Source organism: Amblyomma maculatum, chromosome 9 (genome assembly GCF_055883805.1).
Source record: "Amblyomma maculatum isolate TAMU_Amacu chromosome 9, ASM5588380v1, whole genome shotgun sequence".
NCBI classification, from domain to species: Eukaryota; Metazoa; Arthropoda; class Arachnida; order Ixodida; family Ixodidae; genus Amblyomma; species Amblyomma maculatum.
The window spans coordinates 29,500,917-29,573,005 of record NC_139352.1 but is presented as its reverse complement, the minus strand read 5'-3'; the positions used below and the strand labels follow the sequence as shown (position 1 = coordinate 29,573,005).

The window sequence follows — 72,089 nt, the reverse complement described above, 5'->3', positions numbered from 1 at the left end:
CTGCACAAGGTGCTCATAACTGGTAAGCAGAATGTTCATTTAGGAATGCATAATTGTTCTTCTCCCCCGTTGGCCGCGCTGTTTTATATTTATGAATCATAACTGGTACATTCATAAATAGCGAATTCGACTAACGTTTGTTTTTAACTCCATATATCATAGTAACCGACTGCATTCCGCTACCTTGGTATTGAAGTCCCCACCCCCAGTACAGGAGGCTGTAATTTACCTTACTGCAAGACTTAAAAAAAGGTTTACGCAAACTGTAAATGACGGCTGGATGTTAGCCAGGGCCAGTATCAGCTTAAAACTGTACTTTATATTGAGCGTGATTATAACTGTCGCGACATAAATATTTCTATCCAATTCTTATATGTTGATAGCTAGGCCTTATTTTTTCTGGAATGCCACAGCTAGTTATTATTGTCCGCCCTCTAAACTAGGTATCATGGTAGGTGTGCGTCCTAAAACACAATGTATAAGCTATTTTCCTTCCTAGGTCCCAAAGAGTCAGTGAAAAATCGATTAATATTTGTTACCTCGTATCGTAGTGCTAGAGTTGCCTCACTATAAACATTTCGAGCATTAGACATTGACAGGTTCAGTTTGTAACGCTTCTGAGGAGCGAAATAGTCCTAGCGCCCTCCGCTGCTCCAGAGATCTGACAGTCGCCTTGGCCATTTGAGTCTGCGGCAGCAGGTGATTAAGTGCTGGTTGCTGATTTGTGTATTCTTAATATAGAAGGTGATGAACGTGTGCCGCCCCGGGGTGGTGAGATCTTGTTCTGGCGAAGGAGTGCATTGTCGGCCGTGGCCACCTAGATGAGGCGCAGCATTACAGGTCTGTTTATGCATTTACATCGACACTTTTTTTTTTTCGTTCAAAATTGCGCGGTACCCGGATTCGAAAAAAAATCCACTTGCACTAGAGGCAGATGCTAGCTCTAGGGCGGGGAGTTGAGCTAGTTGGAGCAACATTCTAAAAATATAAACGAGTTGCACCAATAAATCAAGCAGTTGATAATAAGCGGTTTCCCGTGTACTCGCTTGTCCTTTGTCCGTTGTGCTGCATTTTTGAACTTCTAAGCCACCTCTGCCATTCGCTGGTATAATATACAGTATTTAGCAGCCCAAGGTTGCAATTAGGCACTGAGAGACACGCACCTCAGTGGATAATACCTTAAAAATATTTGCACACTGGGGTTGATTACCGTACATTGAATGTCCAGAATACAGTGACATTTGCCTTTCATAAAAATGAGGTTGCCATATTCGGAATGCAATCTCGAATCGCTCTGCCGGCCCAAACACCATAACCACCACAACTACGATGTTTCAGGTGCACAAGGAAGTTCAAAAGTTTTCGCGATAATAGTTCAGTACTCTCAGTGCAATTAGATCATAAATATTTCTCCTCCATTTTCAATTTCAGTAAGAATGTTAGCCCCTCAGTCATAATATAATCTTGATAGCAGCCAGATAAAAATATAAACAATTCGGCCTGTCGCGGCATTTGCAGGTTCACCATGAGCCTCAGCCATTTCACAGTAAGCGAATCGCTGGAATACCAGCAGTCATATGAAGGTGATGAGCGGAAAGCCACGGCAAGGCAAACCACTAACGTGGGTAAGAAAACCATTCTTGACACGACCAAATACGAGGTCAAGGAAGGCGTGCATATCATACAGGCGACGTTGGACAATCGGGGAATGTTAAATGTAAGTCTGAGGCGTGACGTATTGATTAAATATGTACCTAATCATTGTTCTTTCATGAATGTGAGGGTAATGACGAGTTTAACAGAATGCGAAATAATGTTATAGGACGGCGGAATCTGGAGCGTTGTTGCTGCACACGGTGTATCACGTTTGCTGTCATTATCAGTACCAACAAAATGCACAGTTATTATCATAACTACTGTCATCATTGTCCTTTTCACTATTTTCAGCGTCATTGTCATCGCTAGTATCATCCTTGCGGTAGACAAGGATAATTACGATGTTCGTTTCAGAATCCCGGGCGTAGCGCAGTTGGTTAAAGCGCTCGGCTGGGGATACGAGAAATGGAGGTTTTATTCCCGGTGCAGGCAGGATTTTTATTTTTCTGATGACGTCATCAGGATAATTCTGACACATCGCTTAATAAGCAACTATTAACCATTGGTAGTATTTTACTCATGACTGCATGACTGACATGTGCCGCGGACGCTGACCTTCGACGCATTTACGGACGGTCACGCAGTCGAATTTTGAGCCATTAAGGGCTTTTGCCTAAAAAACTGTTTTCTATAAGTGCGTTAACGCAGGACTGACTGCCGACTTTCTGATCTTGCTTTTCCCTAGCTTATTGGGCCAAAACTGAGAACACGCAGGTACAATGACTAAACAGGCGGAACATGACCACGTTCTCCGGAAACCGCCGTAGTGTAATGTTTATTGCGCTCGGTTGAAGATTACCGCTCTCGATTGGGAGGCGTGCGATATTATTTGTTCATGTTCCTACTTTTTCGTTTTTGAAAGTAGCCATTTCACCTTAAAACATTCCTACACGTGAAAAATGGGGGCGCTGCTTTCTCTAAAACCAGTGCTACCGACTAATACGGGGAAATCCGAAACGACAGCTCTCCCCGGTTTCATGCCGGTTCAGCTTGTGCAATAAACCGGCTAACCAAATCCGCAATGAAATTCATACCAGATTTAAGATAGGAGTCTGCGACCAGGGCCATGTCGAGTTGGCAGGTGGTCAGGCAGGTGGTCGCTTGGTGTTGACATGGCCGGGCGCTCTTTGGTCACGGGGTCTGTGAAGGCCTATGGCTATGTGACGACATGACTTGTTTGCAGCTATGTGCTGTGGTAGATTGCAGATGCGCTGGTAACGTGGCATATGTGAAAGTATTGGTGCCAGTTTTGATCCGCATTTTTTGTGTCTGAAATTGAGAAAACCATAAATTCTTTGGTAATCTAGGCGATTGCCTAGTTAAACAATTGGCGCGAGCCTGCGGCTGCTTCACTTTTGCTCTGCCTATGATGGTTCTCCAGCCGTAGCCGAATAAAGGGGGTATGGTAGGCAGGGGGCAGAAACGCAAATGGTTCTGGTAGAGATAAATGTAAACGAGATGGCATATACGGAAGAAAAACAATATACTTTAATACTTTAGAGTAGATAGTTTTTTTCACGCTGTGTCATATCGAAAACAAGATGTTCTTCGTGATGATGCGCACTTTTATAATGAGGACCTCGAGCCATTAGGTTCTGGCTTCGCGCACCGCGCATAATTATTCAAATGGATCCAAGCCGCAATCACCAAAACGTGTTACGTCTCCGCGTTTGCGCTTTGATGGGGTGGAACGCTACTGCACGAGCGCGAGCAAATGCAGTTTTGACTATGGGAACGAGCAAAAGTTTGTGAAATTATGGTACCAAGGGGAAAAACGCCGGTCGGGGATTTGAAAAGCAGGGAGCCATTGAAGAGCGGTATGTACAGTCTGTTTAAATGTTGTCCGGAGCGCAAAACCGTAGAAAAATGTAATTAACTGAACTGATATGTCTTCGCCAAGAGACTCAAATTGGTGCGTGGACTTAAGGCTTTTGCGGCACTACACGCACGCGTTACTTCTATAACAAAGTAGGGCAGGGATCGAAATGGGACTTTGTTTGAAATCCGATTAGCTCCTTGAGGGTTTTACATAGTTAAATGTGATGCATACATACTCTGTGTTGCTGAGCGTGGAATAAGGAACTCAAGAGTGCAATGAAATAAAGCAACCACCACACAAATTTAGCGTGCAAAGTATAGACGTCAAGTATGATGTGTGAGGCGAACCGCTGGTCTTGATTTAATTCCTTACACATGCGTCCAAAGGTATTAGTATAGTCGCTGAAAAGGCATAGAAGGCTGACACACTGGAGGCTGCAGTACAAGTCTAAGATCGCTACGCAGATGCATGCACGATTAAATTCACAAGAGAGCGCTTTTCTGCTCCTCTGGTGATCTGCCTTGGCGTAAGGAGAGAAGTTAGCATATCAGTACTTCCCTCTCCCCGAGCTCAACACCCAGCAGTGCAAAGTGAGGGTTCTGTTTCGTGAAACCTTGCCAAGTCAGCAAAGCACCTAGCTAGGGCACACGCCGTGAAATGGCGCTTGCAGCATCGGCCTCCTAGGGAATAATGAGACTCTTACCCACCCGCTCGGTCTCTGCCTGGCAGGAGCTCCAGAAGAGCCGGTGGGAAGGATACCACTGCAAAAAATGTGCTCCTATCAGCTGCGCACAAACGTGGCTGCAGCAAGGGCGATCTTGACGCTCTTGACCGGAAAAGGATAACATAGAAGGTTATGCTGCAGCGGAGCTTTTCTAGTACACGCTTCATCGTAGGCTGGAGTTCCCGCAGTGAAAGTACGCACTTTACGCGTTGTGACTGATGCCTCTCGTTCCTGCGAAGCATTCGTTGTTCTTCCCACCTCAATCTTGCTGCGCTGATAATCGGCACTTCGAATTATGAGGATCACACCATGGTCTCTTCTACACCTGCTTCGAACCTCACGAGTCCAACGAGCATCCTTCGCACCACTCGTAGCTCAGAGCCACAACAGCTACAAGCAAAATAACGAATCAAAGATACATTTCGTAAGATGTCACCGCAGCTGCTATGACATCTTACGAAGTGCATTTTTGATTCGTTATTTTGCTTGTATGGACCCTTTCAGAAGGAGCCAGTCGATGAGTTCGCTCTTGACAAGAATTTTGCCTTCTAATTCCAACATCTCGCCTTTGCAATCAAGAGGCTAAGACATGAAGCCATGATGAAAACATGACCAAGGTAGCGATGATAATAAAAGTTTGGTGACTCTCTACTCAGAGACATCGTTCGAGAGCCCGACGCAGGGCTGATACCGATGGGCAAGAGCGATAGGTGGAACAAGCCACTTATTTGGTTTGTTGTTCTTCATTGCATCTCTGTGGCTTCAAAGCCTCTCTTCCAATTTTATTCCCTCCATTTCTTTGCTCATTTTCTCATCCGCACCTACCTCTGTTCCCTTGTGTTTACTTCTTGACCTCTAGTTGAAGGCAACGGAGGGGCTACATCTACACGTCATCTAAAGCGTAAAAAAATGACCTCAATAATTTTGGACAGCAATGCGAGAAACCTGCAGCAGCAACGTTATTTATAATGGCTTCACATTTCACGCCTAAAGTGACATATACATCGCCATAATTTTGCCACGTGCGCAACTTGAAATTGCTTGATTTTGAACCGGAATCTGTTAACGTTGTGCATACTTTATTCGTAGGCTGTGAAACCTAGGTTAGCAACTATTCCGTGGTATTTTACGTGACGTGTAGACACAGTCCTCTTAAATGGAGGACTAGATGAATGACTTATTGAAATTAACTGAATACCCCCGGCATGCGGTATCTAACATGGCGGGACTTACTTGTGCTTTCTCCCTGCTTCCACATCCAGTTCTTCGTGGACGATGAGCCGCTTCTCGACCACAAAGGAATCCGGCCCTTTGGCACCCTGAGATCCTTCACCATCAAAGCGACCGGCATGACGGTGTACGAGTGTCACTTTGTAGACCCAAAAAAAATTCGCCTCGCAGTTTTTACAGGCGTAAGTTGGCATCGTCAATATTTATTCAAGAAACGGAGGTAAGGAGTTGACATCAAGGCCATTTGCTAGCAGGTGATAAGGCACCTTATATTCTGGGATAACGATTCAGAGTACTTGCCGTAAAACGTGGAATTCCAGATTACTTCAATCTGCAAATAATATCGACGTCAAGGTAACCACTACGTATGTTTAACTCAGCCGAAAATATTCCATCTTCTAGCAGAAAACTACACATTTAATTCCGAAACGCAAAAGTCACAATCAATGATAAAGTGTTAACTTTACCGCGGATTCTTGTGGCGAAACAGTAAAAAGGAGTGCCGTTGTTTTCATTTACACGAAACGCAAGGACAGTGCTTACGCGTGTTTAAATGAGATATGAAGCGTCTACCCTAAAACTAATTTGTAGTGAACTTTTAATTCAAGATAATATTCCTGGCGGGTGGAAGGTTAAAAGGGCACTAAGAAGTATACCCCAGAATATTTTAAAGAGAATTGAAAGCAACTTTTTAAAAAATAGATGCTGAGTGTAAATATTTGTTTGTTTAGCGCTGAATGACCCGTATACAAATGTAACTATTGGAGACACACTGGACCTGAGTCCACCAAGCAATAAGGCCAAGAAATGGTACTCAACGTGAACTCTGGTCCCACCACCAAACAGGCGATAGACAAATGCCAAAGCCATAACAAGTCCCTCTAGGTATCCCTTGCAAATCAGGAGGATACACTTTATGCAACAGATTTCTCAGATGTCGGGCACGCATTGGGCCTCTGTTATGAAGATGAGACCCATGCAATTTATATATTGAGCTCAATTTATGTATAAGAATAATATATTTTCTCACTAGAAGAACATGCAAAGATGCAGGGTAGCATACTTGGGCCCCTACTTTCCAACATTTATGCTAATTACATTGTTAAATTTGACAGTCGCATCAAATACATTATCTTTGCGAATGACACCACCATCCTGGCTTCTTCTCATTGCGCATCACACTTATTAACATTGAGCCTCATACTTATTGCAACTGCTAGTACTGTACTAGAGAAACTCTATGTAGTCTCTATCAAAAACGGTCTCATAATAAACGCGACTAAAAAAAAAGCCATGTTTTTCCGAGCAAGGAACAAAAACGGCACACTGCCCGATTGCCATCAGACGTAATTTCGTTTCATCTATTTTTTTCCTTAAAGACCCGAGGGCATTACGTAAGGAGGGAACGAAATAAAGATTTTGGGCCGGCAAGAACACTGCAGGACAGATAAAGAATGCTTGGTGAAAAAATAAACAATAAGAAGGAATAACAATATACACATGTTAGTGGAGTTTAAAAGGTTGTACAAAGCCTAGTGAAAGGAAAGAAGTAAAAGAAATTAACACAAGAATATTATAGCTAAAATCAATCTAGTGAATTCTGTTAGAAGCTGGGGAATTACTTTTGCTGTTGATTTGTCATGGAATAGCCATACATTATCCCGAATTACTAAGCTGTCCCAGGTAGTTGGACTGGCTGTTTTCCTTCGATATCGCCCACGTAAACATTGCTTATACATAAATTCCCTCTTTTTGCGCCGCCTGAATTACTGCTGCACCATCTGGTGCACCACATCTGCTATAAATATATGGCAGCTATCCGTCCCCCAGAAAAAGTTTGTCAGCGTGATATGTGATGTGCCATAGGTTTCCCCGAGTGAACCTCTCTTCCAAGAAATTGAAAATCTGAAATTGAAGTGTTTCAGTTTTATAATTTCAGGCTACAAATCGATACGTTTTAATATCCGTTAAATCGTTAATCTTATATAAAATATAATTTTGGTTTGGTAATTCATTACCAAACCCGGAGTCCGGAATAGTGGTATGTAACGCGCCTTCGTACTGATTGCGGCATACAAATGGTTGCTTATACCCTACCTATATTACTCTGATTTCTGATGATATCGATGTTTTACTTGTCGCGCTGTTTAGTCTGCACAAATATTTTGCCGCTATCGTTGATCCACAATGTTATTTAGTTGCGATGGTAGGTCATTAAAAAGGGTCGCTGTATTCACTACACAAAACTGTACTTTTGTGATTAATTTTAAGTGAAACATTGTATCCATTACCGCCTATTTTGTAAATATTATGTAACCTAGCTAGCTAGAATGAGGTTTGAGTCTACAGTGTTACTTTATTTTGGTTTACATGCTTTCTTCTCTTCTTTTCTCATTTTCATTTACATGTGCATTATTATTGTTTTCTTTTCAATGTTAGCCAGCAGGATGGCTGTTGCCAACAAACGGGTCTTAGGACTTGTAAAGGTGCCTTTGCAGCTTTTTCCTCATACCTGCCCGTACACAAATGTACACTGTAAGCGGCTAATGAAGCACGGTAACTGTTTTTAACAACGTTGCCCGAAAAGCCTTTCTGTGGCAGCCCAGCTGCCTCGGCTCTGCAGGAAAAATATATAAAAGAATAGTTAGGAAAGGTGTCCGGGAAGGTGATAATATAAATATTTACGTGTGGTAGCTAGAGGAAATGGTTGTGCCGTCTTAGCGATGAGTCTGTAAACGTTGTAGGGATGTTTGGAGTGATTCACAGCTTCAAATATACTTCAGTACATTTGCAGGCAGGCTGGTATATGCCGTGAAGGCATGTTTAGCGCTTAATATAAACCTATGCACAGAGGAAGGATAGATTTGAATGGCACACAATACAACAAAACTCTCATGCTCCTATAAAGATTCTTTTAGGGCCAGACATTGCTGAAACAGTACCGATTTTGGTGCCACTGTTTTCGCGGTCGAGGTTGTTGATCCAGCTGCGCTATCAATGGTGCTTCTAACAGATCGAAAATATTCAAAATTGTTGACCTAAAATGGTCATTGCGAAACACTATGCACAAGCAGTATTCTCCTTAATACAAATAAACGCGGTGCTAGAAGAAAAATGTCATTAACTCGCTTTCCTTCTCTTGGAGGAAGCATTTCTGCCAACAGGAGGTCTGTGTTGGCAATAGCACTCTTGTTTTGATAAAAAAGTGGAGTCATAAAAATGCTGAGGGTCTGGTTTTGTTCAGCAACATTAAAGGAGGCTGCCCAACATAAGCCCAATAACTGAAGTTTCAATTTACAGCGGAAACATTTGGTTCCATGCAAGTTGCTCAAGCCAGTCGCACATGCATCAGCGACAACTCTATATCGCTAACAAGAAATGATTTGTACCATACAAGGCTTAAATGTTGAAATTCACTGGTCACTGGCCAAGGTCAAAAAGCGAAAGACGTTTCGGGAGCGCTATGGCTGCCTTGTTCAAAATTTTGATTGTGAACAAGGGAGCCATAGCAGTTCCCGAAACGTCTTTTGTTTTTTGATCTTGGTCAGTGACCAGTGAATTTCAACCATGATTCCTGATCAGACGGTATGCCGTCCAACCATCGACTGCATCAAGGCTTAAAGATAAAGTATAACTCACGCAGTCATGTATGCAGCAGGCAGACAGTCGTTGTTTGGCGCCCGTAAAAGCCCGCGTATTGACATCGAATTTAAAAAGGACATTTAGTTTACAATCTGGCAATCACCCTTTTGCAGGTTACCCCTGCTGCTTCTTAATTCGTATTCTGTCAGTTGCTCCATTGATGACGTTCTAGGCGAACGAAGCTAAATTTTAGACCACCGCTGGCTTCATGGTATGCAGAACCCGGTGGAAGTGAAAAAAGAATTTCGGAGGATTGCATGAGCCAGAACAGAACTGAAAACGACGGTGTCCGCTGGGTCTGAGACCTAAGTCAGGAGTCGGCCAAAGGAAGCATATGGAACAATGAGCTTCTGTCTGTGGTTGCTGGTTAAAGGGCCTCAAAAAGGGCATATGTACCGGTAGTGCACATGCACCCTACAGAAGCCAGAAATCCACATTAAGTTTCCATGTACCTTTAGTTTCCTTATTGAATGCGCGCGATAACACTGGTAAACGCCCTCCATTCATTGCAGAGATTTGTATTATATCACTGTGTAACGCTCGCAAGCTGCCGGAGAATTAGTGATTCATGGTGTTCCCGTTATTTCCAGGCCTTCTTATTAGGGCGCAAGGCTTCTGTGGCTAGCGAGACAGAAAGATGAGGCCGGAAGTCATCCGCGAAATGTGTCATTGAAAAATAGCCCCAGGCACGGGATCTCTAGTCCGAGAGGAGGAGGTGTGATTGTAGAAAAGCGCCATGTTATTGAGGTGTGTAGTATGCAATAACTAGTAATTCGTGACGTCACCAGTTAATTTGACATACTCTTGTGATGAGGCGAAATAGGAGTAATGGAGTGGAAGCTGGTGTGTTAGGAATCCTGGACAGGCTTCTGTGGCTCTTCAGGAGGAGGAAAAGGAGAGAGAGAGCCTTTGTCGCCGCCCCGTATAGAATGGCCTCCATCAGCGTAAAAGACGCGGCATGATTTCTTCTTTCGCCCTCCAACCTCAAACACCAACAAATGACAACCGGACCTCTAAGCCATGGATATAAAGGCTAGTCGCCTTCTCTCTCCTTCCTAGCTTTCACTATTGAGCTACAGAATGTTGTCCACGGGTATAGAATAATAGAGTTGGCAGCGCTAAGATAGCCCTTGAGGTTGCTTTGTTGAGCCCTTTGCGCCCATGTGGTGCATGCTTGCAGTCGCTGACGATATGCGATGCAGTCGACATGTCCGCTAGCACTATTCTCACTGAACTGCACTTTCTATTTACGTTACTAAAACTCGCAACCTTTACCTTTTTATTTTCGCGCGCCAGAACGGTATGGAAATGTCCGAGACGCCCACTCTCTACCCGTCTTCTTACGTAGAATTCAGCGGCGAGCAACCCGGTGAGAAACGGTGCGTAGACGTAATTGTCGTGCTTGCGACTAAGTTGCGAACACTTTAGGATCGGTCTGTTCACCGCGAGGGCTGGCAAGCAAAAGGCGAAGGCCGCTTGTGTTTGGTTCATTTTACTCCACTATTTGACTGAACTGGACAAACGGCGCAGTTGAGCGTACGCTCTGTGCCGTCTCTGTATTCCCGGAGCGGCTACAGGCCCGGGTAATCAGTATATAGGCTCAGCACAGTTTCTTCTGTTTATTATTGCATAGATGACTGATGAAGCTGCGCGCGATTATCACTGGGAGCGTATGCAGACCGCTCGGTCGAAAAGCTATCGTATTACACCAAAATTAAGAAAAAAGTGTCGGAAAAATTATGGAGGCCTCATGTGGGGCTTGTGAGGCAGTGGCATTGCACGTCGTGCACAGGAATGACGTGTTAAGTCGGATAAAGTGTGGATAAATCTGGATTTATGTTGATCAAGGAGGATTAGGTGCAGAAAGTTTGATACGTTTGATTATGCTATATTAATTGCGAGTTAGTAAGTCGTGATTAGGATGTATTACGTTTTATGAAGTGCTATATTGTCAGATTAGAGTAGACTGAGTTTAATTAGGTTAGTTTAAGCTGGAATACGGCAGCTTACGTGGGATTAGGGATGATTTCTTTAGATTAGCTTAAATTATAGCGGATTACGTTTTATTAAGGGTGATTACGTTGGATTAAGGGTTATCACGTGAAATAATGCGGAGTAGATTGGAATAAAGGTGAATAATGTGGGTTATGCAATATTAAGTTAAATTAATGAAGAGTTGACTTCGCATTCAAAGCACGTAAATAGTAGCCCTCCACTTTAAAGGAGACAATTAAGTATTTGGTAATTGGAAATCATAAGCACGTGGTAATCACAATTACTGCTCATCAAAAGTTGGGACCTTAATGTAGTGCAATGGCATTAGTTTAGCACAACAGTACTCGGTATAAACTACGCTACGGCATATGACTTTTAAGTATAGCATACATTTTGATTTTTATTCACAATTATCCAATTAGTGGTAATTGATTAGGATATGCAGTTTGTCCAGTGCAGTTTACTCGGCGTAAGCCATCCAACGATATACGATTTGTAGTCATAGCAAGATTCTTATATTAATAAGTAGTTAATTAGCAATAATGAATTAGGATGTGGAATCAGCCCAATGCAATTGTACTGGACATAAGCTTTCTAAAGGTATGTGACTCAATGATGTCGCATTAGGTTCAAAGTTATATAGCAAATAATTAATTCACTGTATTTAATTAAGACGCAGTTAATCCAGTGCTATTATGCTCGACATGAGCTACGCAACTATGTAACACTGGCGTTGCTAAGGCTTGACTGAAAGGTTTGACAGTGAAGTAAAGCTGCGATTTTTGCCCTGAGTAGAGCTAAAAAAGTCCCACCACTCGGGTATCATCAAGATCAATGAAAATCCAGAGGGTTCAAATCGATTCGGACTCGTCAAGTGCGGCTAATGTGATCATCTGATACCCAACAGCATTGCATCAGAAATTGAAAATCCTTTAAACACTTGAAACACACTGGCAATGCCGGCGAACAGCCCTCCCCAGCGCTTGGCAAGACTCTTCCTGCCCGCTACCCCCCCTCCCCCCCCCCCCCCAAAAAAAAAAAAAACGGCCACCGCAGGTTTCTCCCGAGCCCATTGGGCGGTATGGGTGACTCCCACTCCAGCAGTTTTTTATAGCTCCTTGGGAACAACTGAGGCAAATTCAAGACGCCAAACTGCAAATTTTGTTTACGCACGATGGCAGTTTGCACTCTCAGCAGAGATGGATGTTTGCACTCCCAGCACAGTTGATGTCGCAGTTCTTTTTCGTTCCGCTAAACAGAGGGGAGCGGGGCTGAACTTCAGCGTTCCTTGTATATCTGTGCGATGGCTGTTGCAGGGCGTGGATCCAGATCCGCTACACCCTCTTGCAGACGGACCCCAGTGAACAGCATTACCTCCGTGAACAAAGCGGGCTTGCTGAGGGAAAGATCCGCGTTGTGCTCAAGGTTTTCGAGGAGTACATCTCCATTTGGACGAACGAAGGCCTCCAGAAAATCGTCCCCACAGTGTTGCGATCTCCACGCAGCTTATCAATCTATGATTTTTCAGTCGACTCATTGCTCATGGTACGTCCGCCTTTAAAATTTCACCAGGCAGCATTAACCATGTGCCCAGTATTGGTACCAATATTGGTACAAAGCACCAATATTGGGCCAAAGGTTCGTGCTGCCTGGGAATTGCCGTCAGATGAAGGCCATGTATGAGACTACTGATCGCCGCTCATTATTTCCGTTACGTGTTATTTGTCGTGACAGTAATGGTGTATGTACCACCTTGAACGTGACACCATGAATACTTTGCGTCAAGCTTACGTCCCGCTGTTTTGCACACATTTGGTGGCCGCATTGATAGTAAATGAATACACATGCCTGCGAGTTAGTTGTAACCAGATACAAATGACATGTGCAGTGCTCGTGAGATTGCAGAAATTGTTCGTTTGGAACAAAGAAAGGACAAACACCAACGATGAAGCTATATTAACAACTGTTTAAGGGAGTATAAAATCTGCTACTCCAGGGGAACAAATTCAGAAATCAACTGGCTATTCTAGTTGACCTTTGAGCAAGGTACAGGTTAAATCCATATTGCTCCTTGCCTTTCCTATTACCAAATTTGTAGATTGTAAATTGCTGTATAGGAAAAGAAAAGCGCGGTATCTGACACTGCAGAGAAAGAAGAAAGCAGGACTGAAAAAACAGGTGCCATAATAGATGTCTGTGGATTATTTTGAAGCATCTGGAGATGCTCAGCATGCACTGGCATCGCACAGCGCAGACGCCCTTTCGTATGCTTTCATATAAACGGGGCCGCGGCTATCGAGTTTTTAACCGGGTACTTGGATTCATCAGTCGACTAAATCAAGGTTATATCGAGTAGCATATCATTGGATAGTTCTTGGTGACGGCGAAAATTACTAGTGCACTGCTGTATCCTCAGCGGAGAAATGTGAAAGGCTGAGCGTTGTTGCGACACATGGTACATCACGCGTCCCTTATCGAATACAGCCAGCATTCCGTTGAACCCATCAATGCTTACCGGTGTTCAGACCCGAAATTAAACAACAGGCAAACAGTCGCTGTGAGGTGACCGCAAACTTACACCTATCCGCACCCGTTTATGGTGGAAGCCAAGAACTACAAGTGTAATCTTTTTGGGGCGAGCGGGATCCTCGACACCATAATATTGGAATGCCCATATTCCGCCGGGAGCACACACAATATAGGCAGTAGAGATACCTGGGAGGCACTGCATGCTGCGCAACTCGGACTCTGAGTTCCACCTCCTGCTCCTCCAACTGGCTGAAAAAGCAACTGGGACCCAAGACCGCCCAACGTGCATCTGAGGCGGTAGCACACCCCCCTCCCACCTCCTGACCTCCTTGTCGGGGGTATGTAGATTCCCTTATCTGTTAGAAAGTAAAGTTCATTCTACTATCTGTAATTGGTTTACGGTAAATGAAAGGCGCAGTATTTGTCACTCGCGGAATGTCCTCATGGTAGACAGAGAATTATGATGTGCGTTTCACGATCTGGTGCGTGGCGCAGTTGATTGAACCACTCTGCTGGGGACCGAAGCTAAAGAGGTTCGATTCTCGGTGGAGACGTCATCAGGATGATTGACAAGTGGAATCCCATGAGTCATGAGCACCTCGCGAAGAACTGGCACATCCCGCGAACGCGCCCTACCAACGCACTCACGGAGATGCTGGCGAATCATGAGCCAATACAGCTTTTAGCTTTAATTTAACCTGTTAGATCAGCTAATTTCAATTATAATTAGCTCAGAAAATTAGTCCTCAAATACGATATATTGTATTGTAAACTGTTGGATATCTTCTGAAGTGCAAATTATAACTACACCTTTAAATAATCATTGTCAAACATTGCTTATAGAGTTTAGGCTGGATAACTTCTCGATCGTGGCCACGCTGAACCCTACCAATTGTTTCTCGGAAGAAGTAGGCATAAATTTTATGCCATGACGCCAAACGATGCGCAAGAGGAGGCGTCGCAGACCTTATCCGCGCCTGCATGATGAGAATAAAAGAGAAAGATAGAAACAAAAAAAGGCAGAAGAAAGAAAAGGTAGTGGGCTGTAGTTTTTTGTCCATAACATGACGAGATGGCGCCCCTTTTCTCTATGTTTTCTCGGAGCAATGCACAATTGTAGTTAGCGCTTAGTCATGCGTTGTACTTTCTATGTTGCATGCTAGCGGCGTGGCAAGCGCAAGATTATGTATCTAACAGCCCCCACAGTCGAGCTTCTTACCTTAACTTGCATGCCTTCAGTGCATCCGGGGTAAGAGCAAACAGGGCATTTTCCGCTGGCACATAATTTTAAAATCAGTTTTGATTTTTGTCAGTGGGTACAGAGTAATACTCAACGGTGAGAGTTGCTTAACATGTACATGCGACCGTTTTCATATGACAGCACAGGGTTTTCGCCAGTATTTAATTACTGCTATTCATATCAGAACAATGGCAGTGACAAAGCTTACATGGCCCCTGAAAACCACGCATCACTGTCAGCTTGCAGGATGGAGGAATGACCACACTCAGGTCGTGCTGTCTTCATTGACAGTGCATGCCTTCCTCACCACATTCAAATTTGCGCCAAAATTTTTTAAACCGTTGTAGAATTTTAGATATTGTCGTCTAAACAATGAAAAGTAGTAAATGCACTCTATATTCTGCAGGCTTCGAAATAGGTCAGGCTTACTGCTGCAGGTTTATTGCAGTAACTGCCTGTAGAGCCCGTGAAAGCAAATAAAAGCATGTCACTTCATAGTGTTAATGTGTAGCAACCGTGAAAGAAGTAAGGATTTGTTAATGTTCACGCACACTTAGTATTCACTGCAGTGAGTGCATTTGTAGTGTCAGCGTAGTTCTCGACTCGTTAAAAGAGGATAGTTTCTGCACCAGTAGAGTGGCGATGTAGTGCGAACCACTTTAATTCTTGCCCGTTTCAAGTCCAAAGAACGATCGAGAAGTTTCCATGAGAGTTGCAGTAGTTTACCGGTTACCGTGTTTCGTTCTTGATAAAAAGGTAAGATTACTGTGCTGGTATAGCGAGATAAAATATAGTAATGTTTTTTACGGGTGTAGTTTTTGGTAATACGTTATATATACTTAAGATTTAGCATAGTTGTTTGTTGCCAAATCAATGTTTTTGAATTACTGGATATATTATAAGAGGGTAGAAACGTGCAGCAACTAAGTTCGCCACCATGCTGACTGATCTTTGAGAGGGAGGCCCGTTTTTTAGCTCATGACGTAAAAGTTTTTATCAGTCTTATCACTCGTTTATTTAATTTCTAATCATTTTCTGTTGCGGTATATGAGCGTGGTTTCCAACAGAACAGCAATTGGGTCGATGCGTACATCCGATAAACGCATTTTCTCTTTGCGTAACGCATATTTGCTCAGTACCAGGCTGAACAAAACAGATAAGCATAATGATAGGCTTTGCCCTCCATTTATTAATCGTTTCATCCCATATCGTCGATTTGCATTTTTCTGCGTTCACCAGTGTCACACTTTCAAATAAAGACACCATGGCAACTAATTCTAAGGCAAAACTTGTGGTAACCGCTTAAATAACTATAGCCATGCCAGTTCTGATTCCTGAAGTAGTGAAATAGACCCAGTGCTGGAGGAAATGCGTTTTGGGGAATGAGTGTTTGTTTTGCAGCCTGTCACTAAACTCAATTACTTGCTTGTATATCAACCTATTGTTTTCTCTTTTCCAGTGCACACCAAGTAGTTAATAGCAGTCTTCGCTATTAACCATTCTCGCAATACTGTTCTACCGACAGAACATTACACAGATGCTACGAAAAAGTACATCTTGACGAAAAGAACGAAATGATTGATATAAATAAATTTATAATTAAGTATGCAGCAAAGTAGGAAGAGCTTTATGCGGGCAGCACAGGGCAAGGTGCATGAACAAATATCGCTCGCAGGTTTTCTTTAGTGGCTACACTGAAGCGCTCAAGGAAAGATTATCTTTCTCTCTGTGGCCTACTTTCCTTTGTAATATATCACGTGTTGTAGAAGGAATTTTGAGTTATTTCAATCACTCAAACTGCTCATGACGCTAACACTGGTCCAGAGTACTTATCTGTCTAGAACCGATAGTTTTGCGGAAAAGCCGTACACAAAAGAAGGCAGCACAAGCCGTTCAGCGCTTTGTACTCTTTGCTTCCTCCTTCCAAATTATGTGGGGAGAATTCACTGATTGGATGTAGGTTGCCAAAAGTAACATTTGGCAGGAGCTACCAACTCGGGCCTCTCCTTTCATATGGGAGGCTGATATCAGAATCAGTCAGCGGGGGTCATTGCATTCTGATTGAGACATATAACTCCTAGGCCACATAGGCACGTCTTGGTTAAAGCGGGGCTGTATATATGTTGGTAAGTAGCCCAGTGTATCGCGTTATTCTTTTAAAGATGGAGCTATAGCACTCCACACAAGCTACTTTTGCTTTTTTCTATTCAAGAACCTCGGAGTGAATACTATGCCATACTCGAAATCTATATGGAGAGTGCCACATTGTATTAAAGCACGTGTAAAGAAAAAGATCGGCTTTCGTTAGAGTCGAATGGCGGCCGCCTAGCGAAAACTCTACGCTGGGCTGGCTGATCTCATGCCGCTGGTTCCCCTCTTCAATTTACACCCTTTTGCAAATAAACCACCACTGTAAATACGCTTCATTGTTCCGATTTTTCACTCAGCGCAAGCGCAAAGTTCGTGGCTCTACTTTATTCTTTGTCTTCGGGTTCTGCACATGCTTATTTTGGTTTTAGTACTGGGGTGCCATCTCTTGAATCTGCATATTCCATTTAGCTTGTTGTAGATAATGCCTATCCATGATACTCGAACTACCGTGTAGAGTGAATGCTGAGGTGACGTATGAACTGGAACATTAAGACCAGTCTTGTGTAAATGTACAAAGTGCAGCCGCAATTTGATGTCTTCGGTGACATCAGATTGCCTTACCTTGCAGGTGAAGATAATTAGTGGGAATGTGCAAAACATTCCGCTGAAGGCCAAAGCTCGCACTACTTTTTTACCTTCGTGTGTTCCAGTTTTGTCTCCTGTGGTGCGTGTTTTGTTTTTAGGCTACATTATCTGCGTGCAGTGCTTCTACAAGTGATGAGCAAATCTATCAGATATTTAGGCATTGTTTTCTGTTGCTTGTTTTGCATTTTCCGGGCCTGAGACAGCGCTTAAGTTGTATTTTGCAGTAATGTGTGACACTTTAAAAGAGTTAAATTCTGGGCTAGTGGTCTTTCAGACAAGGAGTACAGGGTATTCAGGGCAGCACACACACACGAAAAGAGGAAACCTTGGGCGCTCGTGGTGTCCTCTCTTCTTGTGTGTGTCTGTGTTACGCTCAATACCCTGTAGTCATGCGTGATATTTCTATAGTTCTTAGAGCCTTATTTTATTAAATGGTAGTTGCTAAAGTTATGTAAACACTACCGGTATGGCCTTTTGAATAGCAATGTCAGCACGAAAATAACAGCTTGAGGGGAAGTTGGTGCTGCATAGTACCCAGAAATGTGGCGCAACAAACACAATCACATGCGAAGAAACGCAACACAAGCGCACACTACCAACTGTAAAGTGCTACTATCTATTTGGCAAAGAAGAGGATGATGAGAAGATGTACTTGGATGTAGAAGAGGAGGAGTGGTGAAGAGGAAGTGTGTGTTCAGATCCATATTACAGTTGGTAGTGTGCGCCTGTGTTGTGTTTCTTCGCATGTCATTGTATTTGTTGCGCCACATTTCTGGGTAATATCAGCACCCTTTTACGTGTGTTCTGTGTTTTTCGTCTTGCCCTTTCATGCAATGTTTGAAACTAAACCAATCAAACCAACCAACCAGTATGACAGAAAATGCTGTTGTAAAGGAGCATCACTTCTTACCTCAGCCCTGCATTCGTTGTTTGTCGGTGATAACAGCTCGTGCTGCAGCACCTGTCATGGTTTGAGCAGCTGTCATCCGCCGCGGCTGCTCGTACAAGTTGTCGGAAGCTTTGGCGTCAAAGACCTAGTCTTGCATCACATGGTCACCGAATCCAACAATGTTGAGTATGCACCAAGTACGACTCACCAGTACAGCATTATCTAACTTGCATTTCGTTCACTTCATGCAATAGCTAAATCTCGACTTCATTCTTCTAAAAGTGTTCTCTACCACCTTTCTAAGCTTGGACAAATAATAGTTGAATTTTTTGTTATCGTCCAGGTTGGCACTCTGATCAAAGGGCTTTATTAGAGTTCTGTCTGCGGGAATGCTTGGTCACACAGGGGCAGTGGCGAAACTGCTGTTTCACTGATGATGGCAGTTGGAACTTGAAGCGATGGCCCTTGAATGAATTACTTCAGTTGGAGCATTACTAAATGCATGGTTCACTGGCAGCGCCCAGACGAGCCAACGTTCACGTACCGGAAGCGGTAGATATGGTCACTCATGGCGAGCAGCATTGTACTATGCCTTGAAAAAGAGAAAATATTGCACGAATTACCATCAGCCATAACGTTTTGAGAACAAGATATATCAGCGCGAGCCAATTAAAATTGTTACAAACTGCCAGTGCTTCTAGTGACCACTCACAGTCTCCGGCAAATTTGGTCGCATCTTTAGCGGACCTGGGATTTTCAGAATCGACTTGCATATGCAGGAAAAACGTTTACGGACACGCATTTCTTTATAGCTACACAGAAGTTCAGTGGCATGAGAGATAACTTACCAGCCTTTGTAGTTGTAGTAGTCCGATGCGTTTTACTTTGGAGGCGACACGGGAGGAGTAGGAGGAGGAGGAAAAACTTTATTTAGCCCTATACTACTTGGCGGTTTTTGGGACCTCTTCATAGATGTCTGCTTTTGCACAATGGTCGGTTGTCCTCAGTCCAGGGCTCCGCTGGCTACTGCCGCCCGTTGAGCTCGCTGTACCAGACCTTGCTGGTCTTCGCAGCGGTCCCTGGACAGCAGAGTCTCCCATTGCGCCGCACTCGGGTTTCGAATTTTGGGGACCACATCTATATTTTGACAGGCCCATGTGATGCGATATAGTGTTGGTTTTTCATCGCACCACGGACATCTGTCAGCGTATATGGTAGGGTGCATTTTGTTTAGTATGTGTAGGTTTGGGTATGAACCCGTCTGTAATTGTCCCCATATGAAAGCTTCCTCTCTGGTGAGAGAACTGTGACGTGGGGGGTATCGCATACTTCTTCCAGTTTTCTAGTATGGCCGAGTATGCCTTGGGTGCTGGCAAAAGTTCCGCGGACTCGTCGGATGCTCGGAAAGTAGTGTATGCTCGAGCTATCCTGTCAGCCTCTTGGTTCCCTGCCACCCCCATGTGCCCCGGTACCCACATAATTTTGTGTCTGGTCTTGTTTTCTTCGTGGTTTTAATTCTGTCGCTCGCTTCGAGGAGTATGCGAAGCACGTGACAACCAATCCTACCATTCATGAAATTTGGACAGGCTGTTTGAGAGTCCGTGAGTATCGTTAGCGGCCCGCCAGCTCTATAGCCCTCCATCACAGCTAGAGCAACGGCTACTTCCTCGGCCTCTGCTACTGTGCAGTGTCGGATAGAGGCGCCGGTCACTTCGCGTAGAGACGAATCGACCACCGTGGCCACTGCAATTTTGTTGTGTCCTCCTCTCGCGGACGCGTTTGTATACACGGTTGTGTCTTGAGGAGCGTATGTTTTTTGAATAAAATCGGCCCTTCTACCTTGGTGGAGGTTAGGGTCCATGTTTCTCAGGATTGGAGCTTCCTTGAGAGACTTGCGAAGTTCGTCGGGGATCGTTACCGTCGTCGCTATTTCTCGCATCTGCTCAGAGTATTCGAGTCTCTGTAAGAGCGCTCTTCCAGTCGTTGTCTGCAGCAGCCTGAGTTTTTGCGACTCAACCTGCGCCTCGCGTAGTTCTTCGGATGTGTTTTGCAATCCAAGCGCCATGAGCTTTTTTGTAGACGGTGTTGCGCGGTAATCAGAGAGCCGTCTTATACGCTTTGCGTAGCAGGGCATCCGCTTGTTGTATTTCACTCTTGTTGGGGCACTGGTAGGGCAGGATGTACATAATTCGGCCCACTACCAGGTTTCTAACCAGTTTTAGTGTGTCCTCTTCGCGCATGCTATGCCGCCTGTTGGTGATGCGGGTGATCATGCGTGTCACTTGTAGCGTTGTTGTTTTGAGAATGGTAAAAGTATGACTACTGCGTTGGTTCGATTGAACCCACCTACCTAATATTCTTATTGTTGTCTTTTCCGGGATGGGCATTCCTTCCAGGTGGATGTTGAGTTTCACTTTCCCACTGGTTTGGACGGTCCGGTTTTGTTTGCCTCTCCACACTCGAAGCAGTTCCGATTTCTCAGTCGAGCATGCGAGTCCTCTTTCTCAAAGATATTGCTGTACACAGGAGGCCACTTCCTGCAGTTTTTCTTCCTTCTCCCCGAGGGAACCGGTGTTCGTCCAGACTGTTATGTTGTCTGCATACATTGCGTGCCTGATGCCTTCGATCTTCTCTAGTTTTCGTGCTAGACCTATTATAGCTATATCGAAGAGGATAGGTGAGATGACTGATCCTTGGTGTGCTCCTTTGTTTGGCGCGTGAATTTTGTTCGATCGAAGGTCTCCCATGCCGATGGTGGCAGTTCTATCTGACAGGAAGGCTTTGACGTACCCGTGGATTCTGCGTCCGCAGTCCAGGTCATCTAGGCCTCTAAGGATCGCTTCATGACTGACGTTATCAAATGCTCCCTTGATGTCAAGGGCCATTATGACATTTTTCACCCGTTCGGGATACGTTGCGGAGCACATCTTCTTGTATTTGAAGCAGCATGTGCTGCGTCGAGAGTTTCGCTCTGAAACCGAACATGGTATGGGGTACATGGTCATTATCTTCCATGAAAGTTTTCAGTCTGAGCCTCACCACCCACTCGTAACGTTTGCCGAGGCACGACGTGAACGAGATGGACCTGATATTTTCAATTTGGAGCTGTGTGCCAGGTTTAGGAATCATAATTACTTCGGCGTGTTTCCAGTCTTCGGGACCGTCTCCGCCTCCCAGTGTTTGTTTAGAAAGCTTACGAGCTCTTGTATGAGGTCGTCACTCAGGTTCCGGATCAGGGCGTTGTCGATTCTGTCGGCTCCTGCTGCAGTGTTTCTGGTCGTATTCCTTATGGCCGCATAAACTTCTTCCACAGTTATCGGGCGGTCGAGTCCCTCGTTTTCGGCTCCGCGATAGGTTCCTTGATATCGTGAGGGGTTGTGATCACCCATACATTTTTTTTGTGCCTTCTCTAAAAGGTCGGTGTCCGAACCCTCGTAGGAGTGGATGAATCTGTGGATGCTCTTATTGTTTTCTGATTTTGTTTTGGTCGGATCGATTAGTGCTACCGTCTAGCGCCCCAAACAATTGAGAAAAGTCACAGACAGCACCGAATTCGCGTATTTGCTCGGCCATTCTTTCGGCAGAGGGCATGTTCACCCACTTGTCCTCAAGTAGGCACACCACCCAACACGATGTCACATAACTCTCGGTATATTGTGTTCACAATGGAGCGCCCAAGAGAGAAAAGATTGGTGTCACACCTATCCTCTGCTGAGGAGCACAGCTAATAAACCGCTACAGCAACGTGCTTATCAACAGAAATCGCTGAGCACATGCTGGTGCCGATGCGCTCCGGCAGAGGCCGGCAGTATTCAACTAGGTAGCGGAACGTCGACGGCGCCACACGGAAACTTTGCTTGACAAAATGTTCACCAAAGTGGGGGAGCGTATCCTAGAACCAGTGTTCGTTGCAATCTTACCTGCTTGCGCTGCACTGTACCGCCGTGCGCAGCTGCGTCTGTGACATCTGCATCTGCATCTGTTCATAAAAATCAGCTGAATTTTTAGACTGTCTGTTTATATTCGCTGCCTCAATCTCTGCTTCGAGGCCAGCAAATCTCGTGCTTCCTTTTGTAACTCATTACGACTGACGGCAGACGACAGCAGACGACTGCAGAGCTTTGTATTTCAGACTAACTACCTGGCTACGAATTTGACATACGACTATATGGTCGCACCGTACTACCGGATAGTACCATGCGTTGGCTATCGGAAGAACATTTGGCGCCACTAGGGCACAATAAGCAAATTTCTCAATGCTCATTTAAAACACTCGAGTAGCGCCGGATGCTTCAATCCTTGAAAACCTCAATGCATATCAAGTTCAGTGTGGATCGAAAATGTCCGTGGGATAGAGGTATTATTGATACAATATTTTAAATGTTCCTGAAACATTTTCCTAATTCTGTGACACTCGTTTTCCTAAAATTTCCACAAGTTAATTCCAAGTATTCAAGTGTCAATTTATCTCTTGCTTTCTAGTAATCTTTTATGCGTTCGCATGCATAGCTATTTCTTTACGGCTTCCAACTATAGGCAAAGATACGACAACCAGCTTGTGATCAGATATGCCGTCATGAACCGGTTGCGTGTAATCAGCATAAGGTGCGTCTATGACCTCCAAATCGAGAATTGACTCAGTAGAATCTCGTATTCTAGTCGGATCTTTGACTATTTGCTGCAGGTCGCGCGACAATATATCATGGATGGTATCAGCATTTTCAGAATACGCGAACGTTTTGTTAGACCAGTCGATGCTTGTCACATAAAAGTCAATAATAAAAATCAAATTTTTGTTTTGTTATTGAGACAAAAAAAGAACCTGCAGTTCGCGCACATAAGCAGGGTCTGAATTTTGAGGCCTATACAGTGCACGCTAGATAAAAGTGCAGTTAAGATGCGTGATTTGGAGAACAAATCTTTCGGGGTTTTCTGGTTGATTTCAAGCTAGAACGGAGACGTTCTCCTGTAATAAGATCGGCACGCCACCTTGTCGTTGCTTTTTATAACGCCTGAAAAGTGTATTATGGAGGAAAGAATATATGATTATTGATATCAGAGTGAAGCTATGTCTCGGTTAAAAGAACTACGTTGGGACGGTGAGTAAACACAGTGATCTCGAGTGCACGTGCCTTATTCACTATGCTCTGGGCATTTACGCTTCGGACAAGATCGGTTGTTTACGGTGTTGTTTTACGGTGTGGCATAGTATGTTATGATATACGATACAGTGAAGTCCAGAAAAAGACGAAGTGAGCGGCGAGGAAGATGACAAGTAAGCGGCTCGTGCTGGGTTCTCGCAAGCGCACTCTGGTGGGTTGTCCGGGCAACAAATCTTGGTCGTAAGGATTTCGTGACAGGTGCGGGGTGAAGCATTAACCAGATACCCCGAAGACGGATGCCCCGTTTGAACCACGCTGGAGTGGACGCCTTGGTGGCCCATTGCATTATATGCATACGATGCCTCTTGATGGCGACGCCTCGAGGACCATACCTAGCACTCAAGGTAGCATCACCGAGATGCGCACTAGCTCATGGGCTCAGCCAGCGATGATGTCGCCAAGTGGATTACCAATTACCTGGGAGTGAGTCTTTACGATAAGTGGGACTATGCCGGCCGACTGGTCAATGTGCGCTTTGCATGTACTGACATGGCCCTGACGTGTTTCGAGCAACAAGAACACTTTCACGACATGAAACCGCTCCGTAAAAAAGATCAAGATGAAGTGAACTGAACCAGCGCTCTCTTAAACTGCTCAGCTTCCCGGTGAAACAAATACACGAGACATACCTAGGAAGTAATCTTAAATTGTGTGAGCTAGTCTTTTCTCGCTTGACAGAAAATGAGAAAGTTGGCCGTTTAAACAATTTTTCTACAAGATTTATAATTTTCGTAACAGCAAATAAAACCTCATATTTGCTGTTACGAAAGTTATAAATCTTGTCGAAAAATTTTTTAAACGGCCAATTTTCAAACCTCAAGTAAATCAACATTGCCGCATTTTGCAGATGTTGAAAAGGCGTCACATTACACCCACTTTAGGACGTCTAGTGGGCGTGACATCAGTATTCTCTATTGAAGCTGCTAAAGTGATGTCTGCCTATCTGGCATCCACGATGCGCCAGACTGTTCGGAAATGATTAACAGGGTCGCTGAAGTTGCCTTCAAACTCTTTAGTGCTGATTTCATCGTACAGGCAGTAATGCCTAGCAGCCTCTGTTAATGCTGTGGACTTTGAGAAATGTCGGGAACCCCTGCGCCTGCTGCAAATATTGCCGAGAGTGCAGCCGAGACTCATACTAACTACAGGCCATATACAAAAGTGCTGCCCCCTACCTGAGGAAAGCCGAAAGGAGTAATCGGCGCCATGTCTAACATGACCTCAGTGCAACACCGCATCAAACAACAGTGCCGTTACCTGCAAGAGATCTCACAAGTCTCGTTACGGATTAATTGGACATCACGCATAAGTAACAAAGAACAATACTGTCCGCGAGGACGCTGGCCTGCAACTGGAGGAAGACCGCTGGGATAGCCCTATTTGGGGACGATAATCTCGGACCACCATTACGGTTGTCCAACATCCCTCATCATACCGGACTCTGTCATCACACGGCCTAAACATGAGCGGGGTTGTTTGTTGCGGGACCTTGTCCCCTACATTACTCCTCCGATTCCTTCCTCCCTTTCTCGCCCGTCCAACTCACAAGGCGCGAGCTGATGCAGCGTACGTACACACCGGACATCGTGATTCGATGGCCCCGAACCAGGATCGTCTGCCCCAACTACCCAGCTGACTCCGTTGACCTACAGCACTTGATCTGGACCTGTCCTGGCACGGCAAGCCTCCGCGCCCGCTGCACATCTGCTCACCATATTAAGACTACGAAGACTGGATAGCCCCCAGTACCGAAGCAAAGCACAAGCTTAGTGCCCTGCTAGACTTCATGTCGGTGTCTGGCGCGCTCAACCTCACCTAACCCACCTCTTGTGCTCTAGGCCTCAGGTCGTCTATATAAATAAAGATATATATGAATGAATGAATGTTTGGGATTGCGCTCACGGCATACCTAGGTCAAAATATGAACAGCTTTCTTTCTTTTACGATCCTTTTATTTTAAAGGTCCACAGAAATGGTCACCAAGAAAGGTCATCATCATCATCATCAGCCTGATTATACCCACTGCAGGGCAAAGGCCTCTCCTATATTTCTCCACTTAACCCGGTTCTGAGCTAGCTGCATCCACTTGACCCCTGCGAACTTCTTAATCTCATCCGCCCACCTAACTTTCTGTCGCCCCCTGCTACGCTTTCCTTCCCTTGGAATCCAGTTTGTTACCCTTAGCGACCATCGGTTATCCTCTCTTCGCACTACATGTCCTGCCCATGTCCATTTCTTCTTAATTTCCACTAGAATGTCGGTAACTTGAGTTATTTCTCTGACCCACTCTGCACGCTTTCTATCTCTTAATGTTACCCCTATCATTTTTCGTTCCATAGCCCTCTGGGTTGTCTTCAACTTAAGTAGAACTCTCTTGGTTAGCCTCCACGTTTCAGCCCCATAGGTGAGTACAGGCAAGATGCCACTGTTGTATACTTTCCTCTTGAGCGATACCGGTAAGCTGCTAGTCATAATCGGCGAGTGCTTGCCAAATGCGCTCCATCCCAATCTTATTCTTCTTGTTATTTCCTTTTCATGGTCCGGATCAGCGGTTACTACCTGTCCTAAGTAGACATACTCGCCGACTACTTCCAGTATTTCGCTACCTAATGTAAACTTCTGTTCCTTCCCGAGATTGTTGAACATTACCTTAGTCTTCTGCATATTGATTTTCGAACCCACCTTTCTACTTTTTCTGTCTAGGTCATCAATCATTATTTGCAGTTCATCCCCCGAGTTGCTTAGCAAGGCAATGTCATCAGCAAATCACAGATTACTGAGGTATTCTCCATCTACCCTTATCCCTAACTGCTCCCATTCCAAATCTCTAAATACTTCCTCTAGAAAGATACCAAGAAAGGTAAACAACGCCATAACACTGATAGATATTAAACCACCCATCATTCCCCCGCAAAAATTTTCAATCCAGCTTCTGTAACACATCGGCGATTGAAAATGACCCTTCCAATTTTCTCTCTCAACTCGTACGCCGAAGGGAGTCATAAAAATATAAAAAATACAAGCACGTTCACAGCTCCACTGAGAAATACGTCACGTCAACGAACTTCCGGTTGCCGCGCGCTCGCTCGCTCGCCAGTTCGCGCAGCCACGGGTAGGGTTAACCACGGTTAGCGTAACCGCGGTTACGCGAAACCGTGGTTAGCCTATGTTACACGGCGGACTAAACCAAGGTTACACCACTAACCGAGGTTATCGCAAACCGAGGCTACTTGTCGGCGCCCGAGTGCGCGAAACGTACGAGCGGGTCTGCTTTAGAAAGTTGTTCATTTGCCCACTGTATCACGCTTAAAGACCGGTGTATAGAATATGCGGTGTCTACTGTGCCGCCCGACGTCTTCGATTACGGCCGACAGCGCAGCGACTGCGTACTGAAGCCTTGTCCTGCCTGTGGTATCGTTTGAACGGCTTGTTGCTGAGCAGAATGTCAAAAAATGTGCGGCCTTAGCTGTAATAAAAGTACACGAGTTTGCAACACTAACAGTATGGGATCCCGCGAGCAGGCTGAGGTACGTTACACTATTACTGCGGGGGTGGGGTGCGCAAGCGCGGCGAACGGCGGTGCCGTGCGTGACCGTCCCTAATCGTCTCTAGGTCTAAATTGTTTCGCTTCGGAGCCGCGGCGGTCGGCGTTTTGGAATTGATCAGCGCTGTCGTAAATCGTCTACTTATGAAACTGCCTTATTGTGAATCCTATCCTGCCCTAGTAAAATAATTATAGGATTAACTCTGCCGACGCATTAATCGCAGAGCTTGTACGAGCATATCGGATGAGCCGAAATGCACCAGCAGCAGCTGGCTTGAGCAGAAATTTGCTTGCATCACGGCTATCGCTCTTACCAGCGATTTGCTGCTGGTCAGCGATCCTCACGAGGGCTTCATACTTGATAGTCGGCTCAGTATTCCAGACGCAAACAAATTTTAGCACGATTTATTTCGGACATCGGTGCTAACGATCCGCCGCGTCGTTCGCGTACGGTATGCGGGAGGACGGGCCACAGCGGCGGTGTTTACGGCGATCGAGGAGGTGCTGCTATCTTGCGGTGCTTGACCGTGCTGTTGCCTCGTCAGACGACACTCCGGTACTCCTGAAACCACGTTATATAAATAAGATACTTGTAAATGCAGCTTCATTCCACCGATCAGTGTGTCGCTTTGGTTGTTGCACTTGATATGCAGGCCGCCTAACCCAGAAGGGCGCCGAGCTGTGTAACAGCAGCCCGCACACACCTGAGACGCCTGAGGAGTTCGCGCAGCGCACGAGCGGACGAATTTCGAAGCTACCGGAAGTTTGTCCGTGACGTTATGGCTGCAGTGGTCGCAGCGAATGGCAACTTCTAGCAAGCCTTGCCAGTCAACTCACTCGTGACGTCAAGGGTTAAGGAAATAGTTCCCTACGACACTGCCAAGAGACCACCTATCTGCCCACGAAAATAAAAAAAACGCTGTTTTTTAAAATTAATAGTAAATCGCTGGCTTTGTTCAAAGGAGTTATATGTACCTTTTATAGCGACATGGCCGGTGCCTATTATTATTAGGTGTGGAGGGTTCTGGGGTGGCTGATCCTGGCCCTGATGGGGCTGGGACAAGCGGCGGTGACCTACCTGTCACCATCATTGCACTCTCCTACCTGGGACGTCATTACCCTTGCCACTGCTTCGGTGGTGGACGAGGGCTGTTGTAGCGGCGCGCGTCTTTCATTTCCCTCTTCTTTTTCTTTCTTCTCTATTTTCTCTTCTGTCCGCACTAGGCAACGGAGGTGGCTCAGCTACAGAACAGAGCCAGTAGCAGGCCCGCGCATTTTCTTTTCCTTCTTCCCACTGCAACAACAACAACAACACTCGGTCAGAAAAAACAAACGCGCTCCGAAAGGCGCCGCGCGGTGGTCGGGGCAACACAAGCCGAACGCATGCGCTGTGGCTGGCCTTGCTAGCCTCTGGGCAGCGAAAACAAGAAAAGTGAGGTCCTAATGTGTCATCTCGCATACAAGTCAAAGTAGAAAAAATAGATAAGAACGCAGCTATCTTTGCTGGCTTCAGTGTCTTGATATGAACGCTTTCGGACAGGTGAAAAAAATATTGATATTCTTTTCTGTGACATGGCCAAAGTGAATGACCACGGCGCTTCGTCTCATTCGACCACGCTGCGTGCTGTTCAAGGGGGGCGCCGTTCGTTGGCCTGATGTCTCACGCCGGGCCAAAGTTCCCGGGTCCTGGCTCGGAAGGCTGCTGCTGCGGAGTGACGATGAGAAAAGATGGGCTTCGAGATGGAGCAGATGAGTGATCGGGGTTCGGGGGCCTAGATTTCACCGCAGTAGAACCACGAGGAGCCGAGACGAAGGAGAAGGAGTAGGAGCAGCCAGGAAGTAGAGGCGAAGAAATGCTTTATACAAGGCTTGACATGATGAAATATGTACAAGTTGAAGGACGAAAAAGGGGCTCTCGACAGAGACAATTTCCGCTGTTCCAATATGGTCGGTTATGCCCACTTCTCTAGCTGGGAAACAAGGCTCAAACTGTACGGTCCAATGAGCGGAGCACAAGCAAGGACTTGTGATGCCGTCCACTGCCGAGGGTGGTGCTTAGCCTCCTCGGCCATCTTTCGGTGGGGAGGGCTAGCTACTCCGATGTCTATGCCGATCTTGTGCTGGTGGTGTAGAGACTGCACCAAGGCAAAACATCCCGGGAAGTTGGCCGTTTGCGGAGGTCATTTCCAAGGCGTTACTTCTCAGAAGCTCAACGGCCTGCCTCGAGAGGTCGGCGAGCAGGGTCAGTGCTGATCGGCAATGCGCCTCCGAACCTTTCAACAAAAGGTCAGTTTCCCGTTGTCGCAGCCATGGGCGCAAAGGGAGGTTAAGGTCTGAAAGGGCAGCTCGTCTCCGTCCCACAAGGGGGAGGTGTGTGGGGGCTTGGGTGCCGCAGCAGTAGACATAGGGTCACTTCACAATTAAATAACTCCAAAATTAGGTGACAGTGATGATTAGAATACTAATCCTACGATGAGTAGCACAAGTATGAATAGGTTTGTTTTCTTCGAGGTAGTTTTTCATACCATGTATGGACCAAATAAAGGTACAATACGCTCTTAATGGCAGTGTGCTATTAAATGGCTTCACGTTATTTTAAAACGTAAAATAATGGTGACTGCAGAATGTAAGAAAACGAATATTTAGGTTCGTTTTCAAATATATGATGATCAGCACGAATTCATCCTATATGTTCTAAACAAAAACAATAAAGCGAAGTGATATGTTTCGCGCGGCCATGCAATGATTAGGAAACAAAGAATACAGTCTGCCAGTTGCCTTAAAGAAGTTGTTTGAATCTTTGCTTTCGAAAACGATGAATACATATCACGCATTTCACTATCGTCTTGAGCAGAAACCATTTTAAAATTTCACGTTGAGATGAATATCTAAACAACGAGAAAAATTATACTTGTACGTTTATAGCACACTTTTGTTATTTATCGAATATAAAACATATGACGCAACAAATAAACCGCGTTGTAAACTAACAAAGACCAGATAATTTTTTCCACCATGAGTGTCATCTGAAACTCGCATTAGTGGACTCCACGGGTTCATCAATAGCGGTTCCCTCTCTAGGGAGCGGCCACAAACCGCAGTGTTATCAGAGGCACGTCTGTTCAGAAACCATGGCACTGCCGTTGGGGCAGTTATAGGCTTTCCCAAACTCTTGAAGTTGGCGAAGTGGCAGGTTACATCGCACGTTGACCGGCAATGAATGCGTCACTTGGCGGGGGAGGACGATGCCACACAGATGGAAGCAGTAGGCGGCGAAGAATAGCCGCTCCTGGTCGTACACGTGTCCTGAAGCGCCTATGCCCAAGAGAGAGGGCTCATTGGCCAAGCCACCGCCCGGGGAAGAAGCGGTGTTGTTCTGGACACGCTTTCGAAATGCGGCGTGAGCCATTCGGAGGCCGACGGTATGCGCCAAAACCTGCATAGTAATAGGTAAATAAAATCCGCGAACATATCAAATTATGTGCTCAAACTTTGGTTTCATGTTACCTGTTGAAAGCCCCAAAGCGACTCAGGCTAAAAGACGCCGTTTTGGAGGACTCCGGAAATTTCGACCACTTGGGATTCTTTAACGCGCTCTGATATTGCACAGTACACGGGCGCCTAGCTTTCCGCCTACACAGAAAAGCGGCCGCCGAGGCCAGGGCTCGATCCGGCGTCCTTGGGCACAGTAGGCTAGCGCCGTAACCAATGCGCCACCTCGATCTGTTATCTGTTGAGACTTTCATACCATTTATGATCAAGGATTGTAAAAGGGCAGATAGGGGAATTTCACTGTCTCATTTTTCCCGTCAGCCAGAACACGTTTAAGCGGCGCAAAATTAGTTGCATCTCGGGATTGTTACTTCACCAGTCTTTACTAATATTAATTCAAAACTGGGATGAGTCCATTTAAACACCCTCGAAACCACTGCTGATTAAAGGTGGTTTAACACAATCAAATATGAAGTATCAACCAAAATAAGTAGTCAGACCTCTTTCCGGTCGCATTTCATAACGAGCGTACATTGTCGTGCCTGGGGTACCAGGGACGTGACGTGAACGACTTTCATCTTTCTTTGAAAGATGAAAGAAAGCGGCATCTGTATTGACTGGATTTACAAGTTGTCAAAGCAAATATGAAAAACGAGCTCTACTATCGGATGTATAACAATGTACTACCTTCATTCGTTTTTACTGGCATTGGATATCTCGGCTTGGGCTGTTCATGTTCTTGTGCAACGAGGTTCATTATTACCCTGCCCCAAGCATTTACGTGTACACTAATTTCATAATAATGCTTTCAGGAGCTTAGTGCATTCACGGAAAAATGATTATGTATGCGCCGTAGAGGAAGGAGCATCGTTTAAGCCACAGGCCTTCAATTTTCCTACTACATTACGAACACATCCGTCAAAACCAGAAACTAAACTGGGGTACGGCTTACGCGTTAAATATTCCAAAACTATGCGCAGAAGTTGTTTAGGTGTCTCTGTGTTATATATAGTACGTCGATGGATGTCACTATCTAGCGGAGAATAGATAAAAGATTCACCAAGCAGGTTTTATTCCTCCAGGCGATTTCTCTACGAGTCAATCCGGTGACGCAATAGCACATTACTCAGCCTTCTAAACACGTGCGAGTACCGCACTGTCCCCGTCTCTTTAATCTTTCTGCCGGTGTGGAGCTTGACATCAGTTACATTCCCTTGCCGTAACGACTGGCTTTATTACTTAAATAAGACAGGTCGTGCTTTTCAGTCACTTTATAATGTTTCTAGTTGCTACTGTTTATACTAAATACTATTGTTTAGAAACTACAATTCACGCATCTTCGGTGTGAATTTCAGCTATCATCGCCGAGCTTTTAATATTGCAGTTTCACATCAAATTATACACCTGGCCCTAGGAGAACGGAAAGAGGATCACTTACGACAACTATCTTCAAAACAAAATTGTGCGCCCTAGATTATTGACAAAATCTGGCATAGAACTGGTAAGAAATAGATTTGCACCTCATAATAAGTGACGGCGGTTGACAGCCGACCTCGTTACCAAATATTGCACTAAGCCACTGTCAATTGACGTGAAATTCAAAAACAAAATCTGTTTGTTTTCGGGACGAATAACCAGCATTTTTGCTACCATTTGTAAAATACCGGCGAACGTGTAATAACATTTATACTGTTTTACTGCAGATCTGAACACGCCGTCCGAAGCTGCATGCTCGTGTGTTGAGAAGAATCACTGTCTGCTCCACTTGATGCAGTGTTCAGCCTAATAGCATTACATGTTCATTTTAATTCGATGAAGATCTTGAAATGTCGGTCAAAGCTTTGTTTTACATTGCGACATTGTTAATTAAAAAAAAAATAATGTTTTTGGAAAAGTCTACTGCGTCTGTCGTCGAAATGCTGTCCGTAGTGAGAGCTGTTGTGGTAGGCCATACCACCCTGATTGCGCTCAGCCGAACGTGAAGCTTTTCCTGATAACCGCGCCCTTTGCAAACCCTGGTGCTGCTCCACGTTGTTGTTGCGCATTGCACGGAAGCATCGGTGGGCATAGTGCGAAAACACGCCTGAAAACCTTGTCGACCCGGTGCCCGTTCAATAGCGGCGAGTCGTCATCATGCCGCGGCTGATATAAAAAAAGCTATCAGCGCGCTCGCTGATTGCCCCTCTCCGCCGTCGTCACGTGCTGTCTCTGTATAGGTCAATGTTAGTGTCAATGGCTTTCTAGGCTAAGCGAGCTCACTGACACCGCAGACCGACGTATTTGCGAACGTTCTAAGAGGGTAGTGCCACTCAATCGCAAAAATGCAACGCGTCGTAGACACCTCGTCCTTCGCCACTATAGTTGTGTATGGCTAGTTGCCTTCGACCGCCATGCGGATCGTGCACTGTATATAATGCTGTGTAGTGTATAAAGAAGCCTTTGTTCACCTCACTGACGCTAACTCGGTTTCATAGCTACCAGTAAGTGACCAGGCCACTTTCGATCACGAAACGGGTGAAGTGAGCTATGTGCTGAACTCCGGCACAATTTTAGCGCGAACTGGAACGTGAACGACAGTTCTGGGTAGGACAGCTTGGCTTACCTCAGATGCGTCTTCATCGGTGACATTAATTCCTTCGTAAGAGGTCTGCTTGAGGGCCGTGCAATGTAGCTGGTCCTGGTATGCCGTTTCGCTCGCCTCCGCGTACCAGGTCTGCGCGTAGCGAACGCCGAGGATATCGTAGACGCCGCTCACGGGGTCCAAGTGGCGAGCAAGAAGGGAGCCGACGATGGAGCCGAGAGCAGCGTAGTTGACCGCGTCAGAATGCGGCTGGTTCTTTTCAATGAAAAATGGCGGGAACAGTAGTGCCGGGGACACACGCAGCTGATGTCGCGTAGAGTCCAGCACTGCCGTTGGCACCATGTCCAAGAACTGCAGCGCCGGTGATTATTAATGCGGAAACATTTTTCGGCTGTTTGGTAGCGTGAGAAATGTGTGTTACCATGAAATCTGTACATGAGATAATGACGATAAAAACGACAACTAACAATAATAAGGCAAATAACAAAGGATAATTAGTCATAATGAGATGTCACATTTTGTTCGGTACTAATTAGTAGTTAGTCATCACGAGAAAAGTTAGGTATGACTTACCTCTCACCTCCATTGGAGTTAAGGTCACCATTATCGGTACACATACGACGTCATCAGAAGAGAGATATTTAGTGATAGTAATATTTATTGATACAGTACTAAACAAGAAAATAGAGCGAGCTTACGGACAACTAGGCAGGGACCTCGCAATTATTTCGCATTTCAGCATGTCACGAAACCTAATTTTACCGCTCTAAATTTTTGCTTTAAAACATTTGCGTTCAAAGTATTTGCTTGGGCCCCTGCATGCGGGCTTCGCTCAGTGACTAGGTACGGGCCAGAAAGACGGAATACTTGAATGAACAAGAAGACCGCTAACTGGAAAAGGCATAATATCAGCAGCATCACCTATTTAGTGCCAGATGTACTTAATGTCTGACAGTCCTAAGTGTGTTTGCTCCTTACTGTTAGTATACTTTAAACAGTACATAAATTTTAAACCTGCCAATTGCTTGGAAGAAGTAGCACTCACAGGGACATGAATCTGTGTATACAACGGCTTGTATAAAAGAGCGTAAATACTTTTTGTGAGACGCATCATCTGTTCGTCCGCAATATAGTGCTTCGAAATTCAGGTTAGATAAGTGTTATTGTTTTCTTGAGAAATCTTTATAACATTTTTAGTGATGTTAGCCCCCTTTTTTTGTGTCCATTCTCTTTCTTGTAGTACAGTCTTTGTACCTTATATGAATAGGTGCCTGGCAGTATTTAAAAAGAATGGTTTAAGGCCACTTCGTCACGCTTGAGGAAGGTTGCCTTAGGATAAAGACGAATTAGACTCAGTGGTGCAGAGGAGATGTTTTGCTCCACAAAAGCGAAGAACGTGTCTGAGAGCGCAGCATGGACAGAGACGCCGAGTGCTGACGGGACTTTGAGGATATTATTTTTGTGCTTCCTAGCCACATTTCTTCTTTGCTGACTAGAATTCGTCATTTCAAACACAGCTCATAGCAGCCCTTTTAGATAAATGTCTCTGGAAGCTACTTTCCCCGCAAAGTCGTCATCGCCATGAGCCTGTTTACCTCCATCGCTTCAACCATACCTCATATTTCGTATGACTTAAGTCGATTATATTATATATTTAGGACTCTAATATTTTCGCTGTCTAGTTCTCTGCCCATAATTTTTTTTTCTTTTTAGTTCCCTTTGTTCTCTCAATGCGGTAATAAAGCGTTTTGTATACAGCGAGCTTGTCTTGTTTCCATGTCAAAATTTATTTTCCTTGATCTTCTCGTCTTTCCTATCTACGATTGACACTATCATATGCAGTACTTATAACAATGAGGGCAAGTAGGGGCATTTTATTTGTTTTAATGAATAAATATAGAATATGGCCCTCGTAATGCTGTTCCATTCGCCTTGCAGTATGAAGACTGGGACAATGCCATTATCTTCTTTTCACAACTTTATGATTTTCCTTCGAATGTCTTGTGTCGTTCTTTTCGATCCTTTTGTAAGGCCAACTCCGTCAGCCCTGGTTTTTATTGTTTTCCTTTATTTATTTCTCCGATTTTGTTAAACTCGTTTTTCTCAGTATTTTCCGGTTCACTCGGCTAGCAGCTACCCCACAGCGACCTATTACGGCACTTGTGCTTTTCAAGATTGTGTTAGCTATCCCTACTCCACGCCCCTTGCCCTGCCAACACCCCGTGGCTAGTGACCCTCTTCTATTCCGCTTTCCTCACCCACCACCGATTCGTTCCTGTCAATGGGGCTTCATACCTTGAGCTAAAGCCCAACCTAAACCTCCATTAGTGATGAACGCTTTGCCCCGATAAAGACAAGTCCTCTTGTCTAAAACACTAGCTACTTAAGTTCTCGGGTACAGCCTCGATATTGTTTCTTTTACTTGGGTTAAAACGCCGATATTGAGGGTCCTCTGCAATTAGTTACTCGTAAATAATGTCGCAACTGGCTTCTCGGGTGCGCTGCGCATGTGGGTAGAAACATGTGATGTTTGGGGTCTCAACAAAGCAGTTGCAACTTTTGGGAATCGACCGATATAGGCGAAATATACTCAAGAGAAGGTGAAGTGTCGCACTACTTAAAACAGGCCCAGCAGACGGCGATCTCTGCCGCATAAGGAACTATGGACGCACCTTTGCTCACGCATGCTTTATCCTCTCCTTTGTCTTCCAGCTCTACAGCGCCGGGCAGTCGATGCTCGCGCAATACATTTAACAAGTGGCCGACTGTGCACTGATATAAAAATGTTTGCGTGATTTGCCCTTAAGAATTTTTGCCTGTCTGCTATAATGCTTGTCTTAATATATCATTTTCCAGCTTCTGTATTTGAGACTTTTTCAAACTATTCCATGATTTCGTTTAACATTTTTTTGCTTATTGCAGTACTCTATTAAACACAATTGGAGAATATTAGTGTGCCGAACCCGAGTGCCCGATTTATCGACTTTGGTGTCGTTGTGAGAAGGCAAGGTTATCATTCCGAATGCTTGTCCTAAGAAGAGATACATTTTTTCCCTAATGGTGCGTCCCTGTACTGTCCCCGAATATACTGACCGGCTCGGGCTCCGGTGGTGTTTGTGACGTGGATACACCTTGCATTAGCTCAGCGTTGCGCGCACGCACTTCACGGGCTCGATGTTCCAAGAGCCAGGTGGCGAACGACACCGAGTCGCTAAACGCCTCCATGTGCCGATAGCGCCGGGTTACATCAGCACTTTTGGTTAGCGTAGGCGGAGGGCCCAGGACGATGCGCAGTCGCCGCAATCGCTCGTCGGCCCGCTGCAGTGTCTCGGGATCCATCCACGAGTACTGAGCCAGAGCAGAGTCTAGAATAGCGCGAACAGCCGCGTCTGAAGCCGTGTACCTGCGTAAGGCCCCCCATGATGGCCAGAAGAAAAACACTAAATGCATTAGAGTGAAGCAAGGGTTAACGCACATGTATGATAATATAAAATGTTAATCCAGTATCTTCTGCTACACTGCAGTTGTTTCCACAATAGAGAAGAAGCCACAAGAAGGACTGATTGAATGTAGCGTTATTCTTAAGCCTATTTGCGCGAAGAGAGTCGATAGAGGTCTTTATCTCTTTTGGTCATGTTTATTGGGTTTGCGTTGTTAGAAAACGATTCGAAATTGAGTGCGTTACCAGCTTTCCTTTATTCTCGGCAGCGCTTTCTTTCCCTGCCAAGCCTATGTCTGCTTGCTCAGCAGAGGTGCCACGGGTAGCATAGTGCCTTCATCAACCGTTTTATGACCTATCACTTTTCTTTTAACTTACACCTTACCCGGATATACACGCGTAAGCAGCGCGCAAAAAAAAACCTAGGATACACAACATCAGCAAAAAAATTCTCTCGGCTCTTTGCACAAGTCTATGGTGCCCACAAAAGTGCTCGTCAGCTCGCGCCGCAGCATACGCGTGTAATTTCCACCGTATATTCTGCACCGCCATTTGATCTCGAGTCCTCAATCTCTCTGCTCTGGTATAGATCACTAATAGCAGTTAAGTCTTCTTACCACTTCACAACTAAAGTATTTCCTCACATTCGCCTTCCCGAGATGCGCGGGTACAGGCGTTGTGACAGGAAATCTTAACATGATTGAGGATGCCAGGAAAGAAAGTGTAGCTTGTTGTTCTTGTGGCTGTAAGAAGAAGGAAAAGAAAATGCACGGGCCTGCTACTGGCTCTATAGCTGAACCACCTCCGCTGCCTCTTGCGGACAGAAGAGAGAAAGTAAAGAAGAAAGAAAAAGAAGAGGGAGAGAAAGACGCGCGCCGTAGCAGCCGTCGTCCACCACATAAGCGGTGGCGTGTGCAATGACAGCCTACAACAAATAAAAATTTGGTGGCAGGCTAGCCCCCGCTGCAAGCGCCGTTGACCTACCAGGCCCAGCCCCGTAGGCCAGGATCAGCCACCCTTCACCACCTCCCCACTCTCATATAGCTTGGCCAGTAAAGTTTGTAAATGCTATAAAAGTATGCCTGAGTTGCACATCATTTACGCACGCCATCATCGTCGCTACGGCACTTGGCCTCAATATCCCGCTTCGATTTATCTTTCAGCGGCTGCCAGGCTGCAGTTTGAGGCTTTTTTCGAGCTCTTAGAGCGTATGGCCAAACGACGAATTGTGAAAAAGTGTTTAACATAAGCGCTTTTCGTTGTTTTCGCTGCTAAATGCTTTCCTTTAGACTTGTAATTCACTTGTCTCCAACACGTCTACTCGAACAGGGCCGAACGTGGCGTGTAACGGAATGTCTGGAGTCCGCTTGTTTAGCTCGCGATATAATTCATATGGGGAGCACCACCAACAAAGAATCATGCGCGATCTTGTTTGTGTCGTCGCTTCGATTGGCTAAGCTGTTTGGTGAGGTCACAACCACGTACGTGGCTTTGCGCTGTAGCTCATACTAAGGTATTGCGGCTACAACGCGCTCATTTCCCCTATGGGTCATTCAAGTTTGCCAGCCAACAGAAAGTGGTGGAGCATACGACTGACCAATAATCGAGTTGCCATGATCTCCACGTAATGCTCTCACACTAAAGAAAACCATCGGAGCGGATTCCAACTGGTAGGGTTCCAACCCACAACATCGGCTGCTTTAGCTCGTTATCCTCATCGTCATCCACCAGACTGTACCCACTGCAGAGAGAACGCCTCTACCACACTCCTCCACTTAAAACCGGTCCTATGCTAGCTGCATCCAATTGATCCCTGCGAACTCCTTAACCTCATCCGCCCACCTAACGTTTTTCTTAACCTTGCTGCGGTTTCCTTCCCTTGAAATTCAAAATGTTACCCTAGGCGACCATCGGTTGTCCTCTCTACACACTACATGCCTTGCACATGCCACTTTCTTCTTGATTCCCACTATAATGACATTAACTGGAGTTATTTCTCTGACCCATTCTGAGCGCTTATCTCTCCACGTTACACCTACCATTTTTCGTTACATAGCTCCTGCGTTGTCCTCAACTTAATTTAGCCATTTGAGTTAGCCTCCACCTTTCAGCCCCATAGGTAAGTACAGGTAAGATGCAACTTGGTTTGGTTTGGTTTGTTGGGTTTAACGTCCCAAAGCGACTCAGGCTATGAGAGACGCCGTAGTGGAGGACTCCGGAAATTTCGACTACCTGGGGTTCTTTAACGTGCACTGACATCGCACAGCACACGGGCGCATTGCTTTTCGCCTCCATCGAAAAGCGGCCGCCGAGGCCGGGATTCGATCCCGCATCCTTGGGAACAGTAGTCGAGCGCCCTAACCACTGCGCCACCCCGGCGGGGTTAAGATGCAACTGTTGAATACGTTCATCTTGAGCGATACCGGTAAGCTGCAAGTCATAATCTGCGAATACTTGCCAAATGCGCTCAATTTTAATTTTATTCTCCTAGTTATTTCCCTTTCACGGTCGAGATCTACGGTGACTACCTGCCCTACGTAGACATATTCGCCTACTACTTCCAGTGCTTCCCTACCTATTGTGAACTGCTGTTACTTCCCGAGGCTGTTGAACATTAGCTTGGTATTCTGCATTTTTATTTTCTAGCCTACCTTTCCGCTTTTCCTATCTAGGTCATCAATCTTTCTTTGCAGTGTCTCTCCTGAGTTACTTAGCAAAGCAATTTCATCAGCAAATCAAAGAATACTGCGGCATTCTCCATCGACTCTTATCCTTAGCTATTCCCTTTATAAGTCTCCAAATACTTCCTCTAAGCATGCTGTGAATACTACTGGAGAGATCGTGTCTTCTTGCCGAACACCTTTTTTTATAAGAATTTTGTTTCTTTATGCAGAACTATGGTTGTTCTGCAGCACTTATAGATATCTTCCAGTGCTTTCTCGTACGGCTAGTCTTCGCCCTTACCTAGCAATGCCTGTCTGACAGCAGATGTTTCTACAGAGTTAAATGCTTTTCGTAATCAATGAATACTATTTATAAGGGATATTTATATTCTGAGCATTTTTCTACCACCCGGTTGATGGTGTAGATATTATCGATACTAGATTACCATGTCCAAAAGCCTGCTTGATCTTTTATTTGATTGAATTCTAGGATTGCCATTATTCTGTTAACGATTACCGTAGTTAACACCTTATGCATAAAGGTACTAAGCTGATTGGCCTGTAACTTTTCAAGTCCCTAGCATCTCCTTTCTTATGAATTAGCATATTATTAGCTTTATTCCATGACTCCGGTGCCGCTCAAGACACCAAGCATTGCTTATGCAAGGTAGCCATTTCTTCTAGCACGACACCCTTCCCCTCTGTTTTTCAATAAATTTGTAGTTACCTGATCTTCCCCAGTTGCTTTCCCCTTTTCATAATTTCTAAAGCTTCCTTCACGTTATCCTTTGTGTCCGGCAGAACGTCCGACTGCTTTTCACTACTGCCTATTTTATTATTGTCCTGACTACTTCGGCAATAAAATAGAGATCAGTATATAACTCCTCAGCTACTTTGACTATCCCGTTCGTATTCGTAATGACATTGCCCGCCTTGTTCCCTAGCGCTTACATCTGTTTTTCGCCTCTTCTCAATGTTGTCTTCAACGCTTTAAGGCTGCCCCGTTTTTTAAAGCATGCGACATTTCCCCATAATATACTTCCTTATGTCTGCAAATTTATGCTTGTTGATTAACTTTGATATCTCTGCCAGTTCCTTCCTGTGTGTAGGTCGTTATAACTAGGCTTAAATGAGATTAAACGTCCGTCATTTGTCGCAGCGGTTTTCAGATTGAGCCACAAGTATGGATAAATCTGTAGCCTCACCAATGAAGCGTCCTGTTTATTGCATGGGAGCTGATTGCGGATGCCATAGTTAAACCTGCGCCGTTATAAACGGCTGCTCCAAGATGGCGTCACAGTTACAACTGAAACTTCCTCACATCAGACCAGGAAGCCAGATTTTGCGAGGAGGCTGCTTCAGCAAAGAACAATATTAAAAATAAATTGTTAATTAGGGCGATAATGGGAGTCGGACCGATCTACTGCGAGACGAATACCGTGATTCATTGGTTCAGGAGTGCTACCAGGAGAGGTACAGTGATGCTGTCATTACGAGTGTTTTATTTAGGAGTTATCACCTGCATATATCTTTTGCCATCTAGAGAAAATATCGTCGTGAATCAATAAGAAAGGAATATGCTGATCAAAGAACGCATGATTGAGAAGAAGTTTAAGCAGGTTCAGCGAAAGAAAGCCAGGAATGGTGATGACGAGTTATATTAACACTATCCCGCTTCCACTGTTCAGAAGGAGATGAGGCTCCGCCATGTTTCCTTTTTAATCTGCATATGAGGTAAGCGCTGTGAAGTCAAATAGTTCCTTTTAATTGCTGCTATTTATTAGCCTTGGCCTTTAGGATAACAACGGACAATATTCTTACTTTTGTTACTACCCTAAAAATGTGCAACTGAACATGCACGCTAATGTGGTCTCGCACTTAGGCACAAGTATACATTTATATTCCGTCAACACACCTCACGCTTCTAAAATAAACCGCACCAGCTTGCACGGAACAATGTGTCACTGCTCTGAGGTATTCGAATAGGTTCCGGCCAAATTGAGAGCTGCCCAGAGTGCAGGTACATCAAGTGAAGTCAGCTGGAATCACCTTACTGCTTCTGATCTGCTGAGATCTTAATTTCGCATGTATCACTAACATGCATCATGCCACTATACCGCATGGAAGTATGTGAAATATTGTAATTGTTGCAAACAAAAACTCAATACAGTGCTCCCAACTGTCATCGTTCCATGTGCGCTGCCCTATTTTTGAACTGTGCCATCGAACGTGCTTCGCACACCGTTGTTAATTGCCTTAAGCGCTTTCTCTACATCAGGCAGGTATCGAACACTGTGGCTGAGTTAGCAGTGCATTTTCTAGACATGTAGCAAGTCTCCGCCCACTCTTTCTTTTTCTCTCTCACACACACACACTCAAACAAACACACACACAGACATAGTTTGACAACTGTGTTTAACGTTTCAAACCTACGAAGGCTACATGGGACACTGAAATTGAGGGCTCCAGACATTTCGACCATCTGAACTCGCACTGATTTCGCACAACATGAGGACCGTTCCGTTTCCTCTTTATGGAAATGTAGCTGCTGAGGCAACGATTGAAATCCACGCCCTCGGAGTCAGCACTGGAGCGGCCTAACCACTGTGCCACTAAGGCGGGGCGATAGTGCAGCGAAAAGAGAAATCTTGTGCTGAAGTTTAGCATGTCAACAAGTACGAGATCCTCGCCGATGTTACCAGCGCTGTAATTAGTCGCCGGTTGGGTTTATGGCTTTTCTGCCTTTGTTTCTTGGGCATACCAAATGTCAATACGCTGCGCTCACAAAACATGCAGAGAAAAAAGCGGCTTAAAAAGCCTGGCTGAGCCTCGTCGAATGCCATACGTATCCAGCCCCGTGATATCTATTGGTAATATGTCCACAATATATGAACCAACTAACGAAAAAACTACGTAATGCACGTAAAGAGTACTTGTCACGTTTTTTGGACGACAAAAATGTGCCGAGTGAGTTGCTCTGAAACAAATTAAACACGCTACTGCGTCGCGATAACCAACGTAGCTGCATTTCTAAACTAACGATTAATGGCAAAGTTTTGCACGAGGCGGAACTGGCTGATGCTTTCAATAATTTCTTTACAAGCATGAGTACGCCAGGCAGCTCCTCAAATGCGTATCGGTATATCAGCACGCGGAATGAAAAATCAATATTTCTACAGCCAGTGAGTGTACGGGAAGTAATTTCAACAATAAAAAATTTAAAGAACAGCAGCAGTAGGGATATCGACGAAATTCAAATAAAACCAGTACAGTATGTCGCAGATGTCATAGCACCAGTTCTAATGCATATCTTTAATAAATGTCTGACGACATCGACATTTCCGGTGAAAATGCAAAATGCAAAAGTAGTCGTGCTTTTTAAAAAGGGAAGCAGAAATGAATTGGGCAATTACCGTCCGGTGTCTATCTTACCTATATTTTCTAAGCCTCTCGAAAAAATAATACACTGCAGGCTTGTAAATTTTGCTGATCACTGCGAATTAATAACGAAACACCAGTTTGGGTTTAGGAAGAATATGTCTACAGAGTTAGCCCTGCTTCACCAGAAAGAGTATATTTTAACGCAGTTCGAAAGCAAGGAAATAGTAGTCGGTCTATTTGTAGATTTTTCCAAGGCATTCGACCTGGTGAATCATGACATTCTGCTGCAGAAGTTGGACTTTTACGGTATACGTGGGTGTGGACTACAGTTATTACAATCGTATTTATCCCATCGATGTCAAGTAGTCCAAATCAACAACTCGCAGTCACGAGTCCTGCCACTGCTTTGTGGTGTTCCACAAGGCAGCATATTGGGCCCCTTGCTATTTAACCTGTATATTAATGACATTGTTAACATTAATCAGAACGCCAAATTTATTATATACGCAGATGATACTAGCATAATTTTTTCTGGCAATAATATCGATAAACTCATCTCTGATTGTAATGATCCATAGTCCAACTGCAGCAATGGTCCTCATCCAATTGCATGAAGATTAACGAAAATAAAACAAAAGCTGTTGTCTTCCGGCCGAAAAATAAACCTGTTCCTCCTCATGCCGATATTGTTTTAAACTCCCATCCTGTTGACATTGTTGATCATTTCAAATGTCTAGGTGTGATATTCACTGCCAATCTGTCCAACTTGCTCGGATAACCGGTGTAGTCGGTCGTCTCCGATACATGCTCTCTACTAAAACAAAAGTATTGATCTATAATTCTCTTTTCTATTCGCACGTCAACTACTGCCAACTTGTCTGGGGCACAACTACATTCTCTAACACACAAAAAATATTCCGTGTGCAAAAACGGTATCTGCGCCACGTGTACAATGCTGGTTATAATGTAACCACTGCAGAATTTTTTCACAGTGCTCATGTTATTACAGCTCACAAGCTATACCGCTACCGTTTGAGTGCTCGGTATAAATATGAAGTAAAAAAAAATATTCATAGCCGGGACGCCTTGGCACATTTAGAAACAAATGAGTGTTATAATAGTAGACGTGGAGAAAAATTGAAGGTTGCTGCACCACGCTTGAATTCTGGTATGGAGCGTTTGTGTTATTCTCTGCCATCGCTTTTAAACTATTATCAATCACTGAATTTTGATTTATTTAGCTGTTCCACTGTTGAACTCAGAGACATGTTTGCTGATTGACTAAGCTGATCATCTTTTCTGGTGTTTGTTTTATCTAGCATTTCTTTTCTTCTGCATAGAACAAGTGTCTTGCTATGCTTATCGCTTGTTTACTTTTTGTGCTGACGGTGTTTGTTTTACCTGGCTCAGGAACTTTTCTTTCATTCCGCATTGATTAAGTGTTTATTTGTTTATCGCGTGTTGATTCTCTGGTGTTGCCTAGACGCTGCCTTATATATGGGGCTGCGGACTCGTCAAGCCGCCAAGTGGCAGCTTTTTTTCCGTAGCCCTCCATCTGTATAGCACCTGATGGAAATAAAGATTTATTATTATTGTTATTATTATTATTATTATTATTATTATTATTATTATTATTATTATTATTATTATTATTATTATTATTATTATTATTATTATTATTATTATTATTATTATTATTATTACTATTATTATTATTATTATTATTATTATTACTATTATTATTAATATTATTATTATAATAACAATTCTTCACTTCGCACTTTTTGTGGAATGGTTTTGGAATATAAATAAAGGTGACCGATTTCGTGCTACTGATGTCAGCACCAGTTAGTCTAGTTATATTAAATTTGCTATAAATGGTGTCTTAAAATGATACAAAGTCAATAATTATGAACATCATCAGCCGCACTTCAGCAGGGCAAATGCTTTTACCATACCCCTGAAATTAACCCAGTCTGGTGATAGCTACGTCCACTTCACCCCCGTAAAGATACAAATGTCTTCCACCCACTTAAATTTATTCCACCACCTCCTAAGCCTTGCCTTATTTCGAAATCGGATCGATTATCCTAGAATCAGTTACTACTATGCTGAGCCAAATGTTGTGTTGAAAACCAACCAAAAATCAACGCGCGCGCGCTATTATCTGTCCCTTGTAATTCTCACCTATAGAAACTTATGCAGCAAGAAAGTTGGGATCATGTCGTTGTTTGCGTTGTATATCTGCCTGCCCGAACCGGATTCTGAGCTATGTTTCCTGGAACATCGCAGCGGGGTTTTCGCCTGACGGTGTCAGTGCTTTTCTGCGTTTTCTGTAATGCGGCAACATAGAATGCTTTTGAGGAAGTGATAGGAGAGAGAAACCCATGCGCCGCGAAAAAGCCGGCGAGATAATAATACCTAGCGAACGCTAGGTCTTGTTTTGTCCTATCAAGGCGCCGCGACAAGGGGACGATGCCTCGAACCAGCCACACGCAATATTTCTCCTCCCATTTCCCTTGTCACCTGCACATCTTTTAGCACGGAAAGGACACGATGAGATGGCCAGGCACCATATTAGTTATAAATCTCTGTCTGAAATTCCCTTGATGTGCGAGCCCAATAAGCGAAGAACTGATTCGCTGCTCAGAGGGACATGAAATGGCGGCTGTGCTAATGGCGGCAATGCACAAAGCGTACTGCTCTTTGCCAGCGGCCGATAACAGCCACCATAATGAAGGTCTCGTGAATGTTTGTATGTGCGAGCTTCGGATCAGGACATAGTGCAATGAAAATTAAAAGTCGACGCGTACATAAAAACTTCATCAAAAAAGCTGTTTAAATGAGCAGAGTACGGCCGTGCGAATTGAAATAGAAGCAAGGGAATGTCCGCTGGGTACTTAACGTGACAAAAAGCGAGGCAGAGGTTTGTCGTAAGACTATATCGGTGGATGAAAAGAACTTGTGAGTGCTTGCAAAACCAACATGTCAGCACTGTCCTTATGTCTCAATCCGGACATCAGACTCCGTCATGAGGTTTTAGCATACAGCTGGGAATAACTGTCAAACTTGCAGCCACAGGGGGTCTGTACGGAGAGGCTCTGAGTCGTCTGGAATATAGCAGCCCAAACTGGAAAGATTTCTACTACTATTACTCGTGCCATATGCAATGCTCAGAGCCTGAATGAAGCTTGAAAGAAAAGAATATTGGGACGCTTAGGTCTAAGATATGCAGGAGACACATTTTTGTTTCCCGGTATCTGTCACTGCAGCACGATGGTATCGCCTTTTGTATATTTAGAACTTCTAGAAGGTTGCAGATTCAATCCGCCATACCACACTCGGCACCTTTAATTCCGCCAGGTCACATGGTCAGTGACCTCAAACACCTCGGCGATAAGTGAGCATTCGTATATCATCTGACACTTGAAAATCGTAGCAGGTAGTTATTTTGAATATTTATTTTCGTTGCTTCTGCAGGTCGGAGGCAGCTTCAAGGCAGCCCTTTTTGTTGGTTGATGTCACATTGTGTAGTTGTCTATGTGGAGCCACATTCTGAAATATGATCGATGCCACTTCTTGAGGTGCCGCTCTTTAACAGACGAAACTACTTTTAGCCTCTACAACTATATTTTCACTCATCGAAGTCGCCGATTCACGTATGACGAAGGTGGTAGTTTGCAGGTGACATAGCCAGACACTGATTGGTCGGCGGATTGTGTGACGTCACGAGACTGCCAAACGTAACGAGCTAGCAGGAGCTGCCAACTAGGCCCCTAAAATGAAATTTGCGATACAAATAAAACGTTATTGCTGCAATTCACGGGTAGCTTTCGATCTCACGGAGCGCAAATACATTTGCTGGCAGCCGCATTAGGCTGCTACGCCATCGCAGCACCAGCAAACCCTGCTTGTGTAACTGCCTTAGTGCTTTGAATGATGTCATCTTACTCTGCTTCCATTGGTGCGATATGCATCCAGAACACACCACTACCGCCAAGGCCTATGAAGGGGCGTTAATCGGTCACACAATTTCAGATTGTGCTAGCACAAAGGAGCCTACTCAGCTATTTCGCCAAAGTAGGTCTGAAGCTAGCTTGACCGAAAAATGAGCCTCTAAAAGAAAATAAAGTGAAAACTGAAGTGCAAATAAGTAGCATTTGAAGTAGCTACCCTTAATTGGTCGTGATTTTAGCCGCAATCACTCATTTTTTTTATGTCTGTACGAGGCCGCTCTCTGTCCATGAACATTAAAGGCGAAAGAAAAAGTGATGGCGCATGTTGTTTTTTGTTGTGTTCGGTTTTATGGCGCATAATCAACAAAGCTATCATGCCAAGAGCAAGGTTAAAATGTTTAATGTTCGGAAAAGTGTAAACAAGTGTGTTGAAATCTACAATTCATTTAGATAGTCTGCTTCATGTAGGAAACAAAAAAACGGGTTAATCTTACTAGTGCGCTTTCTCGTATTAGCAAGTTCGGGTGGAAGGAGATGGCATGGATGTAGAATAAAGTAAATTGCTTTTTCCGTAGTGTCTCCGGTTGGGGCGCGTACGCAAAGTGATGGCATATGCGCGTGCTATGAGTCTTAGCGAATAGAACAGCCGTGCAGCTGTAGCCGCTGAGGCAGTCGCGCGTATTACAGTTGCGACTATCGCGTCCCTCTCCTAGCGCTCTTGCACAAACGGGTGTTACAAAGGCCTAAGCATTCACGTGTCGTTCGCACCCTCCAACTCCGGCTTCTCACCCTCCGCGTCAGTCAACTAGCAGCCTTTACGGATAGCAGATGATTGCGCGCGCTGCTCTCTGGTCCTTGACTATAGTGCTCCTCGGTTGAGCGCCGCTCACCGAATTGCAAACCAGCTTGTGCTCTGCTTCACGCCTTACGGAGCTCGCCTTCAAGGGCGCTTACTTTCTCTTCCATTAGGTTTTTTTCACACTGAGGAGTTTCTTTTACTTCTCGAGAAGCAGTGATGTCAATAAAAGTATAGCGGGGGTAAGCTGTGCCAGCGCACCTCTTTTCAACTTAATTGACTGTGCATATGAGCAGTAATTGTTTTGGATGACACCGCGTTTTGAGGGACCTTGCTCGTCCATTCCTCCGAATTAGGTCGCACTGCTTTCGAAATTGCTGATTGAAGTTACTGTGGGAGGTGTCTGTTATCACGTGGTTTTTTTACACCACTGAATTTAGTGGAATGCAGCCGTACTTCCTGTCTCCTGCTGCAGCATTTGGCGTATTTGTCTTATTGCTTTAACAGATTGCGGCAGGTAACTGTCGGTAGCTGATTTCGAAATGCGAAATTCCAGGATGACGCCAATTATTTAGATAAACGCCACTTCTTAGTATGCGGCTACTTGATGAACTCGCCCAAATGGGAATTGTAATGATTCTGGATTAGGCATAAAGGCCCCCTCTCAGAAGCCAAAGGGAGTAAATAGGCCTTGGCATTTACTGCTCAGAAAAAAAAATCTTCAGTAGAACGGAGTAGATACGTAGCGAATGGAAACAGCGTCAAACGTGGTGATAGTCGGTGGGAATAACCGTCACTGAAAATACAGATGATTATAAAGGCAATCACGATCTTGATACAAAAGAACGAGTAAAGGCTGCACTCTGATCGCTGATGTCATCGTAAGTATTGCATAGGAGCATTTCAAAGGTCATACCTCTGCTGCAGTCGTTCCTGGTAGAAAAGATGCTGCCAAGCATAGGGCATAACCTCGATGGCAGCCCTGGCGCAGGCTTCTACGCGCATGTGTAAAGCAGTGGTCTGGTCGATGCCGTAGATGTCTGCCAGACGGCCGGCGGAGACTGGGATAAATCTTTCGATGACCAAGTAGCGCACCAAGTGCAACAACGCCGCGGGCCTCGCCGAGGTCATGAACTCGGAAAAGGCAACGATGAGCGTCGGCGTTGATGTCACAATTTCGTCTTCTGGCTGGAAGTACTGCACCATTTTGAAAATGGCAAGCCCACCAATGTGCTTATCAGTATAACTATTCGCACTCAATGTGAGTCTCATATCACAGCTACCAATTGTGTTTCTTGGCTTCTTTAAAGACGCCACAAATTACGGAAAAATATAGTACAAGCAGCGAGGCTAACTGAAACAAGAAGGGCCAACGCAGACAAAGATAAAAACGGCAAGGATAAGACTACTAGCGCCGATGAAACTTCCGATTTAACTCATATTCATTAGAGGGTGAACAGGTCTGTCAACTTCATCTCTGGCAATATCTTGACCACCAGGGCTATGAGCAGAGAATGACCATACTTCAAAAGGAAACATTTTATTTCATCGTATTCTTTATTCTGTAAAGTACCTTTGATATATATTGTCACGTCTCGGTAGAACACCAAGAAGAACCTAGCGATAGATTGTTTGAATGGTCGACCGTAACGAGTCTTGTGTTCAAGCTTCTTTCACTTCCAGGCTCGCGCTTGTCGTCTCAGATGTCATCTTTTGCTTCGTCTTCTATATGCGTCAATATATATATATATATATATATATATATATATATATATATATATATATATATATATATATATATATATATATAACAAAATGCTAACATTTAAAGCATTGAAGGGCAGCATGGTGTGCACTGCCATAAACTTCCAGCATCATGTGAGGATGAACGACGATAATCTTTCAGACAAATGCTGGCCTCGGCGGCCGCTTTTCCCACGACAAGCTTGGTGCCCGTGTGCTGTGCGATATATATACATATCTCCTTGAAGTTGCAGTTTCGTATAGTAGTGTCGCTAGGGGAAGGTTTCAGGTAGAAATATGCTACATCTTTAGGACATTACTCCATTATTTGGCTGGACAAGCTTATCAGCCCTGTTAATGCGAAAAACATTGGCGCGCATGAATTCTCATTCTGTCTTGCGATGGTGTATCGGCAAGAATGCGAGTATAAAGAAGCTATTTCAATCATGGAAAATGCACTTGTAGATAAGTTCTGCCGACGAGAGTCATGGTTCTTGGGGAATGTTATGTGTTATTTAAAGAGAACACTCTGAAAGCAAAGCATTACTCACGCCTTGCTCCTTCGCCTTGCTCAGAGCCGTGTTCGTCATCTTCAGAAACAGCAGAGGGTTAATGAACGACACCAGCTTTTGCTGAACTTCTGAGAATTTCACGTACTCTAAGCCATCCTGCCACGACGCTGCCGCATTTAGTGCTGTCGACAGTTCCTTGAGGTGCCTCAGGGTGCTGAGGGCGGAGCGCTTGAAGTGGCTGATGCCAGTGCCGTTGTGCGCGATCAGCCGCAGTGACTCCTCGATGGTCGAAACCGTCCACTCGACGGCCCCCGGTTCATACTGCGGTGTTCTAAACTCAAGACTGAGCACAGGCCGGTTGTCGGCGGTCTGCTTGAGCGACGGACAGAGGTTGGCGTGCAGCAGGACTGGCACCCCGTACTTAAGGGACAGCCGTAGAACGATGCCGAGCATTTCATTGGGCGAAAAGGTTAGCGGCTTAAGTGTCCAATGAATGCCGGCGCTCCGCAAGAGAAGGCGCAGGGTAACCATACTGTCGAAGTTATGCCTGCAGGAAATGAGGTGTGAATATACTAGCTTCCTGTTTTTTTGTCTAAAATGGGTGCAAAATATACTGCAAGAACTGCGCTCTGGTCCATGCCCACTGGCTTCTGGCATGTCACTGCTCTTCCAAAGATACAATGTCGTATGGTAATGAGGTATCAAGTGCTACTGAACCATCCTAGCTTCCTTGCTTTTTTATCTGGAATGAGCAAAACATTAACTGTAAGGGCGGCGTTCGCGTATGTTGCCATGGCTACACGTATCAGTAGAGGCTCCATGTCAAAGGTATTGATGTATGGACTTTATTGGCATTTATATTATGTAGAACTAGTGGGGTATATTGCCTGCTATTTTCAGGCAGTGATGTTCTTCCTTTCTTACTCCGCTGGCTTTATGTACTATTCCGGTTCTATGCCTTACTAAGTTCTAGTGTTATGCGAAAATGTTATGTGTATACACCACTAACACGAAACACAACGTAGGCGGCGGTGGCAGTATGCTGCCATTTTAGACAGGACCTTTGAGTGAAGAAATGAATTCACTGGCACTCTTTGATTCTGAGTGAGACGAGCTACGGATATAAGACATACAAAGTTGTCATACCACTTTAACAACTCAATTCTGTTCATTTTATTCTGACAAACATGTATGCACAGAAATATCTCAGAACATAATGAGGCAAAATGAAGAGGCTAATAGCATACTTATTGGCAAGGCCTTACACCATGCAAGTTGACATATAAATAGCAGAATGATGGACAAATTAAATACCACCGAAAACGAATCATAATTCATCAGTTTAACTTTCGGTAAGTTTAGGAAGTAAGACACAATAGGTAAAAGGTAATAGAAATGCATTACACATTCTGAAAATGCTGGTTTGACATGTAGAACGGGTATTTATATTTCCGCAGCTTCTACCAGCTTAGGCAGCATACATCGCGATCCTCCTCTCGATCATGTATCTCACAATGGTATTGTTAGTAGGTGGCAAGAGGGTAAACTGACAAGTCTGACGAATTTTGCGCCTGGACAACGCGGTGACCACCGCCAGCTAGCGTGCCCATGAAAGCCACTTTGTTGAGAGCTTATCGTAGTGTAATTCCTAAGCATGTTCAGAATCGTCCAGTCTTAGACCGAACACGCGAAGAAGTCGGCGCTGTCATCGAAGCGCCGTTGCGTCTATTACAGCCTCGCATCGCAGCAAATGTGACCCTGAATTAGGGACTTGAAGATGGTGCATCGTGTAGCCTGTATTTTACCAACTGCATGGCCGCTTGAGACCTAATGGTGCTTTGAAGAGAGAGTGCCTACGTGCTCGCGTGTTCAGCCTAAGAGAGGACAACCCTGTACAAACATTTAACATATGCAAGGCTCCTGACTCACTAAGGCTACTCAACCATTCCTATCTCGTGTCTGCTGCATAACATGAAGCTCTAGACTGCACGGCTACTGACTGGAAAATAAAGGCCTCATCAGTTGATACGAACAGAAGAATGCTAAGTTACTACCAGAGTAAAATGTTTGGTTTGGTTTGGTTTTGGGGTTTAACGTCCCAAAGCGACTCAGGCTATGAGAGACGCCGTAGTGGAGGACTCCGGAAATTTCGACCACTTGGGGTTCTTTAACGTGCACTGACGATCTAAATATATATGCATGGATATTCCCGGGAACCAACAGAATGCTTAGGAAGCTTACACTGGTTCCTGATGGATAATTGGAGCGATGTAAATGAGACGTTTTTATCATAATGATGAACATAATTTCTGAGATGCTTTTATGTACAGAAGGGAGCATATTTGGTGTAGAACACGTATATGGTGGCGGAACTCGGGAATACTGCATCCTAATGTCATCTAGAACAAAGATAGCGACCGCGACGCATGCATGTATGCAAAATAGAGCACCGCCACATTTGTTTAGATCCCATAAAGCTGTTGCTAAATGGAGTTCGGATGCAGGTTTCGCGAGCTCCGCCAGCGGATTCGTGTTGTGCATCACGTTTTCTCACGACTCTACACGAAGTTACAAAACATTATTTTTCTTACCAGCCGAAGAGAATTTCTCACAAGCAGAGAAGGACGAGCCACGGGCGAATGGTGTAGAGCTCGCGGCTCTTCTTTCTCTTCTCAGATACACTTTTGGACTTTGGCGCTCTCGAGTATCGTAGCTCGCGGCTTACTTTCAACACAGTTGCACCGACGTAGGCACCATATGGCGATGTGGCTCAATAGTCGAACGGGCACACAGAGCTCACTTTTTAAATTCCGCCGAAAGACTTGCTACTGCTTACCTGTCAGAATAGGACTCAGAGAAATACGTTTTCTCTGCACTCTCGCACGCAAGCAAGATGTAAGTGACTGACTAATATCTTATTCCCTGCACTGTTCATTGATTTCTGCCAATTTTTGTACCTGAGCTGTTGCAGCGATCCTTGATTTTAGCATGGCTTGGCCGGGTTTAAATGCGAGCTTGCCTGGGCTTCGAGACACGCTAAAGTTGTGCTCACCTGTACTCTTCGATGCATTTTCGGAAGGCGAGGATGACATTGCGCCCCACTGGGTCACCGCTTTGGACGGGGTGCTTGTCCAGCACGTGGTCGCGGAAAGACGACAGCTTCGCGTTCAGCAGCGCCAAGAAGCTGGCCCGACTTGGGTACAGTTCTGCGAAATTGCTGCACACGTAGCTGTACGGCGGGATGAAAGTATGTTAACAAAAAACTTTGTAATCCAAGCAGAAAACAGTTATTCATCACGTTCGGAGGCATAGCAGCATACAAATAGTTATACAGAATTGGGTACAATCATAGAGTTTCTTACCTAGAGGAAAAGCTGTGCTGCCATCTATGGGAGTTCACATGGAGTTTCCTGACGACCAGTACAGCCACCATAGCCTCCTAAAGCATCATGGGCTGGAGAACTACCGAGCGCAGAACTACAACTTTTGGCCAAAAATAATGCAAAAGATAAACGTTGTTCTACAGTAAACAATGTCCTAATTTTCAATATTGTGAATATAAATTGCAAATAGAGATCGAAACAGCATGTCAGTCTGAAATTTGCCCAATATAAGCGATGGCTGTTTCTCCTATTGGCTTAGTTTAGAGTATCACAGATACCAATATTTAACCCTTTATAGGCACACCTTGAAAGGAAAAGAACGTTTCATAAAAATTTATGGTTACCCAATCACTTTAGGAGGTTTTTAGTGGTATTTCGGAAAAAAACAGAAACCTTTTATTGGCGTCGTCTGCTTTTCCGCCTTCGCTACGATGACTTTTTGGGTCTACGTTAGCACCTCGAGATGATGATGACAAAAATGAGACAGCATAGTAACGCCACTCTATGCCCCTGGCAAAAACCGACTGTCCCGCACCAAGTAGGACACCGCCCCCTGATTCTTAGCTCGCCCATGGTGACTGGAGTACAGCGCCCTCAGCTTTCCCTCTAGTTAGGAGTGTAAGAAGCTCTATGGGGGCAATAGTCTGCAGGATAGCAGAATTAACACTTGTCTACATCGCGAAAGCTGCGTTAGCAGCCGCCTAACGGTAGCGACTGGAGAAACAAGAAAAGACGGCACAATGCCAAATTTTATTTTGCCATGCTTACATACTTGCCATTTCCGGGCAGGTATATTATTGCCATAGATGTCAGGTTGAAATTGAGATTCATGCGTTGAGCATCTCCCTTACTGTAGGGCGGCCATCTACTCTTGAATAAGTAAAGTTCGCCTGCCTTTTTAATAATAATTGGTTTATACGAAAAGCTCTACACCCGTAAAAAGTTTGCATAGACACCGCAAACGCACGCGCAATAGACGGAAAGAGGAGGGTGGTAGTGGAAGCAAAGAAATAAAGAGAACGAAAAAAAAGACGTTAATAGTACACCGACATCGTACAGCACAAGGACGCTTCTCCCCTTCGACCCCAAACGCAACACCCGGCGGTCGGGTTCGACGGTACAGAAAGCGAATCACCTTGACGTAAGTGCATGTGTCCATCTTAAATTGAGATATATACCTTCTTCCTTGCCCGGGTCTAACAAATAATTGATATGAAAACTTTGGATGGCAAAAAGCGATGTTAAAGGCGCCTACTGTTTCGCGAAGCTTCAACGTCCGGCTAAAACCGACACACTTTGCACAAGCCTTTGAAACCTTTTACAAACATGCACAGATTATATTTAGCTCGTATTGTAGGCTGAAGTCTAGCTTAACCCCTCCCCCCCTCCCTTCGTTTTTAAGAGTGGTAGGTCTATTTTTTGAACCTGGAGACTTTATCTACTGCCTATTCTGCTTTGACCTTTAAGCATAGCAAATCAAAAAGGTATGCTATGCTCAATCCTTAAAGCAGAATGGGCAGTAGATAATTTACAACTTCGAAATAATAGACCTCGCGCTGCAAAAAAGCGGTTAAGGCTTAAGCAAGGCTTGAGCTTATGATAAAAACAATGGCAGTGGCTTAGCTTAGTTAAGCCTGGTAATTGCGAAAGCAATAGCTGTGACTACGCCTAGGTTCAGCTGGTGGTGTAGGTGGTTGTGGTGATTGCGGTTATGCCTATGGTTATGCAGTGATTCACTCTGGCCACGGCATATGGTTGGACTATTGTTCATTGCGGGGTGCTACCTGGTTATTCTATGTATAACTAGTAGCGAGGCAAGGAGTGCCGTGGCTGCAACGATATACCTGGTTGTGGGTGAGGTTAAGGAAGAATGTATAACTGCCGCTCCGGCACCGGCTGCAACGGAATTCTTTACGCCAGTAGAAATGAAAGCATTCCTGGAGACTGCGTTGGTTCCACCTGCCGCTAGACCACCTCCTATAGTATCCAACGTTGCACCCCCAGCGGTAGCTGCGGTAGGAGCGGGAGTGAGGCCGCGGTTGGTAGCTATCGCCTCGCGAGTTGACGGCGCGAGTTGGGGGCCCTGTTTTTGCGGCAGATGGGATGACGCCACTCCGGCCGTAGCGCATCCTCACTGAGGGAGCGGGAGTTAGGCCGCGTTTGATAGCTACCGCCTCGCGAGTTGACGGCGCGAGTTGGGGCCCCTGTTTTTGCGCAGCTGTGCTTGGCGTCGCGCCAAAGTTCACGCTAAAGGTCAATAGTAGCTACCACCTCGCTACGCGAAGGGCTGAAAAGTGAAACTATTGCTTTCGTAATAATAAAAAGGGCTTAGCACCGCAGCGCTCGTGCAGTGGAAGATGCCCCACTACTGTGCCGGAGTTGCCGTGTTCGATCCCGACCACTGGCGGCTGTGCCCGCCGCTGTGGTGCAGTGGATAAGATGCCCGACTACTGTGTCAGAGTTCCCGGGTTTCACCCCGACTGCCTGCGGCTGCGTTTCTATGGAGACGTTACGAAGTGTCGCCTGTGTGCTGTACGATGCCAGTGGCTGTTAAAAACCTCAAGTGGTCACATTTCCGAAGTCCTCCACTATGGCCTCTGTCATATCCGGAGTCGCTTTTGTATAGAAAAAATTTTAAACAGTAAATTAGTTTATCGGAAATCGAAGGCGCAATATCAGTGACAGGTGTGGACACCCGATCGCTCTATAAGCGAAAGGTAATAGGCGGGATTAAAAAAGAGGCAGAGGTGCTGTTGTGGAGGGCTGCAAAGCAATGTCCACCACCTGGATATTTAGCGTGAACAACACTGTACAGCAACTGGACGCCTTTTCGCCAGCAACAATTGGCCACCGCGGCTAGGTATTCCGTCAGCGGTGTACCCAGGTTCACCAGTTCACTCTCTACACTAATTTAAATAGATATGGTGTAGTGTATCAATCGATAGCGAGTCATAGGAGCAAGTATAATCTGATAGATTAGTATTTACTATAGGCGACATTATTATTGTAATCTACTGGCACTTTATATGCTAGATTATGCAGTATATTGTTGGATAGCTACTGACCCGCACATTATGTTACACCATTGCTTAGTCATTGCGAAGCCACACATAACAGAGCTTACGCTCCATATACCAGTTTTGACCCTGTTGAATCTCACCAGATTTTGTGTGCATGGTTGGCTTGCTGCTTTTATAAAATGTCGGTGTGGCTACGTCAGCGCTCCAGCCACCTCATAAATTGCACATGTTTGATCTACCTCGCCCTAGCATGTAACCGGACTGAATATTAAAAGCAATGAAGGTGCTTCTCTCTAGATAGAGAAAACCGGCGAGGAACCTATATTGTACACGATGCATCATAGCTGCTGCCACATACGTAGCTGACTGCAATGCAAAGCAGCAGAAAATGTTCTTAGTGACAAGTTTTTTTGTGTGTTATTCCTTGCGTAATCATGAGATGAGAAGTTTAAACAACAAGCATGCATTCTTGTAACACAATGATTTCGATGCAGCATGGATTAGACAGAATTTTCTCGCATATAAGTAAGATTTGAAACAGTATATCAGAGAACAACTCAACTCTTCACAGTGGTGTATGTCACACTCAGAATGCCATCTAAAATACTGAGCGGTTAATTTGTACAGTGAAATATCTACTTGGAACACACTTTTGAGGATTCATTGGTATGAATCTGTGATGTCAACTTTTAGCGTACCTGTGGAAGTCTTCGCAGGGGTCTCCCTCCTGTGGGTTGGCAGCAGTCAGTGTCATTTCTTGGCCATAATCGAAGCAGTGCGGGTCATTGCTGGAGCAGCCCGGCAGCAGGGCCATGATCACAAGCGGCGTGGACAGTGACAGGCCTGTCAACACTATGCTTGCCAGCAGTACGATAGTTAAGCCCATGGGTGACAGCAAATCTTCCTCCACGGGAATGGCTTGTCCAGGCTGACCGTATGGTCGGGCACCCGAGCCTGACTGGGGAGAGTTTCCTGCCCCGGCTGCATTGAGTGTAGAGCAGGCATGTGAGCATCAGTGCCAACGTGTAACCGATAACTTGTCGAGTGGGGGCCAAATGGCTTTTTCGCTTATCTACACGTAGAACTAACCTGGCCTAGCTGTGGCTACTGCAAACCTGCAAACGTCTTTATGGAATTTCACTGCCCGGCTGTCTACAGCGTGTAGCAACATCTCCCTATCTCTTGACTTCTGAGAGGTCCTAATAAAGCACTGTCCCTCAAGATCATTCTATGCTCCCCTGCCACTCATCGAGTACAAGAGGTTAGGACGGCAGAAATATCCACCCCCAGATAGGCTCCTCTCGTCGGCAGAGGCAGTCACCTAGCCGGCGCCGCCTGCAAGCCAAGAACCGCATGTCTCCCAGATGGACATCACGCAAACGGGGAATCCTGAGGACCAATTCTGCAGATTCTGTAACAATATAGGAACTCTAAAACATATCCTCTGGGAGTGCAACCACTCCACGGGCTACAATTTATTCAAAGACGCAGAAGCACGGTCGAACGCGCTTCATAGCGAAGACACAGCGACACAGGCCAGCATTGTCCGTCTGGCAACCGAAGCAGCAAACCACTTCGTCTACTAACCTCTGCGCCTTAAGGTGACATCGGGCTCTCTGGACGCCTGCGAGCGGTACCTGAACTCCGTTGTCGCCTCTTCCACACAATAAACGTTTTCACCGCCACCACCACCAGTACCAGATTTTTTAGTAGAACACAGAAGTCTTTTGTCCTCCAATTATTCTGCCGTATACACCGCCTTATTAAAGATTCCTCTATAAAGCCGTCGATTCCGTGGTTCATTCAGATCATGACATCGGCTGCATAGATACTACGGTAGAGTCCCTCTATCTCTGCCTGCTTGCTTGGTAACCCAATCATATTAATGTTAAAAATGATGGGTTATAGCACCGATGCCGGTGGGTCCCACTGGCTCCGAGTCAAACCACTTTTCGTGTACAACTGCAAATGCTGACGCCAGCTGCTCTTCTTGAATATCTAATATATTCTAGGTACGGCTGAGGTTGTCTAGGATAGAGTCGTCGCTATGTGGCGCCGTCGTCACGCCAAAGCCTACCACAAATATTGTGTCCTTTGTTCGTGCCTTCATTATTTGATGCTTCAGCTGTAGCATGGCGTCGATTACCGAAACCCCCATGGAAATCATATCCCAGTGTCGCGATGCAGCTCGTTCTTCTCTAGAAACGATTTAAGCCAAGTTTGCACTACGTGATCCATAAGCTTACCCACGCATGACGCAAGTAAGCGAAATGTGCCTTATAAATTCTAACCGCAACTTCCTTTCAGGTTTGGGCATCGAGACTACGTTAGCTAACTCGATTCATGTGGGATCGCTCCTTTTCCCCAACAGTCCTGTATGTATGCTGCTAGGTTCCTTATCGACGCATCATCTAAGTTTTAAAGCGTTTTGTTGCTGGCCTAATTTGTTCTAGCTGCCAATTTCATTTTGAACCTCATACTTTTGGCCCTGAATTCCGATATACTGATCGGGACATCTATAGGCTCATTCAACCGTCCACGGTTTTCTAGGATGTGAGGCTGTCTTGATGGTAAGAAGATTTTTTGTTCTACCCTCTCCAATGGGAACCACCTCCACTAACGCTGTCGAGCCTGTCGAGGCAATATATATTTGCCTGAACCTGAGTTGGTCTTCCATTTCTGTGTAGCTGTATGGCTTTCTTATGCTTTTATTTTGGCGCCGTTTTTCTGCTGTCTGGCTCCAGAAGTGTCGGAACAGCTGGTCGTAGGGTCCCATAGTAGACCGGTCACATAGTGCGAGGTACACGCCCGCACTATAAGAGCCGCCACTGTCGGACCTATGTCAACACACCGGTGACGGAGGTAACATTTAGCTGGTGCTTAGCATATATAATAAAATTATTTCACCGATAGAGATAAATGGGACCCAATAAATACATGTTCGCGGGTCTATATTAAAAATAGCCACATGCACCTGAGCGACAGATTTTGAGAAAAATGTCGGTTCACGTCACACACTACCTCCTTCCACACCTTTCAATCATAGGCGTAGTGTCGGGTGGACCGCGCATACACCGCAATACTGCGGGCCGTTAGGAGGCTTCTAAATGTGAGAAGAGGAAGTAGGCGGCATGATACGTCTTCAAGTTTATGAGGCTGTGCGACAGTGCCTGCTACTAAGGGTTGGATGAGTTCTGCTGAAGTACAGTCTTTGTCAAAAGTGTAGAGCCCAGGGGGTCTGTTTCTGATGCACTTCGTGCGGCATGTAATGCAAAGTGGAAGTAGCCGGCATGATATGTCTTCATGTTTATGAGGCTGTGCGACAGTGCCTGCTACTAAGGGTTCGATGAGTTCTGCTGAAGTACAGTCTTTATCAAAAGTGTAGAGCCCAGGGGGTCTGTTTCTGGTGCACTTCGTGCGGCACGTAATGCAAAGTGAAAGTAGCCGGCATGATACGTCTTCATGTTTATGAGGCTGTACGACAGTGCCTGCTACTAAGAGTTGGATGAGTTCTGCTGAAGTATAGTCTTTGTCAAAAGTGTAGAGCCCAGGGGGTCTGTTTCTGATGCACTTCGTGCGGCATGTAATGCAAAGTGGAAGTAGGCAGCATGATACGTCTTCATGTTTATGAGGCTGTACGACAGTGCCTGCTACTAAGAGTTGGATGAGTTCTGCTGAAGTATAGTCTTTGTCAAAAGTGTAGAGCCCAGGGGGTCTGTTTCTGATGCACTTCGTGCGGCACGTAACGCAAAGTGGAAGTAGCCGGCATGACACGTCTTCATGTTTATGAGGCTGTACGACAGTGCCTGCTACTAAGAGTTGGATGAGTTCTGCTGAAGTATAGTCTTTGTCAAAAGTGTAGAGCCCAGGGGGTCTGTTTCTGATGCACTTCGTGCGGCATGTAATGCAAAGTGGAAGTAGGCAGCATGATACGTCTTCATGTTTATGAGGCTGTGCGACAGTGCCTGCTACTAAGGGTTGGATGAGTTCTGCTGAAGTATAGTCTTTGTCAAAAGTGTAGAGCCCAGGGGGTCTGTTTCTGGTGCACTTCGTGCGGCACGTAATGCAAAGTGAAAGTAGCCGGCATGATACGTCTTCATGTTTATGAGGCTGTACGACAGTGCCTGCTACTAAGAGTTGGATGAGTTCTGCTGAAGTATAGTCTTTGTCAAAAGTGTAGAGCCCAGGGGGTCTGTTTCTGATGCACTTCGTGCGGCATGTAATGCAAAGTGGAAGTAGGCAGCATGATACGTCTTCATGTTTATGATGCTGTGCGACAGTGCCTGCTACTAAGGGTTGGATGAGTTCTGCTGAAGTATAGTCTTTGTCAAAAGTGTAGAGCCCAGGGGGTCTGTTTCTGATGCACTTCGTGCGGCATGTAATGCAAAGTGGAAGTAGGCAGCATGATACGTCTTCATGTTTATGAGGCTGTACGACAGTGCCTGCTACTAAGAGTTGGATGAGTTCTGCTGAAGTATAGTCTTTGTCAAAAGTGTAGAGCCCAGGGGTTCTGTTTCTGATGCACTTCGTGCGGCATGTAATGCAAAGTGGAAGTAGCCGGCATGATACGTCTTCATGTTTATGAGCCTGTGCGACAGTGCCTGCTACTAAGAGTTGGATGAGTTCTGCTGAAGTATAGTCTTTGTCAAAAGTGTAGAGCCCAGGGGGTCTGTTTCTGGTGCACTTCGTGCGGCACGTAATGCAAAGTGGAAGTAGCCGGCATGATACGTCTTCATGTTTATGAGGCTGTGCGACAGTGCCTGCTACTAAGAGTTGGATGAGTTCTGCTGAAGTATAGTCTTTGTCATAAGTGTAGAGCCCAGGGGGTCTGTTTCTGATGCACTTCGTGCGGCATGTAATGCAAAGTGGAAGTAGGCAGCATGATACGTCTTCATGTTTATGAGGCTGTACGACAGTGCCTGCTACTAAGAGTTGGATGAGTTCTGCTGAAGTATAGTCTTTGTCAAAAGTGTAGAGCCCAGGGGGTCTGTTTCTGATGCACTTCGTGCGGCATGTAATGCAAAGCGGAAGTAGGCAGCATGATACGTCTTCATGTTTATGAGGCTGTACGACAGTGCCTGCTACTAAGAGTTGGATGAGTTCTGCTGAAGTATAGTCTTTGTCAAAAGTGTAGAGCCCAGGGGGTCTGTTTGTGATGCACTTCGTGCGGCACGTAATGCAAAGTGGAAGTAGCCGGCATGATACGTCTTCATGTTTATGAGGCTGTGCGACAGTGCCTGCTACTAAGAGTTGGATGAGTTCTGCTGAAGTATAGTCTTTGTCAAAAGTGTAGAGCCCAGGGGGTCTGTTTCTGATGCACTTCGTGCGGCACGTAATGCAAAGTGGAAGTAGCCGGCATGATACGTCTTCATGTTTATGAGGCTGTGCGACAGTGCCTGCTACTAAGGGTTGGATGAGTTCTGCTGAAGTATAGTCTTTGTCAAAAGTGTAGAGCCCAGGGGGTCTGTTTCTGATGCACTTCGTGCGGCATGTAATGCAAAGTGGAAGTAGGCAGCATGATACGTCTTCATGTTTATGAGGCTGTACGACAGTGCCTGCTACTAAGAGTTGGATGAGTTCTGCTGAAGTATAGTCTTTGTCAAAAGTGTAGAGCCCAGGGGGTCTGTTTCTGATGCACTTCGTGCGGCATGTAATGCAAAGTGGAAGTAGCCGGCATGATACGTCTTCATGTTTATGAGGCTGTGCGACAGTGCCTGCTACTAAGAGTTGGATGAGTTCTGCTGAAGTATAGTCTTTGTCAAAAGTGTAGAGCCCAGGGGGTCTGTTTCTGATGCACTTCGTGCGGCATGTAATGCAAAGTGGAAGTAGCCGGCATGATACGTCTTCATGTTTATGAGGCTGTGCGACAGTGCCTGCTACTAAGAGTTGGATGAGTTCTGCTGAAGTATAGTCTTTGTCAAAAGTGTAGAGCCCAGGGGGTCTGTTTCTGATGCACTTCGTGCGGCACGTAATGCAAAGTGAAAGTAGCCGGCATGATACGTCTTCATGTTTATGAGGCTGTACGACAGTGCCTGCTACTAAGAGTTGGATGAGTTCTGCTGAAGTATAGTCTTTGTCAAAAGTGTAGAGCCCAGGGGGTCTGTTTCTGATGCACTTCGTGCGGCATGTAATGCAAAGTGGAAGTAGGCAGCATGATACGTCTTCATGTTTATGAGGCTGTACGACAGTGCCTGCTACTAAGAGTTGGATGAGTTCTGCTGAAGTATAGTCTTTGTGAAAAGTGTAGAGCCCAGGGGGTCTGTTTCTGATGCACTTCGTGCGGCACGTAATGCAAAGTGGAAGTAGCCGGCATGATACGTCTTCATGTTTATGAGGCTGTGCGACAGTGCCTGCTACTAAGGGTTGGATGAGTTCTGCTGAAGTACAGTCTTTGTCAAAAGTGTAGAGCCCAGGGGGTCTGTTTCTGATGCACTTCGTGCGGCACGTAATGCAAAGTGGAAGTAGCCGGCATGATACGTCTTCATGTTTATGAGGCTGTGCGACAGTGCCTGCTACTAAGAGTTGGATGAGTTCTGCTGAAGTATAGTCTTTGTCAAAAGTGTAGAGCCCAGGGGGTCTGTTTCTGATGCACTTCGTGCGGCACGTAATGCAAAGTGGAAGTAGCCGGCATGATACGCCTTCATGTTTATGAGGCTGTGCGACAGTGCCTGCTACTAAGGGTTGGATGAGTTCTGCTGAAGTACAGTCTTTGTCAAAAGTGTAGAGCCCAGGGGGTCTGTTTCTGATGCAATTCGTGCGGCACGTATTGCAAAGTGGAAGTAGCCGGCATGATACGTCTTCATGTTTATGAGGCTGTGCGACAGTGCCTGCTACTAAGGGTTGGATGAGTTCTGCTGAAGTACAGTCTTTGTCAAAAGTGTAGAGCCCAGGGGGTCTGTTTCTGATGCACTTCGTTCGGCACGTAATGCAAAGTGGAAGTAGCCGGCATGATACGTCTTCATGTTTATGAGGCTGTGCGACAGTGCCTGCTACTAAGAGTTGGATGAGTTATGCTGAAGTATAGTCTTTGTCAAAAGTGTAGAGCCCAGGGGGTCTGTTTCTGATGCACTTCGTGCGGCACGTAATGCAAAGTGGAAGTAGCCGGCATGATACGTCTTCATGTTTATGAGGCTGTGCGACAGTGCCTGCTACTAAGGGTTCGATGAGTTCTGCTGAAGTATAGTCTTTGTCAAAAGTGTAGAGCCCAGGGGGTCTGTTTCTGATGCACTTCGTGCGGCACGTAAAGCAAAGTGGAAGTAGCCGGCATGATACGTCTTCATGTCTATGAGGCTGTACGACAGTGCCTGCTACTAAGAGTTGGATGAGTTCTGCTGAAGTATAGTCTTTGTCAAAAGTGTAGAGCCCAGGGGGTCTGTTTCTGATGCACTTCGTGCGGCATGTAATGCAAAGTGGAAGTAGGCGGCATGATACGTCTTCATGTTTATGAGGCTGTACGACAGTGCCTGCTACTAAGAGTTGGATGAGTTCTGCTGAAGTATAGTCTTTGTCAAAAGTGTAGAGCCCAGGGGGTCTGTTTCTGATGCACTTCGTGCGGCACGTAATGCAAAGTGGAAGTAGCCGGCATGATACGTCTTCATGTTTATGAGGCTGTGCGACAGTGCCTGCTACTAAGGGTTCGATGAGTTCTGCTGAAGTACAGTCTTTATCAAAAGTGTAGAGCCTAGGGGGTGTTTCTGATGCACTTCGTGCGGCATGTAATGCATTTCCAGTGTTAAGAATCTCTTGATGGTAAGAAGATTTTCTGTTCTACCCTCTCCAATGGGGAGCACCTCCACTAACGCTAAATCAGCGCCGCTACATGGCTCAAAAGCAGACCCCCCATCCCCCCGGGCTCTACACTTCTGACAAAGGCTGTACCTGCTTATCACAGGTATTCATCTAATACCTTTAACGCAGCCGTTAATACCTCCGGCCAAAATGTTAGACTCGTTATATACCGTTAGGCCATTGACTTTGTCTTGTTGAAGCAGCTACAATGGAGCGTTCAGGAGTAATTCTGTGTTCGTGTTGTAATGCGAAAGCTTTTCTAGGCTCTTGGCTTGCTGAAATGTCCGGCGGAAATATCCAAGTTGGAGAAACTCGATCTCTAGCGGTATTCTAACCAGTACCCTCTCGAAGCCCAGACGAGCGCGCCACAAATTAGGTCCCGCCGGGCTCGTCAGACATCGATAGCACTTCACCTTGTCTACAGTGACGATAATAGTAGCAAAGACAATGACAATACAGTCAGTGATAAAGATAATGATAATAATAGCAATGACAATGACGGTGCATTTAGTTTACAATTATAATAGTAGCGATAGGGATGGTGATGGTAGAGGTCACAAAGATGAAAATAGTTAGTGAAAACGCTCCCATAATGTGGCTTTGCCATTTCCGCCCTTAAGCCGACATAAGCGCAGTCTTGTAATTGTTTCTTTCTATACTTCTTTCGTCGAACTTGAACGCGAGTATAATGAAAATGCTGACGTGCTGCTGCATCGTCAGATAATTCCCTGTTCGTTGAGAGTGCACTTAACTTCAGTCGCTTTCATCATAATGCCTATAGGCAACTCGGCACCTTTCTACGCGCATTGTGAATAATTTTGGAATAAAGTAAGTCATTTATACACAATGTTTTATGTGGTCCGCTAGCGGCTGCTTTCGCGGGCTCGCTGCAGTCAAAGGAGCGTTCTGCTGCTGTAGAGGACTGGCTCCGTGCGCGCGCTAGTGGGTCACATAATTCTAAGACCAGCATCACTGTGTTTTCAGTTGCTTGGTTGGTTGCACAAATTTTATTTCCATCGGAACTGGGCGTCCCCGCCCCAAGCAGGCGTGGCAGCAAAATTGGACGTTTTTAATGGTCAAACACCCTCAAAACATTATTTCTATCGCGTTTGGTAGCAAAATATAGTAATTTAAAATAAATATATATTACCTCCGGATGTGTGTGCGTTTACGATAAACATTGATGGTGGCACATCTCTGTTAAGCCTGGAAATGCGCAGCGAAAGCTACCGAACAGATTGTTCGCAAAGCCCTACTTGAACGTTCTTGCTGCTGAAGCACAGGATACAAGCCGTATGGCGTGATCGGCGTTTCGGCACATCTTGTTGTTGTTGCTGTTTACCAAATAACATAGGTCACATACTCACACAGGGGAGCAGGAGAAGAATTGGCCGGCAAAGCAAGTTTTTTATGTATACCTACGCGTCTTAAAATAAAATGGTTGGAGGGGTAGCGGAAAAGAAACGAGAAGCTGAAATAAAAGAAGTATAGATGTGAAAACTCAGAACACACACCTTGGCGTCTTTCGAATCTTGTTTCATTTCACCGGGGTTCTTCTCTTCTTGTCTTCTTTTTCCGTTCTTCTGTACGGTTCTTATACTATTTTATGCCTTCCGAATCTTCTTCTTCTTATTTACTGCCTTGTTTTTATTTTTCCCCTCCTTTCCTTTCTTCTCCTTTCCTTCTTTTGTGGCTCAAAGCAACTAGTTGCCATGGTTAAGGCACATGCGAAGTAATGAGTAGTGTCGCTTACCCGAAAGGCACCGCTGACTAGCCTTATGTAGCTTTCAATTCAGAAAGAGGCACTGCTAATGTCGCCAGTGATTGGCTCCAATGGTTCTATGGGTGTTACCCCACTGCCCGTACGACGTGTGTGCACCATGAAAAGAGCACGCACTCAAAAACACAAAACATGTCCTTACTTCCTATGAACTGGCATCTTCATGATACCAACCTGTTCCAACAAATATTCAAGCAGTGCGCCTTTGGTCAGCCTTGGGGCTATCCAAGCCCAACCCAACTCCTTCTCAGGAAGCTGCGTTACAAGCCCAATCCAGGCGCAAGGCAAGCGGCGGATAATACATTGTTCCTCAGTGATCCCGACAGCAAGTATGACGATCATTGGGCAAATTAGATTTTTCATCCCCGACAGAGCTGGGCTACTTTTCTGAACATGAAGTGTGCATACGATTCTATCTCGAGCAGCCCAGAACTCCGACCACGAGCACAGCTCCTGAAGTGCCATGTTGGCGGCCAAGTAGAACTAGTCTCAGGTGAATTGTGAGCACTTTTGGTCTTCCTAGGACGGCATCGTACATTAATCAGTAACAATAATTATGTAGCTGTAAGACTTGCATCTTGCATCTTGGCTTTCTTGTCTTTAACTCTAAACGAAGATCTCTTCGGAACCCCTAGCTCGCACTGTTTGCTCGTGCTGTCCAAAAGTGCACGTATGTCGGGAAGTTTTCAGCTCGCGTAGGTTTGAAAGCATTGCAAGCGAATTGCTTTCTTCTAGAGCAGGCAACTTTTGTGGTAAATTTTTCGGCAAACACTTTAGCCCATTTCGTCTGCATATGGGCGCAGAAAGTTAGGCTCCTAGTAGAACTTTGCGAGCGGCAACGTCAATCAAACACCTCCAAACTGACTTTACTCATACGCTTCGCATTCAGTTATGTCGCACTTCGTTCACGAAAATTATTAATTCGCAACTCACCAAAAGCGAGGAGGTTATGTGGCGTAAGCTACAGACTCGAGTATTCCCGAACCCCCAGTTTTACAGCAAGTGGCACCCGGAAATTTTTAGCCCCAGGTGCAAACGTTGCCATGGCATAGCGGACATGATCCATATGATATGGACGTGTCCTAGATTTGGAGAACCTGACAGAACAGATGAGTCATGGGAGGCACTACTTCTCAAACAGGACGAAAAAGGGCAACGAGAAGTCATCCGTCTTGCTCTGGCCGCTGCTCAGATCCAAGGGATCCAGGTCGACGGCTGAGGGGGAGGACATGGTTGGGACAGAGCTTCGCCTCGGTTCCTCACCAACCTTTTGACGGGTGCAATAAATGGTATTTCTCTCTCTCTCTCTCACCTTTGTTTATCCTTAGTACTATATGGATGTAATGAGGTAAACTTGCACGTGGAGTGAATCCAAAATTATTACGTCGCGGTGCCCAATGCTATGGATCGTCTGCTACTGCAGACGACGGCAGGAGCCTGCAAGCAAGCCCTAGCATTGAGGTAATGTGATCATGACTCTGCTTCCTGTCACAGCGGTAGCTGGGGCCTGTCAGCAAGTAGGGCTCCACTGCGCACGAACTTTCATCTGCTGCGTATCGCTATTTCTGTTTCGAAAGAAAATGCACGTAAAAATTTATATACAGAGTAAAAAGATTTCTCCTCTTTTTCGACACGGCACATTCGTAGCAAGTGACAGTGGTGACATTGTAAACTTGTCTGCATGTAATTCTCGATTTCGTTTCCGATTTTCACAGACTGCATTTATTCTTCAGTCGATGTGACACATATTTCTTTCAATACCCGTTTTATCAACCACCATAACAATCGGAGACAGGTATAGTAACTGAACGAGTACGCGCCATTTAAGCCTGAGAAGGTGCAAATTCTACTCATTAATCATTTGATTATAAAAAAGGCAGAGATCTATTATATTGTCGTTTTTTAAAGAACTAGTCTTGACGTCTACGGCGTGGTGACCCCTCTTTGAAAAAGGATATTAGGATGCATGTTCCGGAACGTTTTCCTGTATGTTGTGACATTTTGTGTGGTATGCGACACTCATCCTTGCAATGCTGCATTGGCGCTAATCTCAACGCAGTACTTGAATCACTTCCTCTGAAGGTCGACCACTTGGTTCTTTAACTCTCACAGATGTCACACAGCATATATTTAATTTCATATTTCGTTTGCATTGAAAGTGATTGCTGCAGCCCCCCCCCCTCCCCCCCGCCCATAGCCTGTGGCTGCTTAAAGCCATATCCACCCATGTGCTTTACGTACACTGCGTTGTAGACTTAGTCTTATCTGGCCATCGTGTCGACTATCAGTTGAAAAAGTACACAGGGTAAGAAAAGAGACTCTACCTCCAGAGCCACCAGCAGGTTCCATGGAGACAGCAGATGCCTGTCCGGGTACCGTGGCCTTGCAGAGCGGCACCAGAGAGTCTAAGCAAGGCTGCTGATGGTTCTTAAAAGCAACGAATGGTCTAAGCGCTGTCCTGCGCAAAAAAGGCCATAATGACAGGAACAGAAGTGCACCTTAATTTATCCATCCATTAAAAAACTCCTTCTGCCATACCATTTTTTCCTTACACTATCCGGTCCCTACTGAGTTTCCGTTTTACCCAACTTTGCATCTCCCTTGCCTTCCAGCATATCCAGCTAGCTTCTCGCGAAGTTTAGCCAAGCCTACAGGGGCGGCTGATCAAATTATGAGCATTTCTTTTGTATTACAAAATAAGCCAATAACTGAACTACCAGCAAGCGTTTCCTCGATATTTTAAGGGCAAACATATTGGTTAGAGAACTAACGAATATTAGAGAACACTTTACGGCAACACCACTTCACTGAAAAGCCTTACAATATTATCAGTCACACGCAAGGTAGAAATGTGGTCGCAATCCTTCAGGAGAAAAAAAAAAGGCTTAGTGAGATGTCATCCGTCTAAGTGCTCCACGGAACTTAGAACTTAGGTCGCGACCACGAGCCGTCTCGCCCGCGTAACTTGTTCAATCCTTAGACGCCAACAGCAAGCGTGTATGGCGTAACTGTGGAGGTTAGCGCACCTGGGCGTTTTTCACAAATTGGTTGCAAGCGTCCACCAGCTGCACTTTTTTAAAAATTATTTGTCAATTATAGGCTTCCAGCAAAGCTTGTAAAATTGAATCGAACACCTCAGAGATCATCTCTAGGGATTGATTGCATTAGATCATTATCGCAAGTAGCATTTCAGGTGCCCTTTCTCTGGCTTTGACGAAGTATTGTAGGGACTCTGTAAACATCTCCAGCGCTAAGTGTTCTCAAGAAAAAAGGCTGCAAACCTTCATCCTACGTGGACACCACCACATTCCTCCCTTCCTGGTAATGACGCTGGACACACTTTCCCCCGCGGACTCGTCTGCCGGGCGACGGGACAACCCCTCATGAGGTCGGCGAGGGACCGTATGGTTTCCTATGAAGAAATTAGACTAAACTTCCGTCAAACACGTACCCTATACCCTCTGGGACACAAATCTCTTACAAAGGCACAGGAGGTCACCTGGCAAAAATTACTGACTCATCCCTGTCCAAATCCTAAGCCCATGCATACCCTGCATTAAACACCCCTTACTGTAACATATGTCACAAGAGGACAAACTCACACCACATACTATGGGCATGCCCATGAGGCCCCCATCAGCGGGATCTGCAGCTCTCCACCTGCCAGCCGTGGTAGGCCGCTGTGCTCAGCTCGGACCCAGTAATCCAACTGCGGGCCATCGAGTGTGCAAGCCAGGTCGCCAGAACTGAAGGGCTGCTGCCCATCTAGCGCGGAATCTCCTGCCTGCCTGCCTTCCTCAAATAATAAATGTTTATCCTCCTCCTCCTCTTGGTCCGCTTAGAAACCTCTGGCAGCAATAAATACGCCTTTGGACCATCAGTATTGGCTCTAGTGCATGATGTCAGTCTAGCTATGTCATCGATTTCTACACTTGGGCAGTAGAAAAACTGCTGCCTACCTGGAAAGAAAACACGCTACTCAAAATGTAACTGCAAACCATGCCATATAGTGTATGGATGCGGCGAGCAGTGATGTACGGTCCTCCATACCATTGCCATTAGGCATCAGAGTTGTCTCCAGCAGAACATCTTTCCCTCAAACTTTTCAGTCTACGGAGTAAGCCTCCACATTTTGTACATATTGAATCAGACCCAAGTGTCTGCACCTAAGAAACAATAGTATGACCTTGCTGCTCGTTTGGCAGTTGGGCCAGTGTACTTCATCATTGGGGCTGGGCTCCGGGGAGTTGCAAGCAGGTTAGTCCCGACGCATTCCTCGGCAGCGAAAAAGCAAGTGGGAGGAAAAAGGAGGCTCTTCCAACAATAAGAACGTAAAAAGCCAGGCAGACATTACCTTATCAAAAGGAGTTGAAGCAAACCACGTCTGTTCGGTCAGGGAAACCACACTTCTTCTTCGCCTTTTTCTCGGAGCAGTTCTGGTCGCGTGAACGCTAATATAGATAGCAAAAATTGCTGTTAAATAGAGGAAAGCTGAAGTACTTTCTAGTAGGAAATAATACATTGTTCGTAGTCAAAACGTAGTGTACACATCTTTTATTATGAAAATGTATAACGCAAATATGTTTAATCATTATTTCCGTAGGCAGCACCCACCACGGCTAGGCTTCAGCGACCTTTACCATGCGGCCTGACGCGATGGTGCATGGCTAGGGCGCTCGACTACTTTTCCTTAGAAGCGAGATCGAATCCCAAACGCGGCAGCCGCTTTTCGATGGAGGCGAAAAGCAAGGCGACAGGGCTCTGAGCGATTTCAGTGCATTAAAGAAGGCCACGTGATTGAAACGTTCTGGACTAAGGTCTCTTACAGTCTTAGTCGCTTTAAGGTAAGCTAAACTAAACCTCTAAAGGGCAGGCCTCACCAGTACAGCTTGCTACGTACACCACCGTCATTTTCTTCGCGGAGATCCCTGCAGACATTACCCGAAGCGCACTTGGGTGTCCTGTAGAGGGCCCGAGTTTCGCATTCTCCCGTATTTTATCTCAGTTTAAAGCACAGATCCAACCAGAACCTTTGATCATGAAAGCTGCCAGTTACTTAGCCATTCACAACGTGCTAAAACAAAGCTGTCGATGACAGCATGCGCTTCTATTATAGCTTCCTGGAAGCTAGCGGATGTATGTAGAAAGCCAGAGAAGCATGAGTGCAAAAGTGTAGAGTGTAAGGTCGTCTGTCGGACGTCTTACCAAGGATATACTCTAAAGGCGTTTCTGTGCATTCCTCCTCACGGACCGTTCACATCAACTTCCTTCGCGGGCGGCCGTCCCCGTACGTACGAAACAGCGGAGGAATGCCGTGCGTTTCAACGCTCTTACGCCGCGTTCGTCTTGCGAGTCGGCTACTGTCCGACCACATGCCGATGGATGCCGATGGAGAACTTCGACTGCGAGAGGCCGAGGTGATGCGGCAAAAGCGCGAGCAAGATGCAGAGTTGCTGTAATGAAAAGCCGAAGTTGAATACCACCGGATCATCATCATCATTATCATCAACGTAACTATACCCACTGCAGGGCGAAGGCCTCTCCCATATTTCTCCAATTAACCCGATCCTGTGCTACCTGCATCCGCTTGCCCCTGCGAACTTAACCTCATCCGCCCACCCAACTTTCTACTCCCCGGATAGGCACAAATAAATAAACATGCACTAGCAAACGTACACATTCGTTATTTTGCAGCCGTGATTCTCGAATACTGCCCGTTCGAAAACGTAGTCATTCGAAGATAAAATAGGCTACGGCGTAGCAGTTTTTTTTGCATTATAACATCTAGGCAGTGTTTATTATCTCCATCAAATTCCATTTTGTGACGACAGTAAGCCAAGGTATTTAGCGCAAAAAGAAAGGAAGCAGCGGGCAGTAAACTTCCGCGATATAGCCGCAGTTGTCACAACACAGCACCACACATGTGCCGCTTCCTCGTTTCGGATATCATAATAAGCAATGCAACGAGCCCATAGCCGCTTATTGGCAACCTAACGTCGAAAACTAAAGTATTATGTCTATTATAAGAACTCTCATGGCGTTTTGGAAGCCGTGCCTCTTCTTTCCGGTATTTTCTCTGACCACCTAAAAGAAAGCAGCTCATACGCGCTAAGTAATAATGTACTCGCGTACATTATTACTTCCGAGTAGAGTGAAGGCTGGGGCCCAATTTCGCGTGTAATAGAAGCAATTGTTTTATTCAGGAATGTAATAAGGTCCGATCCCCTTCCTGGATCACTGCCTTGTCGTGGCGGAGGGGCTTGCGAAACTCGATGAAGTCGTGAGCTCTGCTGTGTAGGGCCACCCAAGATAGACAGGTCACGGCAGAGAGTTCTGACAAAATGTGATTCACTGGAGAAGGTAACGGCAACCCACTCCAGTATTTCCTG

General features: G+C 45.4%; 1 protein-coding gene across 1 annotated transcript; it reads right to left on the bottom strand.

The window, feature by feature from the left end:
• Positions 1 to 30,238: 30,238 nt before the first annotated feature.
• LOC146178717 (neprilysin-1-like) lies at positions 30,239 to 69,465 on the bottom strand. The gene is made up of 9 exons (XM_084580017.1): positions 69,365 to 69,465; positions 68,025 to 68,158; positions 56,831 to 57,113; positions 52,782 to 52,958; positions 49,769 to 50,276; positions 48,391 to 48,671; positions 36,333 to 36,642; positions 33,261 to 33,590; positions 30,239 to 30,602 (listed from the first exon to the last, which is right to left on the bottom strand). Exons 1-9 carry the CDS (start codon positions 69,463 to 69,465, stop codon positions 30,273 to 30,275), a joined length of 2,454 nt encoding a protein of 817 aa, XP_084436143.1. The 3' UTR covers positions 30,239 to 30,272.
• Positions 69,466 to 72,089: the final 2,624 nt, after the last annotated feature.

Excerpts from the sequence above, each read along its gene's own strand:
- LOC146178717 (XM_084580017.1), bottom strand. The coding sequence starts at position 69,465 with ATGGGCAGCAGCCCTTCAGTTCTGGCGACCTGGCTTGCACACTCGATG. Across the intron at positions 57,114-68,024 it reads ACCTGCTGGTGGCTCTGGAG|CCGGGGCAGGAAACTCTCCC; the intron begins GTAGAGTCTCTT and ends CACTCAATGCAG. Across the intron at positions 36,643-48,390 it reads CAGGAACGACTGCAGCAGAG|GTACACGGCTTCAGACGCGG; the intron begins GTATGACCTTTG and ends GGCCTTACGCAG.